The 72089-nt window shown below is 32.5% G+C and overlaps 2 protein-coding genes, 1 long non-coding RNA gene and 1 other non-coding gene across 4 annotated transcripts; 1 reads left to right on the plus strand and 3 right to left on the minus strand.

The window, feature by feature from the left end:
• Nucleotides 1–12195: 12195 nt before the first annotated feature.
• LOC105804305 (probable WRKY transcription factor 13) lies at nucleotides 12196–17613 on the minus strand. The gene is made up of 3 exons (XM_012636865.2): nucleotides 17166–17613; nucleotides 16827–17045; nucleotides 12196–12722 (listed from the first exon to the last, which is right to left on the minus strand). Exons 1-3 carry the CDS (start codon nucleotides 17438–17440, stop codon nucleotides 12548–12550), a joined length of 669 nt encoding a protein of 222 aa, XP_012492319.1. The 5' UTR covers nucleotides 17441–17613; the 3' UTR covers nucleotides 12196–12547.
• Nucleotides 17614–31063: 13450 nt separating this feature from the next.
• LOC128034563 (uncharacterized) lies at nucleotides 31064–31734 on the plus strand. The gene is made up of 3 exons (XR_008190625.1): nucleotides 31064–31158; nucleotides 31233–31334; nucleotides 31481–31734. It is a non-coding gene; the product is annotated as an uncharacterized LOC128034563 (long non-coding RNA).
• Nucleotides 31735–35090: 3356 nt separating this feature from the next.
• LOC128035046 (small nucleolar RNA R71) lies at nucleotides 35091–35197 on the minus strand. Its single transcript, XR_008191450.1, has one exon. It is a non-coding gene; the product is annotated as a small nucleolar RNA R71 (small nucleolar RNA).
• A 9429-nt stretch (nucleotides 35198–44626) lies between these two features.
• Nucleotides 44627–46930, minus strand: LOC105801150 (uncharacterized). Its single transcript, XM_012632486.1, has 6 exons — nucleotides 46895–46930; nucleotides 46614–46844; nucleotides 46419–46506; nucleotides 45732–46068; nucleotides 45479–45626; nucleotides 44627–45097 (listed from the first exon to the last, which is right to left on the minus strand). Exons 1-6 carry the CDS (start codon nucleotides 46928–46930, stop codon nucleotides 44627–44629), a joined length of 1311 nt encoding a protein of 436 aa, XP_012487940.1.
• Between the last annotated feature and the right edge of the window lie 25159 nt (nucleotides 46931–72089).

Genomic DNA, 72089 nt, shown 5'->3' on the forward strand with positions numbered 1-72089 from the left:
CATTCTCATACATCCTCGAGTATCTATATCACTCACTCGGACTAACCATTGGTCTGTGGATGAAATGTTATACTAAAATGTAATCAAGTAAAAGCTTCGTGCAATTTACTCCAAAATCTAGAAGTAAATCGTGGATCTCTATTAGAAATAATAGACACTGGCACACCATGCAGTCTAACAATCTCAGAAATATATAATTCTGCCAGCTTCTCAAGTGAATAATTCATATGTACTGGAATAAAATGTGCAGATTTAGTTAAACGATAAACAATAACCCAAATAGCATTTTTCTTTCATGGAGACAAGGGTAACCCTGATACAAAATCCATTGTAACCCATTCTCATTTTCATTATGGAATCATCACAAGCTATAGCAGTCCAGAAGGTACTTGATGCTCGGCTTTGACTTGCTGACAAATCAAACATTTAGATACAAATTTTGAAATTTCACGTTTCATACCTGGCCACCATTACATTTATTTCAAATCATTGTACATTTTGTTACTACCATGGTGTATCGAATAATTACTGATGTGAGCTTTCTCTAAAATTTTCTGTATAATATCAAAATTTCTCGGAACACAAATTCTGTTTCGAAAATATAAACTACCATTTTCAATTATCTTTTTCAATCTACTATCGTTTAGCAATTAACTCGGAATCACTTTTCTACGCTTCACAAATCTGCTGCAGAAATGTTGGTCTATCTTTTCATTCCACTACAATAGAACCATCATCAATCAACATCAAATGAGTATTCAAAGCTCACAAAGCAAATAAAGATTTTCCACTTAAAGCAGCAACAACAACATTAGCTTTTCCTGGATGATAATCGATGATCAAATTGTAATCTTTTAGTACCTCCAACCATCTACATTGTCTCAAATTTAATTCTTTTTTGTGACATCAAATACTTTAGGCTTTTGTGATATATTAAGATGTGATATTTTTATCCGTACAAATAGTGTCGCTAGATCTTTTAAGCAAACACAATAGCTACAAGCTCTAAATCATGAGTCGCGTAATTTTTCTCATGCAATTTCAATTAACGGGAAGCATAAGCTACCACTTTGTCTTTCTGCATTAAAACGCTACCTAAACCATTTAACGAAGCATCACTTAGATCACAAATTCCTTACCGGACTCTAGTTGAATCAACATAAGGGCTTCAATCAACAATACTTTCAGCTGATCAAAACTTGGCTGACACTTTTTAGACCATTCAAACTTAAAATCTTTCTGAAGTAGCTTTATCAATAGTGAAATTATAATTGAAAACACTTTAACAAATCTCTAATAATATCCGGCTAAACCCAAGAAACTTTTGATCTCTGAGACATTTCTCAGAGGCTTCCAATCTACAATAGCTGATATTTTACTCAAATCCACTCTAATACTATCCGTCAATACAACATGTCCCAAAAATCCAACTTCTCGCAGCCTGAACTCACATTTACTAAATTTAGCGAATAATTGTTTCTCACAAAAAGTTTGCAATATGACCTTCAAATGTTGTGCATGTTCAAATTCATCTCAGGAATAAATCAAATCATCAATGAATACAACCATAAATATATCTAAATACGACCAATATATTCTGTTCATCAAGTCCATAAACACAACAGTTGCATTTCTTAAACCAAATGGTATAACTAGAAATTCATAATGTCCATACATCGTCTTAAAAGCAGTCTTCAGCAAATTAGAATATTTAACCCGTAGCTGATAGTATCCAAAACGGAGATCAATCTTTGAAAACACTATTGCACCTTTCAATTGATCAAACAAATGATCGATACGTGGCAATAGGTATTTGTTTTTTATCGTGACTTTATTAAGCTGTCAATAATCAATACATAGCCGCATTGACCTGTCCTTTTTCTTAACAAACAGTACAGGTGCACTTCAGGGAGAAAAACTAGGCCGAATAATTTCTCTATCTATCAATTCCTGCAACTATGCTTTCAACTCTTTCAATTCTGTAGGTGTCATTCTATACGGAGCTATCGATATTGGAGAAGTTTTCGGTACTAACTCAATAGCAAATTCAACATTTCTGATTAGTAGTAATCCTGGTAACTTTTCTGCAAAACACATTCGAGAACTCAAAAACAGTCAAAACTAATTCTAATTTCAATTCTGAAGCCATGGAATCAAAGATATAAGCTAGATACACCTCACAACTTTTCTTGACATATTTCTGAGCTGACATAGCTGAAATGGTGTTAGCTATACTGTCACCTCTATCTAATTCAACCCATACTATTTCACCATTTTGACATTTTAATAAAATTTACTTTCGTCTACAATTTACAATAGCATTATGAAAAGTCAACCAATCTATGTCAAAAATCACATCAAACTCATCAAATGGTAATAACATCAAATAAGCTAGAAAGTTGCAATCCCAAATCATCAAAGGATAGTTTCTACAAACTTTATCAACTAACACATACTCGCCTAACGGATTAGTTACTTTGACCACAAATTCAGTTGATTCTAAAGTTATCTTCTCATTCGACACTATGGTTGACATATATATGAGTGCGTTGACCCCAGGTCAATCAAAGCATTAACATTAGTATCAAAGATAGAAAATGTACCAGTAATCACATTAGGTGCCAAAGCTTCTTCACGAGCTCAAATTAAATAGGCCCTAGCTAGTGCCTGAGCCTCAAATCTAACTGTAGAATCTTTCATTCCACTTCGACTATTTCTCGCATTACCACTGTTTCTGGATAGCCTCCTTCTCATTGTCGTGTTACTTGACCATGTATTCTGAGCTTTCTTTCTATCAAAACTTTTAGGAAAGTCTCGAAGAAAATGATCATATGAACCACATTTGAAGTATGATCCATCTCTCAATCTGCACTCTCCGAAATGTTGTCTATTGCACTACTGAAATTCAGGTTTAGTATTATGAACACTCTCCCACTCATTACAAAGGTAGCTTAGGGTCTCGAACTCTATTGTTGTTTCCCTTTATCTCTTTCCAAAAATCTGGATGAAGCTAGTATACGACTGTGAAATTCTTTCGTTTTCTTCAATAGAGATGAAAATAAATTTTCCATCAGTCGTTTACATGTGTCACGAGCCTCAAAATCTACCTTTCTTTTAACTTTACTAAGTTCTTTAGAATTATGCGCTGGATCCACCAATACCATAAATTCTTTTAACTAGGGGCAAAGCCAGAATAATTTTTTAGAGGGGCCGAATGAAATTTTAATTTTTTATAGTCTATATCTTTATAATTTTTAAGGTATTAAATTGAATTTTTTTAATTTTAGAGGGGCCAAAGTGCAATTTTACCTTTACTAATTTAAAATTTTAAAAAAATCTAGAGGGCTTAAATGGTAATTTTTCATTTTAGGGGGGGTCGGGGCCTATACCAGCCCTACTAGAATTGCCTCTGGTTTTAACTCCAGAATCCCCACTAACAATTTGATGTCTATGTTTAAATCATCTTCCAACCGAGCGCACATAACAGCATTTGTTGGTATACACTTTCAAGCATACTTGCTAAGTTGCACAAATTCCTTTTCATATTTCTCTACAAATCTACGGCCTTGCTTCAGCTCTAAGAACTCTTTCCTTTTCTTGTCAAGATATCTCTAGCTAATGTATTTCTTTTTAAATTCAGTTTGAGAAACCCAATTCACACGATCTTTTAGTACCATCACTATTAAAGTATTCCACCACTAAAACGCTGAGTCTTTTAGCAACGATATCGCACATTTCAAACTATTAGCAGGAGAGTAGGACAGTTCATCAAAAACTCTAATAATAATCTCTAACCAGAACTCATCTTTTTTAGGGTCGTCTTCAACTGTACGACGGAATTCTTCTTCCCCAAACTTACGTATTTTATTAACCGAATGTCTAAACCTATTTTAGTACCTATTCTAAACCTTAAGGAATAAAGGGGACGGGTCGGGGTACGGAAGAGGGTGGAGGTCGTTGAGCCATTGGGTTCATTCTAACAAATTCAAAAAACCGTTTGGACATCATATGGAAGAAAACTTCTTTTGCCTCACTTCTTTAACCCTCAGATATAGGCCCACTACTAGCTGCTCCTTGAATAAAGGCTTGTGCATTACTTTCAACCTCACCGGAATCAACTCGATTGGATGACATCTTTCATCTATATGAAAACATAATTCAATTTAAGTCAGGAGATATCACACTATCACAAGTTATATAATGACATGTATTCTAAAATCATTACTACCTACGTTCAGTCAAAGAATCGATTAAACCGTAGCTCTGATACCATTAAATGTAACACCCCTAACCCGTCTCTTTCATCAGATTAGGGTTACAGGGCATTACTAAATAAATTAGAATAATAATGCCATTTAATATTAAGTACTTAAAACTCATTACAAACCTAGAAAACATACATATTTAGGCCTTAAATCGAGCCTTCTAGGCCTAAAAAAATTAAGAAATAGTTTGGGAGTCATTAAAAAATATTCCAAAAACTTGGGAAAAAGTTGAATTTTTTTTAGAACAGGGGTCACACAGCTGTGTTAAATAGCCCAGACCCTGTGATTCTCAAACAATGAGACACACGGTCATTTCCCAACCTGTGTCCTAAATCGTGTAACTCACTGACTTGGGTCACACAATCGTGTTGTAGGTCGTGTGCCAGACCGTGTAACTCTCTGACTTGTGTCACACGACCGTATCGCAGGTCGTGTGCTAAACCGTGTCGCAGGCCGTGTGCTAGATCGTGTAACTCACTAACTTAATACACATGGCCGTGTCTTAGGCTGTGTGATACTCACACCTAAAATAGTACATTATACACAAACGTGAGAAAGCCTGTGTCCCAGGTCGTGTGCTCCATAATTTGACCCTATAAACAAGTCATTTTAAGTCTAAAACTTGCTCAACCATCCATTCCATTTGTGCATACATTCAATAGACCTATACACCTTTCAAACACATATAAACATACCAATTCAATCAACCTATTTTGCCTAACCACTATGTCATTCAAAGGCACCTCATTTATACCAAAACAATCTCAATCAAAACAAAGTTATATTACCACATCTCAAGTATAAAACCTAATCAATTAGCTACTTAATAACATCAATTATAAATCATTCACCTTTCATAATAAACATACCAAAAATGAGCATATATTACAAAGTACCTAAAAGTGACCAAAGGACATTAACATGCCAAAGCACTATAAGTCCAACTAACAAAATATATACTCCAAAGGCATATTCATACCAAATTGATCATTAACATATTCAAAAACTATCATTATATAAATTTCTATACATGTCATTTATAACCTTGGCCAAAAAACTCAAAAAACTATCGAAGTGATTGCTGGATAGTGTGCTAGAACTCTGACAGCCTTCCAATCGATCGAGCTTCCGATAATCTATGAAACAAAGGAAAATAACTACATAAGCAACTAGTGTTTTGTAAGTCCGTATTAACTCAAACATAAACTTACCCTTCTTAAACCTAATTATAAATTATGCATAACATCATTATCATGCTCATAAGCTTAATGAAATCCTATATACATCACCAAAATCACAAATTAGTAAGTTCATACATAATGTATATAAGCTCAACCATATCATAGTGAATTTCCATGTACATATCATTCATCACTTACTTAATTAGTCCCATTTCAATTCATTTGTATTCATCAACTTCACCTTTTTATAAGGTTATGATAAACTATCAAGTGGTATACATGTCTATCCATTAACATTAGCTTACCCCCTGAACCGTCTAGAATTACATTGGATACTCGGGAATGCTCACAAATAGTGTGCTTTTTTATACAACCGTAACATTTCCTTTTTAATAGTGCTCACACGAGCTGTGGAGAATCTGCAACAAATGTATGACCTTAGCCACTGGTAGGATAAACTTGAAATCCCTAATGACATGTCATTTGTATCTTAAGAATTTTTAAGGTTCAAACGAGATTATTTAACCGTCAATTATTTAAAACATCGATATAAATATTCAAGTCATTTTATAACCAACATAGTATAATAGACAATCAATTAAACTATCATTAATAAGATTATAATTCATACGAACTTACCTCGATAACTATAGTCGCAAAGGTAGAGTTGGAGACTAATCCAAAGCTTTTGTCTTTCCTTGATTTTAATCCGATTGTGGTTTATCTTGATCTAAATAGATAATTTCATTCAATTAAGTCCTTCAAATAACCTCAAATATTCAATTCAATCTATAATTCATATTATCATAAAATTACAAAATTACCCATCATATTTTAACTTTTTACAACTTAGTCCTTAAGTTCGTAACTTGAAATTTAACGATTTTAACTTAAACCCATGATAAATGATTCTTCCCTAAGCTTAAATAATCTACATTTTCCATTATTTCAGACAATATACATGGAATTTGCCACTTAAACAAATTAGTCATTAAACCTTAAGTTTACTAAAATTTTACTTAAGAAAACATGTCCGTGTAACAACTAACTTTTATTATCTGTCAATTAACTTCACTAAAACATCAATTCATTCATGGCACTTCCCTTAACCTCTAACAGTTTTGCAAATTAACACCTAAGCTAAGTAGTTTAAGCTAAAACGAGTTTAAAAACATAAAAATCACTAAAAACGAGACAAAATACATACCATGCACTTGAAAATAAGGTTGGTCGATTGTTCTCTATTATCCCATGGTGTTTTGGGTCAAAATTTGGTGAAATGAGGAAGATGATAATATTTTTATTACTAATTTTATGCTTAATTATCAACTTACTAAAATACCCTTGGTTAAAACCCTTAATTCTTTTATTCAAAACCGTCCACTAACACCACCAAGGGTATAATTACCCAATAAGGCCATTAATTTACCTTATTAGAGCTATTTATTCCACTTAACTAATAGAACTCAATTTTTACACCTTTTTCAATTTAGTCCTTTTTACCTGATGAACCATTTAAACTTCAAAACTTCTTAATGAAAAATTAATACTACCTTAGATTGATTGTATAGATATTAAATAAATAATAAAATATTTACTCAGTTGTCGGAGTCGTGGTCTCGAAACAACTATTTTCGACACCACTGAAATTGGGTTGTTACAAAATCCTTCATTTGTTTAGGGATTTATTAACTTGTGACGTTCATAGTTGACTTACCTCAATCCTAATTTACAGATTATGTGTGCGTGCCTTGTATCTTGTGTTGTACTAAAAGCTTGGTTTCAATTGGCAATAGAACAGAAAGCTAGTACATTGGGTATATGACTTCTGCATAATATAACTTCACTTACAATAGTGGAATTCATAACTCAATAAAGAGGAAATGATATCCTCTTATCGATATTAAATGATAGATGAAAAAGTAATGTGGTTACGAGTCATTTTTCTAAAGAAAAATGATTTAATTACTATTGTTAATAATTAACTTTGTCATGAAGGGAGATGCAATGGTTACCGCGAGATAAAATAAGATCATATTGGGAGAATGTTTTTTATCTCAAAAAGATTAAGAATGTCCTATGAAGGTAACACACATATGACAAGGTTATTAGACGAGCACTCAATAAAGTAATTTGTGTAATGGTATATAATGGGGAGACTCAGTCATGGTACTTTAATGGAATAATTTCATCACTTAATAATGTTGTAAATAATAGATGAAAAGTCAAAACTTAATTACAAATTATTTGAGTCCTAATTATATATGTTCAATCGGTCCCTCCGTTAGCTCAATATAACCTTGATAGTTTGCATTAGAATCGATGAGATGAATCAAATGAAAACAACAAATTAGAGAAATAGATTGCATTTATCATTATCCATAATGAATATATTTTCTTGTCATAAACAAGAGATAACTTATAGATTAAATTAATCTCTTCAATTTATTATCGAATTAAATTGTAATTAAATAACTAAAGTAATTTGAAGTGAGAATTAAATTAATTAGTCACCAAAGTTTCATAGAATAAAGAAATCAAATTTATTTACTCATGAATTCTAATACGGTAAAGTCATAATGATTTTAACGGGATTGGAGTTGGGTTCAGAAATAATTTAATTACGTTAATTAGTTAACTAATTGAATAGATAATATTTTGAGTATAAGATAATTGTTTACTAGGTTGAATAAATTATTTGTGTTGGTTTGAGGGCTAGATAACACATATAATTGCACTCAATAATAAAAGGTCTAATGAAGCCCATTTATATGTGATGGGTGGCATCCTAAAAGAGGGTGTGCCACCCACCTTAGTGTACTCCTAGTAAGAATGTTTTTATTTCTATTAAAATATTATTATTCGGTCACACCCTATTCAATTGAGACTCTTTTTGTTTTCTTTATAGATAAAGGATATGGGTTAGGTAAAATTACACCTTGTTAAGTGTAATCACTCTATTGGAAAAATTGTGAAATTTATTCTACCTAGATAAATTTTATTTTTGTGAGAACTCATTTTTGGTTTCTAGATCATAGAAAGTTTTTTATATCCCCACTAAATATCAATGAAAGGTTTCATTGTATTCATTGGTTCATGAATAGAGCTCACAATCTAGCAAGCCAAGGTTGAGAAAGGTAAAGAAGATCAAGTGTTTGAAAGTTAAGATTCGAATCAAACCGCCTATTCAATAACACAAGTATGAATTTGGTAAAAACGTTTATTGTTACAAATATCATAAAGGCTCAATTTTAGAAAAAAATTTAAAACTTCCACTTTACAAGAAAACCATTTTCTAAACCAGATTTTTCTAACAATTTATCCCCATGCCCAAAAGTTCTCTTCATCAAACACTGCATCGCAGCTAATATTGACTATCTTTGTGTTAGGATTGTAGATTTGTAAGCATTCAACAACTAACTAACACTTATAAAGACATTTTTTCAACTTTATCATCAAACTTTGTTCTCTTTTGATCAACAATGTGAGCAAAATTGATGCTCCCAAAAATTCTGAAATGATTGACATATGGTTAATGTTTTCTCCAAGCCTCGTATAGTGTCATGTTTTGAATAGCATATGTTGGACTTCTATTCAAAACATGAATACTCCATTGTACTATTTCAAGCCAAAAATCCTTAAGAAAATTGCTTCCTTCTAAAAGTACTTTTGCACCATGTTCAATAAGGTATGATTTTTCCTTTCACTCAAGTTTTTTGCTAGGGAGAGCAGGTTTTCCTAAGTTGCTTTTGAATTACAAGGGGTTCAAAAAAGTCTACAAATTCTTGAGAATTATATTTGCCACCCTAGTAAATACAAAAACTTTTTATTAAACTTTCAACTTCATTCTCAACAATGGGCTTAAAGCTTTTAAAGGCTACAAAAGCTTCGGATTTATCTTGCAAAAAATAAACCCATGATTTTCAAATAAAGTCATAAATGAACATTATAATGTAATTTTTACCTATTGGATTTTGAATTAACGAGACCACATAAATTAGAATGGACCAATTCCAACGGTTGTTTCCTCTTAGAGATTTTTTTTGTTGGAAAGTTGTCACAAGTTTATTTACTAGAAATATAATATTCACAATTTTTTTTAGTTGAGTTGAATTTGAAAAGTCTAGCTACCATCTTCTTTCATTGCAAAGTTTTCAATCCTCCAAAATTTAAATTTTCATACTGATAATGTCACAACTATACTAGGTAGTCAACTTTCCAAATGTCTGGCTTTTTAAATATGCAAAGGAAATGTTATATTCTTAGTCATGTTGACTTTGTCATCCAAACCCAATTTGTCATATTAAATTCTACATTGTTCATTTTTAATGAGAATTTTATAACCCTTCTCTTATAGCTAACCAATGCTTAGTAGATTGATCTTTAGAGTCTAAATAAAAAGGACATTAGAAATTGTTTGAGTAGCATTTTCTTTAGCTTGAATAATTACTTGCCATTTTCCTATAAGTGATACTTTAGAGAAATTACCAAACTTCACCGTATCTTAAGAGGATTCATCAAGAGTAAAGAATGTTGACTTGCCGTTGCTCATATGTTTGCTACAATCAATGTCAAGGTACCATAAATTTTTATTCATTTTTTCTTTCACGCGACAGACCATTAACAAGGATATCTCCTCCTCTTTTTCAATTGCTTTTGCAAAATTAAACTTTTCTCCAAGCATTTTATTTAAATTTTTGCGACACTCAGAATAGTAATGACTATACTTGCGGCACTAGAAATGTTCAACAATAGCTTTATCTATGTATGTAAACTTTTTTTTTATCGTATTTGATTGATGACTTCAATTATTTCTTTTTTAGTTCTCATTATAAAATTTTTCATTGAAACTTCTACCCTTCCACTTACTTCTATCAACTATAACATTTTGTGTGTTTGTGGTTGTTTTTAAAGCTTGTTCTTCAATGTCTTATTAGATTAATTTTTGCTCTTGTACCAACAAGAAAGTAGCTTATCAATGGAAAGAGTATCAAGGTCCTCTAATATTTCAATGGAGCAAATAAAAAAATTGAATTTTGCCAACATGGATTAAAGGATCTTTTCAACAATAGCAACATCCTCAAGATTTTCTTTATAATTGGCATCTTGTTTATGATTGCTATCGTTTTTTAGAAGTAATCTGAAATCATCCCACCAAGCTTCATGCACAAAGTCTCGTTCACCATGAAGATTTTAAAGCTATGCACATTTGCTTTGAACTGTCTTTTTGAAGGTTTTTCTTTCAAGTTTGAGCGATCAATGACTTAGAACAAATAACTTTCAACCTTTAGATCTTTCAACTTCTATGTATTCAACTTTGTTTTTTTATGCATGTATTAAGATAATTCCATCTGTTAGTTCTGTGAAGCCACTACCAACAACCTACTAATACTATTTTGATCTTAAGAAAATTTCAATCATTTTCCTCCAAAGATAATAGTGGCCATCAAAAAGTGGAATAGTTGGCTACACAAAATTTTCTGTAATTATGTGTTGCTTTCTTTGTTGCTACAAACTTTAAGTTTCTCTCTCTTACGTATTTCACTCAATGAAAAAATTTAGCTAGCTCTAATGCCAATGATAAAACTTGAACTAATATAGATGAAAATGAAAACTGTACATTTTATTCCAAAGAAGCATTGCCTTTTATAGGCAATTACACCAACGAAAAACGTAAATACAAGGGTCATGACTTACTTGCCTAATCATGACTAATAACTTCCTATTTTAACGACAACTAAAGAATAGGACAAATCATAACAACATGGTAACAAAATAATTAGTGGTAAAAATTATCTAACAAGCTTTTGGAGTGAGGCTATCCTTCTTCCATAATGCCATTGTTCTCCGATGATTAGACCATCATTTCGACCCAAATATCATCAATACATATTTTTCCCTTCTGAACCCAAATCCGACCTCATTTTATCCAAAATTTATATTAAATGCAACAAAATTAAGATGAAAATTTGAACCTTGTATTATTTTATCTCAATTTTCAATAGTAAGATGGATGAAATGACCTCTCTCTACTCTAATGAGCTTTTCGCCGTTTGGATTTGCCAGCAAGTGACCCAAACTTTTGTTATCGGAGAAGTTTAACCAAAGATGACAGAGAGAGAGAGAGGGGGGGGGGGAGAGAGAGAGAGAGAGAGAGATTATTTGTTAGAAAAGGGACACATTGACAATCGGATCAAGAGAATGATAAAGGAAGACAATAGAATATTGTTATCTGGTTAAATTTATGAAAGAAAAAGTTAATAAATGAAATAGAGAGGAAAAGAAGAGAAAAGGCGTCGGGGTCTCACAAAACAAGTGAGAGTCAAAAATAGGTAGAAGCTTAATGAAAGATGGGAAAGATAATAAATTTAGGGATATTTATTTGTAAATCATCTAATGTCTTTTTCTTTTCTTTTTTTTTTTGCTTATTAATAAGGTCACTAATTGTTATTCATTAATACATAGGATTTATGTATAGAAAATTTAATATTACATTAAGTACATCGCATCTAAAAACAATAAAAAAGTAATTACAACTTTTCATGTTAATAATAATATTTTGAGTAATCCAAAAAAATTTGATAAACAATCCAATTTAAAAAGTTTAAGCACAAGTCACGAAATACCTTAAAAATTAGTCCCAAACTAACGACTTAGCCAGCCAAAAAAATTTGATGCTCCTATTGCCCAAAACGACATTGCTTCGGTAGGTGATCAACAAAATCATCTCATCCAATTAAAAACAAAAATGAATAAATAAATAAAACTCGTTATTTTCATACAAACATAACGAAACCATCCTTAAAAATAAAGCTTAACAAAACCAGTGGAACTTAGGCATCAACATCATGTATTCAACAAAATTTACGGATTAAAAAGAAAAAAAAAAGTTATTGTTCATTTGATGGTAGCAGAAAGCTTACATATATATATATAGGGCAAGAGGGTGGGGCAGAGGCCTGATTTTAGACGAGGAAAAGCTTATTTTCAATGTTCCCCAAAACTATATGAAAAAAGTTGATAGAGATGAAAGCAGATTGAAGAATATTTTGAAGCTGATTAATTATATGGATGGATCGATGTTAAAGGAGTGGTGGGTTGCTACCAGAAGAAGTTGTTAAGCTGAGAGTCAGTAGGTTGGGAGTCGTCAAGATCGTGCGAGGGTGAATGTACGTGTCGCCCTTCGTACGTTGTAATTACCATTCTTGGATCCTCTGCTAATCTCTCCACTCGTTTCTTCACCCGACAATTATCTTGCGTACACCGATAATAGCTCCTGCATTGCCATTTGCATGCATACATATGAGTTCTAGTTCCAAATTTCTAAAATTAAAATTTAATAATTAACGTGTTTTAATGCTACTATTTAATGAGCTTCAAAGATTGCATGTGAAACTAATTTGGTTTGTTGATGCCATATGCACAGAATGTTGGTGAATCTACCATGGAAACTCTTATATAGGAGTCATTCTTATATTAAGAGTCAGATTATATTTTACTCAAAATTTAAATAAATTAATCCATGTATGTTTGATTAAGGAGCAAATCGATAATTTCATTAAAAATTTATTCATTTCTCTGTTAAAAATCAAGTGGTTGATGATGGAATAACTAGACAGTTACACATGGCTTGTCACGTGTACTTCATATTTATGTATAAGGGCTAATTTTTAACAGTAGAAATTAATGTAAGTTTAGCGAATGACTAATCTGTTTATTTTTTAATAAATAAGACAAAATAAAATCTAACTAATGAATGAAGAAAAAATAAGGATAGGGATTTTACCTATGTTAGAGACCTTAAGTAGTTTAAATTTACATGGGTATATGAATCATTAAGATTAATGTTAAAAGACTGACAAAACATAGCATACAAGTGCAACTTTAATCCCAAATCTATTTTACATAGGAGTCTAGTAGTTACCCTCTACATGGTTCATATTTAAAAGTAAAATATGATTTGTTTAAATGCAAGCCATTAGAACCACAATATATATATAATATATATATAGTTAGATTTATTCACGCGAAAGCATCTATTGTTCTTGGTTCTTAGAAAGTATCTATTTTGGAAGTGTCAGGAAATATGACAGATCATTATTTTCATAACAGCTTACTTGGGTGTGGACAAAAAGAAAGAGCGAAATAAAAGGTGGAATCAAGGAAACAATAATCACAATGTGAGTAATTAAGTAGTAGCTGTGAGAACATGAAAGCTGCATGAAGGTGGACAAGTTCACTTTGTGTATAAGAAAATTAATCAAGTGCTTAATTATGATGATGCATCATTACAAATAAAATGGGGCTACCAACTTGGAGGATTAGGCCAAGGTCCTATTACCTCCATCCTCATTATTATTTTGTTTCAGAAATTAAAAATAAATTGTTGAAATTATAATTATTATTGTACTGTAAATATTAACAACGGAACTTTGGTTATAATCCAAAGCAAAATAGTATACTCAAAACCAATCATTAGGAAGGAAAAGTTATTTTAACTAGGATTCCTTTGCAATCCTTGCTTTAATTATTTGGTTTTTTTTCTTTTACTAGTTAATTCTTTTCTATAATAAAAGATGACAGAAAATAGAGCCTAATAAAGTTAATAGGTGCCTACGTTACTAGCAATAATCTAAAAAAATGTAATATGGGTATGAGATAATATAATAATATAAAATTCTCTAAAATTAAAAATTAAAACAAGGTATGATAAGATTATGCAAAAAAATTATATTAGTAGTTATTTAATCATGAGTTTTTTATCATCAAATTATGAAAAGTTACAATATGATTATTTAACTATTCAATTTTGTATTATTCTAGCCACGTAACTATATTAAATTTTAGAGTGCTTCCATTTCTATATAACATGCTATGATAAGATTATGAAAAAACTAGATTATATTAGTAGTCATTCAATCATAATTATTTTATCATTCAATTATGAAAATTTACAATATAATCATTTAATTATTCAAATTTATATTATTCTAGTCACTAAACTATATTAGATTTTAGAGTGTTTTCATTTTCCGTTAGTCAACTGGTGATCGAAAAGAAAGACAAAATTAAATAGTTAATTGACTATTTTGTAACTTTTATAGTTGAGTGATAAAAAATTATAATTAAGTGACTTCTACCCTAGTTTATTTTAAAAATATTCTTTATAATACCACGTAAGAATATAAAACTAATACTTATCAATTAAATATTAGCGTGCAAATAGTTTTAAAATTTAAAACATTAACTTTAAAATACCAAAAAGAAATACAATAGCTTCAAAAAAAATTCATTATAACTAAACTACTTGTTCTTGGCTCAATATTTTGGAAGGAAAAAAGAAAATACATGTCTAGCTTTAACTCAAAATTTGGTATGCCTAAATTCAATTTTTTTATATATTATTGCATGCCCGACACATTTTGCTATAACAAAATCATCTGTATTGGATACATCTCCGGCTTTTGAACACTCCGAGTCTATGCTTCATAGGCTAAAACAGATGAAAGTTAAAAGATTCAAACTTTTGTAACAAGGGTCTAATCACAACATAACTTACTAAAACTCACCAATTACCAATGAAAACCATTCTCTATAAAAAAAATATTTTTTTTAAAAAATGCAGAAATCTTAGTATTACATTTTAACCATAACCAAAGTAATTAAACATATGTTTCCTTGAGGATGTTTTTATCAATTATCAAAGAATTTTTAAAGTTTTTTTCTTTTTTGGTAAAATCAAAATTGATGATAATAAACAGTTGAAAAAAGAAAGAAAGAAAAAACACTGATCCAAGACAATGAGAATAGAGGAAATTAAGCATGCTTTTTTGACTCAGCACATACTTCCCTCTTCAATAAACAAATGATACTCAACACCCCCCAAAAATTATTAATATGATGTCTTAGTCATTCAGAGTTAAATCATTGCCTTAGAAATTTTCTCAACTTTGTCGACAACAAATAAGTAAAATTCACTGTTTAGCTTAGCACCAGCTAAAAATGCTTAGATTTCATGCTACAAGTTAATCTTTTGAGTAAACTAAATTATTAGTACTAAATATTCGTTTTTTTTCACTTAATTAAAAAGTTATAATTTGATCACTAAACTATTTAAAAGTTTTTAATTAAGTTATTGGGTTGTTAATTTAAAAAACAAAGTTTCACTAACGCGCTCCAAGTAACGATTGGATGATTGGTATAGTAAATCAATATCCATCAATGAATAAAACATACCTTAGATCCAAGTCGCTCTGACAGATAGTTCGCAAATTTGTGAGTGGCAAAATTATTTCATAAAAGAAAAACTGAACTGTAGAAGAGAACGGGAAAAAAAACTTTCGATTGGTGCAGATAGTATAAACAAAGAAAACCATATAGCATCAATTTTAACAATCTAATGATTTAAATGAAAACTTTTAAATAGTTCAGTGATCAAATTGTAATTTTTTTAGTTAAGTGACTAAAACAAAAACTAACCCATAATTTAGTTACTTGATGTAGTTTTCCTTTTTATCTTTTTATATTCCGTTTTGTGTCAATAAAAATTTAGTCTAGAAACTAGGAACTTAGCGTAAAACTATATATATATATATATATACCTCAACAAAGTAATATCTTTTCTGCCAAACAGAAAATTATTCTAACGGGAAAAGACATTATAGTTTCATAAAAACTAGATTAATTTAAGTAACAAAACTACTGGCCCTCTACACAATATTTTGATTATCATGCATGTTAAAAGAGTTAAGCATAGTAGTTCTTTGGAGGCAATTAATCTTCTTCATTAAAAAATATTTTTAATTATTATGTTTAACTTTTATCATCCTTATGATGGCTGCTTAATTTTCTCTTGATTCATGACATGAAATAGTGAGGCTTTATTACATGTATGAAGGCATAATATATTGTGGCATTGCCAATTTGCTATATATACCTAACTTTTTGGCATAGTTTAAGATCTTGAAACTTCCTTTTTATGGTGCATTATAATTGATCAATTGTTGTATGCTTTATTTCCCCCTTTGTTTTTTTAATCTCCACATTGTGATTTTGTATCTTTTGAAGGTAATAATTTGTACTTTTAGTGTTTAAAATTTATCTATAGTAATCTCCATGATTAAAATCCCCCATAATTACCCTTTCAGATCTCATGCAATATTCAGGCCTGTAAAGCCTAAAAATCATGATCACAAGTATAATTACAAGACAGGAAAAAAGAGGAAGGAAACATAGCATGTGTATGGAGTACAACTAAGGCTAAAAACTTGATGTGAATATTATTAACTTTTGATGAAGATTTATATTTGTTAAAAAGCATAAAAACAAAAATAGAAAATTATTTTAAATCATTATATTTTTTAAAGTGTGATTAATATACCTGGGATGCTGGGTGTTCTTTACTACTTTCTGCCCGTACTTTCTCCACTTGTATCCATCATCCAACACATCCACCTCGCTCATGGTCTTGAAGCAAAACCTAGGTTCCCTTACCTTTCGTCTTGCTTTTATCCTTTTCATTTTCATTGCTGAAACCCCTAGATGATCATCTACACCATTTTTCTTGCTTCCCAAACACTCGTTTAACTCTCCCCATGCCCTAATACCATATCAAACATAACCCATATGTTACTATTTCATTTTACATGCAAAGGAGAACAAAACACATAGTAATGAATAAAACCAATAATATTGAGTAAAAGACAAGTAATATATTTACCAGAATTTTGCACTAGATCTCTGCAAGGAAAGGAGACGGGGTCCTCCAAAATCAGAAGCAAGGTGTTCTCTATGCTTTGGAGAGGAGAGAGATGAGAGTAGGGTTTCAGTAGGAAGTGCATGATGATGATCAGGTGCTGCTATATTGAAGGCTTTGAGAGGATGGCAACCCAATGGAGGACATGAAGTGATGTTGTTGTTGGGAGGAAAAGTAGAAAAGAAACCCATGGGAGTAGGCATCTCTTGTTGTTCCTCAAGCAAGCCCTGGTTTTGCATGGCTTGGGAGGATTTGTTGAAGATGATGATGAGAAAGGAATTACTTTAGGTTTTGAATCCTTTTATAGGAGAATAAATTTGGGTAGAAGTAGGGATTTTAAATGATCGACTACAAATAGAAGCTGTCTAGATTAAAAGAACCGGAGGAAGGGTCTCTCTCAAACTTCTAGGATAGATACACAAATCAGAATTATATTTATATATACAAAGAGGTTTTTTTTTTTTTTCTAATTCGTAAGAAATGAAACTAGTAACTAGTAAGTAAATACCTTTAATGTGACCAACCACATTTCTGGTTTGGCTTTACTTTCTCTCCTTCTCATTTTTATTTTCTTAATTTTTTTCGTTTTATGTATTATAAAAACTAAAAGGATCTTCTAAATTTACTGCAATGAGAAAGAAACGTGTTCCTTTAAAGAATATTGATTTTCATATAAAAAATCAGGAATAATTAAATAAGTTAATGTAGATGTTGAAAAATTATAAAAGTTAATTAAAAGAATCTCTACTTCTCTGTTAATATTAAAATTTTAACTAAGCATCAATTCAGTTGAATAACGCACAAAATATCTTTACTTTATTGAGAGTTAATTTACTTTTGTGATTGAAAAGTGCATTTTAAAAGTAATATAAAAAGAGTTTTTGAAATTTTGATAAAATTTACCGTTATGTTAAAAGTGTTTTAAAAAATAAATTGATAATTTTAGGTATGATATTGTAAAGTAGAAGATTTAATGGAGGATAAAAGGGTAACTTCATTTAAAAACACTTTTTCAAAAGTCGAAAGCTAAAATTTTAATTTTGGCTTGGATTAAAATCCCAATTTAAAATCAAGGTTTGGTTTGAAAAACTCTTGTTTATCAATTTTTTATTTGAAATCAAGGTCTAGGTTGAAAAGTACTTTCAACCTCAATTGTAAACAAAGTGCAGGTAAATTATATTATTTTGAAAGTATTTTATCTTTTATATAAAAATAAATATACACAACTGAACCAGTGGCTTCTATGGTTTTCAACATTTGTATACCACTATTCAACCAAAATATCATTTGTTATTTTTAAATTTTTATAAATATATATATTGCATAATTTTGTTTTTCACCCAGGGTTATAATATTTTGTTTTTGTTTTTGTTTTATCTCCAATCTTAAGTGGAATGTGTTTTTTTTAAATGAAAAGGAGTGAAATTAAAGGGTTAAATCGTTAAACTTTGTTGTTTATATGAAACAACTTGGAGAATTAGACTTTAAATTGAAATGCTAAGTGGGTTGGATTTAAGAGTTAAGTAGTGCAACACATGTTACTTTTTGACCTCAAAAGCATGCAAATTTTATGTCTCATTTGTTAGTGGAAATTTCCTGTTTTAAGGAGGTCAACAATAGACGACAATTAGGTTAAATTTGCAGCTGCTGTCCTGTGCTTATAAATTGCATGGAAAATCCATTGTCATCAATGTTGGTTAGCTACAACTAGCCTTCAAAGTTAACAAACCAAAAAACACATGAGTACACAATAATAGCTTAGCTAAGATAGATATAATTAAGAATTAAAAAAATTATACTATCCTTCATCGGAATATAAAAATTCATGTCATTTTCTACGGTTTTCTTTTGTGTGTATAATTTATAATTGAATTATTCTAGGGTTTCTTTTAGCAGTACAAACAAACAAAAAAGAAAAAAAAATATCAAAGGCAATGATGATGAATCTTGGGTGCAAATCTATCCTCTCTGCAATGAGCGGTGAAGATATCATTATGATTGATGAAATAGGCCCTCTTTGACTTTTAGCGAAAAAAAATAAATAAATAAAGCTTCTCACCTTTTTCTTCATCTCACCCTTTTTCCTTTTGCTATTTCACTTTTTCTCATAACACAAAATCTAAACCCCACCTTACCCACCATTTCTCAAATTCCAAAACCACCCCTTTTATATTGTTATCATTATCCCTTCAATATAACATAATAATAATTATTATTAAAACTCTTTTTTAACTTCTTTTTTTTTCTCTTCAGCCCCGTTTGTGTTTCTCTTTTGTTTCGTTTAGTGAAGATCTTGGATTTTGGTTTGGTTATCGCTTATCATCTCCTTCCTTCCACCTATTTTTTTCATTTTTTCATTTTAATTTATAAATTTATTCTGTCATTATAGATTGTGATGGACAAATGTTAATGTTTAAAGTTACTAAATGTCTACTAGCAATGAGCAGTTTCTCTAAGTTTATCATAGATATTCAAAAGGTGGCTCTTCATCGGCTCCTTTATATGTTTTTAGTTTGAAAGTATTTTAATATGATAAATAATTTCACAAGTTAATCTAAACCCGTGCTATTTTTTGTTTTATATGTTTTGTTTTGTTCCTCATTGTTTAATAAATCTTCCATTTTTTTTATGAAAAGATTGGAAGTTTTTTGTCTTGTTTTGTACAAGTTTTAATTTTACTTATGTAAGTACTTTTTTTACTTTTGCAAGTGTTTTAAGGATAACTTTGTCACATTCGTAACCAATTTGGTGATGCTTACTTCTTTTGTCGATTCTGCCTACCACTTTGAATCCTCTAAGGTTGGTAGCCATTATTGTGATAGGTACTTACAATCACAGAGATCTGTTGTGTATGAGTTGTGACAAAATAATCTATTTTCTCTGATACTGAAGCTTTTTTCGTATTGATGAAACTTGTTTTTCACCGCCAACGACAAATGTTTATTATTCTTTCTTTTACAAGATTGTATGATTTCATTCATAAAAAAATTGATTTTCCTTAAAAAAAAGCATAATAATAATTATAAAAAATACAACATTAATACATTATCGTTCTTGAATTTAGAAGAATACTAAATTAAAACATATTTTCGTAAATAATATTTTAATTATATCCTGAGTCATTACCGATTAATTGGATTCTAATAACTATCCTTTGTTATTGGTAATTGATGACTTTAATTTTCCGAATCCTTAATTTCCTAAGAAAAAAAATAGACATTCTTTGTGGACCATTGCTGCAAAACAATTAACCACCGAACTATTGGGATTAATTATCTCTCTATAATTCGACAACTTTGTTAACGTGGTACTTTCTATGGGTAATTTTGTGGTAAAAAATCATATCAACTTGCATTTATTGGAAAATAATGAGTGTAGTAGGCATATGATGGTTAAATATCATAGACATGATATAGATTAAGGTTGTAGTCTTTGATTAAAATCTTCATGAGCAAAAGGAGACTATAATGATATATATATCATGCAAAAGAAAACAGTAATTAAAGTGCCGGTTAATTTTTGTGTTCTTTAGGGGATAAAAATTCCCATCGAGTTTTGAATATTGTGAAACAACTTGCTATTTCCTTCTTACATGCATTATATGCTCTCCCATAGAGGCCAATCTAGTGTTGTAACTATAAAATATTACTTCAAACCCTTTTTCTCTTTCTGGAAAAAATATTATTTAAATATGATTAAATTAGTCGAAATAAAGGAGTTAAACTGATTATAAAGATAATCACTTTAAATTATAGTTAAATTGTAAATTGAGAATCGATTAAATCGATTTTTGATTTTTGATTTTAACTCAAAAATCAGGTCCAGAATCGGTTTTATGTTTTGACGAGTATTGAACTTTGGATAATGTTTTAAAACATTCCAAGTTGTAGAGTTAATATAGTCCACTTTGTTACTGTTTTAACTTTTAATTGAATTTTGAAATTTAAGATTGATGGTTATGGAATTATTGTTATCTATTTGTGTTTATAAATTTTAATTTTTCTGATTTTGTTTTTGTTTTACTTATTTTCACAATTTTTGTTTTAAATATCCGATCAATCTAGTCGAAAACTATAAAATAAAAATAAAAATCAGAAAGTAAGATGGAAAGCCAAAATTATCTCTTTTTTATGTTATTTTGTTAACTAGTTTTATTAATTACTCTTTGTTAACTCCTATAGAAGCTGACGTGGGGGTAACGTAGTCGTGATGTCACGGTGATACGTAAAATATGAATAATATGAAGCATAATTTTGCAGTGACCCTTTTGGGGGGTCTTCTGAAAGGATTTAAAAATGAAGTTAAAATAATGTAATATATGGCAGGAGTAATGGTGTTCATTAGATTATGGTATGGTCCCTAAATTCGGGGGAGAAAGGGTGGGTGGCAAACTCCATCATTTCATTTTGTCTATGTATAAAGGTGCCCATTACCTCACTTCCATTTATTTTCAATTCCCTTGCTATTTCTAGCTTTCCATATAATACCTATTTCTGGTGTTTTTTTTAATAAATTAATTGATTGAATCAATTTTAGTTTATATTGTAGATTTTTTTAATGTTATTAAATTATGTTATTATCGTGTTTATAATAATATTTTCGTAATTTTAGATTTTGATTTTAGCTTATGATCCTAGCCATCAATGCCCATTTATGCTCTTTTAGGTATAACTTGAATTTTATATGTAAAAGTAAACTCTACTAACTTGTTTATTCTTTCAATTTTACAAAAAGCTATTTTATCTTTTGATTTTTTTCTCTTCTAACTTTTAAATTAATTTTGTTTATCAAATCATTCTAAAATAGATAAAAAAGTTAATATAACTTTGCTAGCATATCATACAAGTAGATTGTCATGTCGATGCCACATAAGCAATTAATTTATTATTTAAAATTCAAAAATTATAAAATTATTTAAAAATTTAAAACTTATTAAAATTATTTTAAAAATAATTTTTTAATATTTTAATTTTTTTAAATAATTAATTGTTAATGTGACATACTCATTGACAGTCACGTGGATGCCATATCAACAAAGTTAGTAGTCATCAACTTTTCCATTCATTTTGGGTTGATTTGACAAACAATACAAGTTGAGTTAAAAAATAAGAAATAATTAAAATAATTTTTTTTATAAAGTTAAAAGGGTCAAATAAATCATTATACCTAAAAATAAATTTGTTACCTTAAAGTATATATCTATTACTCTTAAATAAATAAATCAAGAAATCTTTAATGAATCGGTGATGAGGGTTAGAATAGTTGTAAAGGCTTATTGATTTGTTAATGGTTAATGGTGGGTTTGGATGGACGTTTGGGTGTGATGCGGTGTAGTGGGTTTACTTTACTTTTTTCTAACGTTACAGCAAAGGCGGATTTAGGTGGGGCTGGCAAGGGCCCCGACCCCTCTTAAAATGTAAAATTTTCATTTAGGCTCTTAAATTTTTTAAAAGATTTTAAATTAATAAAGATAAAATTGCATAAAATTGCACTTCGGCCTCCCCTAAAATTATAAAAATTTGATTTAATCATTTACAAATTATAAAGATATAGGCTATCAAAATTTAAAATTTCATTCGGCCCCCCTAAAACTTTGTTCTGGCTTCGCCTTTGCGTTACAATATCGCTATAATATTTAATTTCACCGCTACCACTTTTATACTAATCACAGATAAATGCACCACTCATCCAAAATCATCCTAAATTTAAGAATAAGACTTAATACCGTTAATTAACAAGGTTTGAATAGATACTAAATTATGCTCAATATTGAACTGAGATATCAAGCGGTGAAAGGATACAGAGAAAATAAATTAAATATGTCAATCAAATCGCAGGGTGATCACTCATTGTTAAATGAAAACATGGTCTATATAAATAAATAAGATTAATTAATTAGAGCACAAATAATTAACTCAAATTAGTTTGATTCAATTTATTCAAAAAATTTTAGAGGCTAGCAAGTATAATTAGAATCTAAAGAATTTCACTAATAATAATAATAATAATAATAGAATCAAATTAAAATATTCTTGAGAGGATTCATGTATGGAAATTCAATAATAATAGTTTTAGATACAACTTGCACATAATAAATAATATGAGAGCAATCAAAATTCCAGATTTTAAGTTCCATTTTGTTTTTAGAATACTTTTTATTTTCACTTTCTATTTCTATTGAACAACTTCCATTTTTATTTTTAAAAATTAAAACACATGCTTGATAAATAAAAATAAAAATTTATTTTTAATAATGAAAATATGGTTGGTAACTATTTTTCTATAATAGTTATATGGATTTCACTACACCAAAATAGGGATATAGCGGCGCTTTTAGCGGTGTTTGGATAAAAAACGCCACTAAAAATCGAGCATTAGCGGCATTTTACGAAAAACGCCGCAAAATATCAAGCATTAGCGGCGTTACATAAAAAAACGCCGCGAAAACCAAGCATTAGCGGCGTTTTACAAAAAGCGCCGCAATAGAGTAACACAGAACGACGCCGTTTTCATATATTTGGGAACATTAGCCGCGGTTTTGCCCAAGCGCCGCTAATACTCTGTTCTTCAGCGGCGTTTGGCGTTAAGCGTCGGTAAAGTACCGGTATTTTAGCCGCGTTTTTGTGTCTGCGCCGCTAATGGTCTTATCTTTAGCGGCGTTTTTTTTATGCGCCGCAAATAATCCGATCTATAGCGGCATTTTTTACAAACCGCCGCTAATGCTCCGCTCTAAAGCGGCGTTTATGGAGAATCGCCGCTAATGTTCCGGTCTATAGCGGCGTTTGTGTAACAGCGTCGGTAATTCTTCGGTCTATAGCAGCGTTTGTGTAAAAACGCCGCTAATTAGAAAATCTAAAATATTATTTCATTCTTTTATATATTCTCAATTAATGTTTGAATTATATTATTATATTATAAGTTATATTATGAAACATATATATATATATATATATTAATATTGTGTTAGTTACGTACGTAAATTTGTTTGTTAGCTTAAAATAGAGCATATATTGGGATCTAAATTAAAATTGTTATACATTATATTAATTTGAATAATTTCATAAGTTATAAATTATAATGTTGGTTATATTTAAATTATACATTACGCATAAAATTGAAATAATTTTATAAATTCATATTAATGTATCAATTTAAAATAATGTCATAACAATTATCAAAATAAAAATCTACTAAAACTCATTAAACTTATAAATAAAGACAAATAAAATAAATTAAAAATTAGCGGCTTATCTGAAAAACGCTATAGAACAAGCTTTGTGCGTTTATTGCAAAATGCATAAAATGTGTAACAAAACGACTTCGTTTTATCTTTATTTATTGGTATTAGCGGCGTTTTTTGTAAAAACGTCGTAAATGAGAGTTATGTATTTTAGGGTTTTGGGATTAATATTTAAGTTTTGTTGTATACGGTTTGGGGTTTTAGGGTTCAATACATAATGTTTATTAATTTAGGATTACAATTTTATGTTTAGGGTTTTGGGTTTAGGTTTACGGCTTGAGGAATGGAGTTTAGGGTTTGAGTTTACATGTTAGTTTTAATGCGAGGTTTATGGCTTATAAGATATATTAATGATCAAATTTATTGTTTTACGGCTTGATGTTTATGGTTTATGGTTTACCCTTATTGATTTGAATGTTACAATGCTTGGTTTTTGTGTTCGGATTTGCATGAAGAATATGAGTTAGCTAGGGTTTAGCCTTTAATTTTAATGTTTACGGGTTATAGGGATTAATAGCTTCGGGTTTTAGGGTACAAAAGTAAAAAAAAAAATTAAAATTCTTTCTGCTTTTTACTTCTTATTATGTCACTAGTATATAGGATTATAAGAGACAGGGTTATATATATATAATATGCCACGATATATATCTATGCATATATGTTATATATTATACATCTTGCATAAAATTGAAATAATTTTATAAATTCATATTAATGTATCAATTTAAAATAATGTCATAACAATTATCAAAATAAAAATCTACTAAAATCATTAGACTTATAAATAAAGACAAATAAAATAAATTGAAAAATTAGCGGCGTTTATCTGAAAAACGCTATAGAACAAGATTTGTAACCAAACGACTTCGTTTTTATCTTTATTATTAGTATTAGCGGCGTTTTTGTAAAAGCATAAAATGAAAGTTATGTATTTTAGGGTATTAGGATTAATATTTAAGTTTTGTTGTATACGGTTTGGGGTTTTAGGGTTCGATACATAATGTTTATTAATTTAGGATTATAATTTTATGTTTAGGGTTTTGGGTTTAGGTTTATGGCTTGAGGAATGGGGTTTAGGGTTTGAGTTTACATGTTAGGTTTAATGCGAGGTTTACGGCTTATAAGATGTAATGATCAAATTTACTGTTTTACGGCTTGATGTTTATGGTTTATGGTTCACCCTTATTGATTTGAATGTTACAATGCTTGGTTTTTGCGTTCGGATTTGCATGAAGAATACGAGTTAGCTAGGTTTGAGCCTTTAATTTTAATGTTTACGGGATTAAAATTCTTTCTGCTTTTTACTTCTTATTATGGCAGTAGTATATAGGATTATAAGTGACAGGGTTATATATATAATATATGCCACGATATATATCTATGCATATATGTTATATATTATATATACTGCATAAAATTGAAATAATTTTATAAATGCATATTAATGTATCAATTTAAAATAATATCATAACAATTATCAAAAAAAAATCTATTAAAAATCATTAAACTTATAAATAAAGACAAATAAAATAAATTGAAAAATTAGCGGCGCTTATACAGAAAACGCCACTATAGAACAAGATTTGTGGCGTTTATTGCAAAAATGCCGCAAAACGTGTAACCTAAACGTCTTCGTTTTTATATTGTTTATTGGTATTAGGGGCTTTTTTTTTTGTAAAAACGCCGCAAATGAAAGTTTTGTATTTTAGGGTATTGGGATTAATATTTATAAATTTTAATGTTGTTAATGTTTAAATTAATCATACTGTATAAAATTAATTTTTTTTTTATAAATTTTATCAATTAAAAAAAGTATTAAGTAAGAAACTTATTAAAAATAATAATTATAAATTAAAAGAAAAAAATATATTATAACAACTGAATTATTAGTGGCGTTTCTATGAAAAACACCGCAAATATATTTAATTGAAACGGTGTCGTTTAGTGAGAGATCAAATTTCGGGGTATATCCCCTCTCCCAGCGCCAATTTCATTTTTCCTTTTCTAAAATCCCTAAGTTCTGAAATCCCTAACTCCATTTACTGTTTTTGCTTTCTCCCATTTCTGAAAATCAATTCTGTATCTCTTTCAAATTTCCTTGTTTGGGTGTTTCAATTTCTTGCAAAACTGATAAAAATCGGGTTCGTACATTCCGTAGACACAGACAGTTGACGGAGAATGTCGAGGAGCATCGTCGGAATTGGTGGTCGGGGGAATAAGTGTTCAAGGTTTGCTTTCCCCATTCTGCCTCCGTATACATTGGGTTTTCCCCAATTTGTTAATTTTATTTTTCCTTCCCATTATTGTCTTTGAAACCGAAATTAAAAAAAACTCTATTTATAGGGTTTTCGGTCTTCCTCTTCAATTTTTGTTCATCGTTTTGAAGGTAATGTAATGCTTCGAATGTTTATTTATTTTCTGAATGGTTTCATTGGTTAGGAACTGATTTTATAGGGTTTGTGTTTAGGGTTTCATTCAATTCCATTTCATTGCTTCCTTTTCTGTTTTCTGCATCGTTTAGCAGGTATGTGAATTAGGAAATATTTTTCTTGATGATTCCTTTTGTGCTAATACAAGATTAAGTTGAAAAGCATTGACGTGTGTTCTGTGCTAATATATTTTTACCATCATATTGCTAAGAAACTTAAGTGATGTTTATTGTGTTGTGTGATTAAATGCTGTATCATGGCATGGCATAATGCTACAATTTCATTTTCCTCACGTCCTTTATCTTTATGAGTGAATAGCGATTAGCTTGTTTATATAAAAAATTATGTTAGTTCGTTGGTTTCTTGTCCCATTTGTAATTTTGCATCAAATTGTTTGTTATTAAGGGCAAGAAAATAATATTAACAGATTTAAATTAACTCCAAACTCGACCTTAAAAATTAGTTCACTTTTCACACCCTCTTTATCTTATGCTTGAGATTAAATCCATTTATTCGAGAAAAAACCTATTTATAGTAAATGTTCTTTTTCTACCCAATTTCATCTGTAAAATTTGAATGATCAAGATATTAAGAAAACCTTGAACTCTTATGCTTTTCATAAAAGGCTTTGATTATAGATAAAAATCAATTGAGTAATACCCAAAGCTGCAAACAAATTTCTTGAAATATTAAGTTGTCAATACTCAATTTTAGTGTGTGTATATATTAAAATTTTAGAGTTTGAAACAATTTTAGTCACGTAGATTAAATATTTTGGTAACATTTTATAATCAATAAAATCCCAACCAAATTAAACATAAAAATATTTAGCAAAAATTTATTATGCATTTTGTCATATTAGTATGTTCTAATTAGTTTATTACTTTTAATCAAAATAAGAAGAAGATTCTTATTTAGTCGCTAACCTCTACCGATGCTAGAAAAAGATTCGGTGAAGAAAGATAAATGCAATGGACATTATTTCTAGCATTTTTGCTATAATGTAAGGTAGGGTTTGAAAGTTAAAATTTCAGAAAAAGATTCCGATGAAGAAAGATAAATGCAATGGACATTATTATTGATACATTAATATGAATTGTTATGACATTATTTTAATTGTTATGACATCATTGTCGTCATTACATTCCTTATTGTCATTTCAGCTTTTGGAACAAAAGAAAAATATCTGGAATATTCTTGGTTATGTTATTTGATGCTTATATATATAACAATCATGGTCAAATTATATTTTATACTAAGAGTCTAATTATATTTTATACTTATTAAAAGAATAAATAAATTAATTTCTATAAAGAGTAAACTAAATTTTTTTATTATATTTCTATTTATTTTTACCGTTAAATGTCATGTGTTCTTGCCTAATTATTTTATTAATTATGCTAGTTTTAACGCAATATGGAAACAATTTATAATAGATATAATTAATTGAATTATAAAATTAATTTAATAAAATGGGAAAGCAAGTTTAAGAAAATAATAAATAAATGATCTCGTCGTAGGGACTAAATTCTTAATTTTAAACACCAAATAAATTTAAAGATTATTTCGAGTAAATTACAATTATATTTTTAATTTAATTCATCAACAATTTCAAAAATTAAATTTAAGCTTAAAATATGTTATTATTTTATCTATTTACTTAGGTAATATGTTTATAAAGGTTAAAAGTATTAACTTATATGTCTCTATCTTTGCATATCGTATCAAATTAATTTCTAATATTTAGTTTATATCTAATATTTTTGTTTTTTATTTAATTGAGGTCTAATTAGATACAAATTTAAAAATAATGATTTTCTTAAATATTGTTAAGAAAAACAAAATAAAACCCATGTTCTCCATAATAACTACAAGGAAAATAAATATCTTGTATTTATTTTTATTGAGTGTTGTTTAGTCTAGTTGTGTAGAGCATGCCTAATATTAACATATACCATTTTAAGGTACTGTTAACGGGTTATATAACTTACATAATACGACATAATACATAAATATATATCATATCTTAACTTACATAGTGAAATAATACTTATAAGTGAAAAACTTACCCTTGTAATATCTGCTGAAAATCAGACTTCCAAGAATTAAGAAATGGACCGGTCTTGGATGAATTTATCAAGGGTAAGCAACGAATATTGAAATGGAGTACAAACTTTCTGAATTTTGCATTTCAATATGCAAGCCAAGAGAACATGATTCTTTTCCCCTGTAACAAGTGTGTCAACATAAACTGGCATTATCGTGAAGTTGTATACGAGCATTTAATTGTTGATAGATTTGTTCGGGGTTATAAAATATGGTTTTTCCATGCAGAATGCCCGCCTAGTACTTCCTCGTCAACAATGGATGTTTCTTATCCTGGTAGATCTTACCATCAGTCCGTTGGAGGGGATGACATGGAAGGTATGTTGCGGGATGCATTTAATATGCACAGTCATGGTTTGCAGTCGTTCCCAGCCGACTTTGTGCCATCTGCTGATTGTAATGTTGGTGCAAATACTTTTACCGAACCGAGAACAACTGTACCTCCTGAAGAGCCGAATGGAGAAGCAGCGAAGTTCTACACGCTACTTAATGACATGAACGAAGAACTATATGAGGGGTCAAAATTCTCCAAAATGGCTTTCTGCGTTCGTCTTTTCCAGTTAAAATGTTTGGGAAGGTGGACCGGAAACTCTTTGACAATGCTGCTAGAGTTTTTGAGAGAAATGTTTCCGTTTGCAAAAATCCCTCCGTCATGCAAAGATATGAAGAATATGATAAAAGACTTAGGTCTTGGGTACAACAAAATCCATAGTTGCCCGAATGACTGCATGTTGTATTGGGGCAATCGAAGAAACCAATAGTACTGTCATGTATGCGGCGAATCCCGTTGGATAAATAGAAACACAATGGTGAACTTACTCGATTGATTCATGCAGGAAAACAATTGATTGATGAGCCGTACGTATTTTCTTCTCAAGTCAAACAAGTTTTTTACTCAAAAGATCCAATTGATGAGGGTTGGTACGTTGTACTCCGTGACATCCCTAGGGACTTGTTTGACATGGGCAGTGAAAGTAGAGATGGCATTGACGACAGAACACAAACTTTGCCATTTCCAGAACAAAACTTAAACGAAAACATCCCTAGTACTAGTACACACAGTCAATGGGTCCGCCAGGATACGGATGAAGATATTTATGGATTATAATATAGTAAGCTTTTGCGATTATTTAATTATATGTAATACCATATCATAATATTGGTCTTATTATATATTTCAACTATTTTAAACATATTATTTTTATTGTAATTGTATATTAAGTTTTCAACTAATTTATTTGTATTGCAGATAAAATGCCTAGAAGACCCGTGCGAGCGCACCGCATTGTTCAAGGTACTCCAAACTCGGTGGAAACAAACAGCACTGAACAACAGGCTGCTGTTGGATCTTCGAATGTTCCGGTTACACCTGAGGAACCTATAGAAGCTCAAAGTAATTTAACATTTAATTTACATGTGTGTTGACTTATTATTTATTTTATTTTTTAAATTTCTTATATTACAATACTTTTATTTTCCAGCTGAAACTGGTGGGACGCGGAGAGTTCGAGGAAGTACGCTACTAAGGGATTTATACGATCTAGATCCAGTCGAGCGTGTCCAAGTATCCAGTAATAGCTTTGGTCAGCCTGTTGGATCAGAAGCTCGCCTTTTAGCAAGATACATGGACATTCTAGCACGGAATGCAAATATGTTGCCAATTAACTTCGAGTCATGGCATAAAGTGCTCGAGAGTAACAAGAACCAAGCTCTCAATAACATTAAGGTAACAAAATGTGCATATCATTTATAATACTTGGGTTTAAGTTTTGTTTACATTTACTTTCTTAAGTTGTGTTTTTTGTAGGCGAGATTTGCTCTAGAGGTCTCCGATGCTTATGTAAAGAAGGCATTGGGAAAAAGATGGAGAGACCATAAGAGCACTTTAAAGAAAGACTATTTTAAGACAAAAACAACACTCGACAAGAAATTACAAAATGTCCCGCTGGGAATGTTGAGGTACCAGTGGGAAGAGGTCGTTAGATTTTGGACTTTGAAGAAAGGAGAGGTATGTGTTACTACAAAAATCTTGTAATTATTTTGGTTTATAGTATTTACTAATTAACGTACTAATAATTTCATAACGTAGGATCGTGAACGAGTTGGAACAAGTAGTAGGCAGAAACAAAAATTCACGCACACAGCTGGGTCGAGAAGTTTTGCGTGTGTAGCTCAGGCCGAGGTATTTTGAACTTTTTAATACTGGCAGATATTTATTACTTTATATCAAATAATATTTTTACTATTGTATTGTAGGAAGTGTTGTCGGGTCAAAAAGTTGGACGCCTTCAACTTTTTGACATTACACATAGGAAGAAAGATGGAAACCCTATGACTCCTGAAGCTGCAGAAATTATGGTACGTTTGCTTAATACAATTTGATATTTATACTGTTTATTTTCTAATGGTTTATTTCATTTCTTGTAATGCAAATATTGTTAAGTTATGTTGCATTTGTTTTTTTAATATATATTGCGTTATTAACTATGTGATTTATTTTTTAGGAAAAACTGAAGGATAAAAAGGCGGAGTACGAAGCGTTTGCTTCTAGTGATAGTTCTGTTCATATTGACGACATTGATAACCGGATTATCACTGAAGTTTTGGGTCCTGAAAGGTATGGTCGGGTTCGATTTCAAGGATCTTTTGTTAACCCATCCCAATATTTTTGATCCAGCTCGCAACAATACATGCATTCGGGGAGTCAGGCTCAAGCTGAAGTTCAGAGGTTAAGAGACCAAATAGCTCAGATGCAAGCGACAACGAGTGAGCAAATTACACAACTTAAAGTGGAGGCAACATCGAGAGAAGCTGAGGTTCAAAAAAGATATGAAGAACTCCAGCTACAACTTAAAGCAGATCTTTGCAATGAGAAGCGAAGCTTTGCGGAGAGAGAAGCAGAGGCAAGCGGCGAGAGAAGGCGAGGTTCAACGAAAGTATGAACAACTCCAAAACAACTTAAAGCAGATCGACAAAGAAGAGAAGCAGAGGTGCAATGAGGGAAGCGAGCTTAAAAGTTTGATGAACTCCAAGACGACTTGAATATGATGAAGATGTTTCAGCAATGAACCGCCGTCACCTTAGACTATCGTGTAAATATACTTCAATTTTGACTTTGGTATTATCATTTTAACTTTTACAATTTTTGTCGAATAATACTTAATTTTATTTTATTTATTGACATTTATTTTAAATATTATATAGATTTATTACTTTGGTTGGTTAGATTTGGTTTCTTGATTTGTTTTTACGGAGGGTGAAAACAAAATAAAAATTTTTCAAATCGCCAAAATTAGTGGCGTTTTCTAAAAGCGCCGCTAAAAACCATGAGCTATAGCGGCGTTTGTTTGTTAAGCGCCGCTAAAGACCAAGGTCTATAGCGGCATTTGATTGGTAAGCGCCGCGAAAGATCATGGTCTATAGCGGCGTTTTATGGGTAAGCGCCGCTAAAGACCATGGGCTATAGCGACGTTTGATGGGTAAGCGCCTCTAAAGACCATGGTCTATAGCGGCGTTTGATGCAAAAGATCCTCTAAAGACCATGGTCTATAGCGGCGTTTGATGCAAAAGCGCCGCTAAAGACCATGGTCTATAGCGGTGTTTGATACAAAAGCGCCGCTAAAGACCATGGTCTATAGCGGCGTTTTATGGATAAGCGCTGCTAAAGACCATGGTCTATAGCGGTGTTTGATACAAAAGCGCCGCTAAAGACCATGGTCTATAGCGGCGTTTTATGGATAAGCGCTGCTAAAGACCATGGTCTATAGTGGCGTTTGATGGATAAGCGCCGCTAAAGACCATGGTCTATAGCGGCGTTTATTATAAAAAGTGCCGCTAAAGTTACCGACGCAGTCATTAGCGGCGTTCTTTGCGGCTTTTTGCTAAGCGCCGCTAAAAATATTTGCGGCGCTAAAAAACGCCGCTATAGCCCTAAAAAAGCGCCGCTAAAAGCCTGTTTTGGTGTAGTGTTTGTATCAGGGTATCATATTTAATATTTGAAAATTTGTTTAAAAAAAAGATATTTTTTTGTTTATATGAGTTTGAACTAGAGTTGATTTATTTAAAGTAAAAACACTCCATTTTCATCGTTTTCATTTTACAAAGCATTTTTAATGAAAATAATAAAAACAACTTTATTTTTCAAATTTTTACATAATTTCATTTTTTTTTTATTTTTCAAGAAACATTTTAAGAATTTCAACCTAACATGCTTTATTCAACATTTTTATTTTTCAAGAAAACAAAAATAAAAAGCAAAATAGAAATTAAAATAAAATGATCTCCGTTTCCTAAAATCAAACGGAGCCTCGTGAATGAAGCCGAAATGTTATTAAAGGGAATATTTATATATAATATACATAATCGAAATAGGCAAAACCCATACTTTCAACAAGGTATTTTAAATTGAGTTAATCTTGATAATCAAAATTAGGAAAAATAAAATAATTTAAATACTCAATTTATATTAAATCTTATAATTATTATAATTTATATTTTAACGAAATTAATATTTAGATATTATTTATACATAGATATTGCAATTATTTAACTTTATTTTTACCAAACTAATATCTAAATACTCGTTTCTATTAGTTTACCAAATTAAATTAAAACTATTACTAAAATTATCATAAAAAATTATAAAACCTATAAAAATTAAAAATTTAAAACCTCTAGGATGCAAAACAAAATGTATTCTTTTTAGATATTATTATAATATCAAAATAAAAGTTTTAAAAGCTCAAAAGAAATTAAAGAAAATTTTACAAAATGTAGGAGGATCTCCTAAATTTGCCCTGAGAAACCTTAAATTTTGTCAATATTATCAAAATCTCATTGATAATTAATCCAAAATTTTAATAAAACCTAATTTAATGAGTATATTTGGATGGAAGGAGCATCACATAAAATAAAACATATATTTAAATAATTTAACTTTTCAAAACTTTTATAACAATAAATTTTAAAGTAAAAATAATAAATGAAAAAATTAATAAAATGAAAAATATAATAAAAAGAAAAGAAAAGAAGGGTAAAGTGTAACTTTACATGCCAATAGGATACATTTGACTTTCAATAAACCTGACCCACTGGAGGAGCAGTAAATAAAATTGCACCCCAACCGCATTTGGTACTCAACGGTTTGCATCCAATTTCACCAACATAAAGGTTGTTTAAAATTCAAATACACCCTTAAAATAGTACTTTATGTGCAATTACCTTGAAGAGCTTACTTACCTTTTATCTCGTGTGTTTTGGAGTAATTTGAATTTTTCAAGTGTTAACTTTAATCAACAATTTTTCCCATCCAACACCTGTTGATTCATTTTTAGTAAAAATAAAGTACTATAAGCTTCAACTTTTTATTATAAAAATAAAAAATAACAGTAAATTCTATGAGAACAATTTACTAAATATGTTATTAGGTAATCATATATTATAACAACCAAACAATAAAATTTACATTCCAGAATCAAATAGAGTAATACAATATGCTCAATAATATGTTAAATAATTTTAAATTATGGTAATCCTATTATTAAAAAAATGTCTTACATTTTGTAAACCAAACGACTTCCTTAAAACAACAAAAATCTTGTTAGCATAAAACTTTGATTAGAACTTTCTCCAACCTCATTTTAATACTGTTTAGGTTAAATTTGAAGGTAATAATCATATTTAACATAATAAGATTAAAGAGTTGCTCATAACGCTCAAAATCCGATCAGTGTTATTGATGACAAAGACCGTGCCATCTGTTAATATGTTGTGCCTCTTTTCAATGAATTAAATCCAAGTATTGTGAGACTTGAAATTGAGGCACCTCAGTTCAAATTGAAGTCAGTTGCATTTCAAATGTTGCAAATTGTGAGCCAATTTAGTGGGATGCCTGCTGAAGATCCACACCTTCATCTCCACTTATTTATGGAAGTAAGCAACTTATTCAAATTGGCCGGAGTAATAGAGGACGTTTTGAGATTCATGTTACTCCCATACTCATGAAGAGATAGAGCATGAGCATGGTTGAATTCCTTGACACTTGATTCTGTATCTACATGGCAAGAATTGGTTGAATGATTCTTGATGAAGTATTTTCCACTGAGCAAGAATGCCAAGCTTAGAAATGAAATCACTACATTTCAGCAACTTGTCGAAGAATCTCTTTATGATGCATGGGAACGATTTAATAAGCTATTGCAAAAATCTCCTCACTATGACATTCCTCATTGTATTTAGTTAGAGACTTTTTACAATGGTATCAATATACATACAAGAATGGTGGTAGACACTTCAGTCAATGGATCTCTTCTTTCGAAATCGTACAATGAAGCAAATGAGATCCTTGAAAGGATTTCTAGAAACAATAATCAGTGGTTGACTAATCGAGTAGCCATAGGAAGAAGAGTGACCAAATTTCATGAAGTCGATGCACTTACTTCATTGGCAGCCCAACTATCTTCTATGACTTCTATGCTTAAGAACATTACTACTAATGGTTTCAAGGCTAACATGACATGTCAGTAGCCAAGCTAAATTGAAAACATCTAATGTGTTTATTGTGGAGATGGCCATCTGTTTGAGAACTGCCCATCATGTAACACCCTATACCCGGTCTGGTTGCCAAGCCGGAATATAAAGATGCCACACCACCATCTCATGTCATACTCATAGTAAATTGTCACATTATTAAGAAATCATCCTCTTTATCAGTGATCTTATAAATTTGTAGTCTAACATTAATCAATCATCATTAAAACATGCTAAACATTATTTAAAAAAAACTTATAGTATTAATTGAACAAGCATTAGGATCACGTAGAAAAATTTCCAAGACAATCACGTAGGTATCAATACTAGAACATGGGTATCAATATTTTCCTCAAGTGGTATTGATACAGCTTGGAAAATCGATACCAAATCAACATTCTATTTCTTGTCTAAAATGAAAGTCTCAGAAAATATCGATACCTTTGTAAAAGTATCGATAAAATTACCTCGAGTATTGATACTCGTGATAGGGTATCGATACCAAATCTCTACTCTAACTTCCCTGCACTTTTCAAAACATAGAGGTATCAATTTTAAAATACGAATATCGATGCCTCTGCTCTATACCAAAAGAATACAACATAATTGAGCATATATATCATTCCAACATATACCAATCCATCATGCTATCATATCATCATCAAATAAACATCAAAACGGCCATAATAGTAGTCTTAAACATGGAAAATAAGTTCAAACGATAATTGACATAATACAATTCAATTCTCAAAATACTAAGAGCAATTAAGCTATGGAACTTCCAAAACATCATGATAAATATCATTAAAAGTCTACCACATTGCCTTATTCCCAAAACGTAAACAAATAACAGTAACACCTACGGTAAAATGGAAACAGAATTGCTTAGATCACCCCTTGGAACCATGCCGCTCATACCGACACACAACTAATCTGCAATGGTTTAAAAGGAGTGGGTGAGCTTAACAAGCGCAGTGAATGCTCAGAATAACCACAATGCAAACAATTCATCAAGCGTCAACGAAACAACCATATAGCATAACCTCAACAGTTCCAACTCTAGTGTCATATTATATTTACTCGTACATTATTACTAGCTCTTTTACATGGTAAACATATTCACTTTTGAGCATATATCACATTACACATATAATCACTTAGCATTTAAGCATATATCATAATACTCATATAATTACATAATGTTCAAGCACATATCACAATACTCATATGATCACATAACATTCAAGCATATATCCCAATACTCATATAATCATTTTATAGACAAATTACATAATGGTCACATGTCATATAAACACATATCACGGTACATATATATTCATAATTTAAGATAATTTGGCATTTGAGCTATGAAACATAAAAGTGAGCTTTATCATCACTGGTCGAATACACGAATCTCTAACATACCACATAAACTCATAGAGTCAAACATGCCCCAAAAGTGAAGCATAAAGCTAACACTCTCCTTATTTCCCCTCACATGTCTCGTTGAATGAAGCTTAGCTCACAGTCCCTTATCCCTCCAATATGTCCCAAGGCCTCAATGCTAAAAATCAGTATACATATAGGTGAGTACTTACAATCCTATGGCATGCCAACTATATCTAATGATTTCAAGATCACAAGGCCAAAATATTTGAAATCAAACACATATCACTTATTGGTTATCCATGAACTATCACTTCATAGTTGCATATTTAGCAAAACACTGTCACTAACATTTAAATATACATAAAATGTACACATTTGCACTTTCACAACGGTTATTATAACCACATATCACATGTTATAGCATCTTATCTCAATTCACATATTCACAAACACATAATCACATAGTTTACAAGATAACATAGGTATGAGAAAGCTTACACTCAGAATTTACAGTAGGGGTTTAGGCTACTACTAAATTCCCAAATAACGTATTGGATCATGTCCACAAGAAATTATTCTAAACACTCACCAATTACGCTTTCGTCGAAAAGCCGAAAGCTCAAACTAGCTTTTCGTTGGCTTTATCTTTACTCATAGAAGGTCTTATCGAATCTTGAACTTCAACACAACAATTTACATAACAATGCGTTCAATAATTAGCTAAGAACTCTCCACAAACAATCCAAAAACATAAGCCTAAACTAAGTTCTCATGTAACCGAAACCTTTAACATAGCCAACTTAAAACTCAAATATATCGGTCTATATTCAATCTTTTTGCCTAAAACCAATTTTGCTCATCTTATAATTCATCTACAACTAATTCTTAACCTTTAAACTATAATTAAATACTCAATTCATTGTATCGACTTTTCTGACATGTTTTATGGCTATTTTCCAAAATTCATTAAAACTTAAGAAATCTTTAATGAAAATTCAAAGTAAGTTTAGAAACCTCTTAATCATGTCAAAACTAATTGAAAAATGCTTTGAAGCTACATTTTTACTCAAAATCTTGAAACTCACCATTAACGACTCAATTTTTAACTTTTATTCAAAACATACGATTTAATGGCTAAAAATTTAGTTTTAAAGACTAAATAACATTAGAAACTCATAAGGAATCAAATTGTTACATTAGTTGATGAAAATCCAAGAGTTTGAGTGAACACTTGAAAAACCCAAAATCTTGACAATAGAGAAAACTATGGTGTTTTTAGGTGTTTTTCTTAACTTCTAGAGTTTTATAACCTAAGAGATGATAGAAAACAAAAGGAATTAGGATTTTTGAATTCAAAATTGATTGGGAGAGTTGGGAGAACTATGGATGACACAAGTATGAGAAGAGGAGAAGACTAAAGTGAAAATAAAACTATAAATAGGGGTTTTTAGATTGGATTTTAAAATCTAGTCTAATTGCCTCTTAAAAACTCTAAGTTTAGACTCTTTTACAAATCAGTCCTTTTTTCAAAATTAAATGTATTTAAAACTCATTTTCAGAAATTAATTTAATTTTCTAAAAGTCATAGTAAAAAACATTACCGATAAAACAATGTTGCAAAATTCCAAACACTCTAAGGCTAAAATTCCTAAATTACCCTTAAAACTCCTAGGCCTTATTTTGGGGTGTTACACATCAAATCCAAAATATATCTACTATTAGGGAAACAGAAATTAGAATAATAATGGTCCAGGTCCACAATCAAATTATTTCAATCGTTCATGGTGAAAATATCCAAATTTATCATGGAGTAACCAAGGGTTAGGACTGAGTAACTCCTACATGCCTTCATGATTGAATCAACCGGCATGGTTTCTTCAACAAGTTTAGAAACCTCCATTAGCTGAATCTTCCAACAGTTTGGAGAATTTATTAAAAGAATATATGGTAAAAAATGATGTAGCTCTAAGGAATTTAGAGAACCAAATGAGACAACTAACTAACGAGTTAAGAAGCAGGTCTTAGGGTGCTTTCCCAAGTGACACTAAAAATTTGAAAAGTTTAGGAAAATAACAGTGTAAATTTATCACCTTGAAGAGTGGAAAGAGTTGGAACCTAAGGTTGTTGAAGTTGAAGATGAGCCTGTTGTTGCTTAAAATTGGGAAGAAGGTAAACCAAATGTTAAAATTCCCACAGTGTAAAAGTGTGCTACTATGACCCCTATCGAAGCACAAGCACAGTAAAGTAGTCTTGAAGGTTCAACACCTACGGCAAATGCAAAAACATCATCACCTTAGAAAATCTATTCGGTTAAGGTTAAAATTCCACCACCTTCTTATCCTCAAATATTCCAGAAGCAAAAGCAAGAAGTATAATTTAAGAAGTTCTTTGATGTACTAAAATAACTACATATCAACATTCTGTTGGTAGAAGCTTTGGAGCAAATGCCAAATTATGTTAAGTTTATGAAACATATCCTTTCTAAGAAGAGAAGATTGAGGGAATTTGAGACAGTGGCCTTGATGAAGGAATGTAGGGCATTTCTACAAAACAACCTGCCCTCGAAGATGAAAAAACCTGGGGGTTTCACCATACTATACAATATTAGTGACTCTTATTATCATATGGCATTATGTGATTTGGGAGTAAGTATAAACTTAATACCCATGTTTGTATTTAAACGATTGGGTATTGGTGAAGTTAGACCAACGACAGCTACACTTCAATTAATAGACAAATCGATAGCACATCCTGAAGGGAAGATTGAAGATGTTTTGGTATGTGTAGATAAGTTTATATTTCTTGATAACTTTCTTATTTTGGATTTTGAAGAAGATAAAGAAGTCTCTATCATCTTAGGGAGGCCTTTATTAGCAATTAGTAGAATATTAATCAATGTCCAAAAAGAAGAACTCACCATGCGAGACCAAGATGATCAAGTAACCTTTAATGTCTTTCAAGCTATGAGATTTCCTAATGCAGGTGAAGAATGTTCTACTATGACTAAGAGAGAATCCCTAGTTTCTACAAATGACCCGTTGGAGCAAATTCTAGCACCTAACCTACTAAGTGATCAAGATGATGAAAATCTAGTTGCATTAGAAGCAAAATTGAATGGATTTACATTGCAATCTCATTTTGAATCATTGGAGTTAGCACTTCGTTAGTATACACAACTGAAGGCTTCGATTGAGGAACCACTCATGCTGGAGTTAAAGGTATTTCCTTCCCATTTGAAATATGTTTATTTGTGAAACTCTTCGACTTTACTTGTGATAATTTCAACTGAATTAATCAAGAGGCAAGACGAAAAGTTGATTAAGGTTTTAAAGAAATTCAAAAGGGTAATCAGAGGTATTAACCCATCTCTGTGCATACATAAAATCATATTAGAAGATGGCAAAAAAGAAACGATTGATGGACAGAGAAGGCTAAACCCGATTATGAAAGAGGTGGTTAAGAAAAAAATATCAAGTGGTTAGATGCAGGATTTTTTACCTCATCTCTGATAACTCATGGGTAAGCCAGTCTAATGTGTGCTAAAGAAAAGAGGCATTACAATTGTGGAGAATGAGAACAATGAGCTAATTTTGACTAAGACAATTATGAGTTGGAGGATCTGTGTGGATTAATGAAAGTTAAAGAAAGCAACTCAGAAATATCATTTTCTATTTCCATTCTTATATCAAATGTTAGACAGACTTGCAGTGTAACACCCCAAACTCGGTCTAGACGTTATGGCTAAATCTGAGAATGTTATGAAGAAGGGTTTTGAAACAAAACTTTCGTGTTAAAACTTCTCGTATTAATTATTCTAAAAGAGTTCACATTTTCAGAAAAACTTATTATTATTCTCGTTAATGAAACTGTCAATTATTGCCTTTTTAAGTAAAACGTAAATTTGCAATTGAAGTTTGTAAGTCGTTATAGTTGAAAATCGAGCTTGTGTTTTCAAAAACATTTGTTTGCGTAAAACTGTTGTTTGCCAAACGTTGCAGTTTAAAAGTCAAAATGCATCCAAAACCCAAAATATAAACAAACAGTCTAGAGAGTCCATAATTTACAAAATTCTTAGAATAATCCAGGATTTAAATAAAACCGTTAATTAAACCAGTTCGCGAACTCATGGTCACAGTTGAGACTCCGCCGCACCGACCCGCCTATGTCTGAGGATTACCTGAACAGAATCGACAAAAAAATGTGAGTTGTCATAAACTCAGTATGTACCTAAACAGAGTCATACATAATCTCAAATTTCTCAGTATATCAGAACAGAAGCGGACATAAGTCCTTAACAGAATCAGATCATATCAGAATCGGATTATCAGAAACATACAGATATGCAAAGTCCTACCCCCATACTCTACACACCATCTTCGACCATCCCAACACACCATGTGGGGTATAAAACATCCACTCATCCCTACACACCACATAGTGTCTTTACAACACTTATCAGAATAGTTTGCAGCTAAGCTAGTAGTATATCGGCGAAATGTCGCCTCATAGAACACTTCATCCATATATACAAATCCCACCACATGTACAGATACATAATACAGATATACTAGAGTTAACATGTCCCGCATTCTTATATACAGATTACATTCATGTTATTACGAACCAGTCAAATCATGCATATAAATTTCTAAATGCTAAAATCAGTCTATCAAAATAATAGATATCATGCATTAGGGTTTGTTTTACCTTTACCGACTGTACGAAAGGCCAACAGTCGATCCGAATGACTTATGTGACCTTAAGGAAAATTTTAGAATTTTGGGCTCACATGTCTGTGTGGCTTGCCCGTGTGGGCCCACACACCCAAATTGGCCTTGCCGGTGTGACCCACATACCAAAATCAACTTAGCCCGTGTGACTCACATGGCCACACCCACTCCCGTCACATGACTTACCACACGATCGGGCACACGCCCGTGTATCGTTGATAGGCCACTTTTTCGCTTTCACCGAACCTCATTTTCTCGTGTTTCCGTTACACGCTTGGTTTGTTTTTTATGCTACAACAATTCTGAGACCTCTAAAACCCTAAAAATAACATACCAACACTGAATTAGCAATTATAATTTACCAATTCATCCACAAATAATTCGACAATGCACCTAACTTACTGCCAACGGAAACTTCCACTAACACCATTTAGGTACCTGGAGCGAAACTCACTGTTTTAAAACCTTCTCCTACACAACAATGGTCACAGAAAATCAAATTCCCAAACTACACCATTACGCTTTTATAAAAAGATTAAATCTAAATGACCCTACAGAAACCGAAACCTACAGACGAGTGAAACCCCACTTACCAAAATCACACATAAAACACCGAAATTTTTGAAATGCAACGATACGAACAACAAATTATGGACAGGATTGCGGGGAAAATGAAAAGGAAAGAAGAAAAAGAAATGCTGCAGATAAGGGAAGGAACTAACGTAAGAAACAAAATTTGAGAAGAGAGAGAGAAATAAAAATAAAATGTTAAGAAAATTCTAACCCCCACTAACAATTAAATCTCCACTAACCCACAACTTGATCCTCATCTAGCAACCTAAAAGTTTTGGTTCCATCGAACCTTTATCACACCACTGAAGCAAAAATTATCATCCAACTCACACAGGGATTCTAACACGAGACTTTAGGGTAAGCTAACACTTTTCCACTTGAACCAGCAGACTCATTCTAATATGATTTGACTAGTAATAAAATATAAGCTGAACCACCAAGGAATAGGCTGGGAGGACCAAAAATAGCAAAAAATTTCAACAATGGGACTTGAACCTAAGACCTCAAACACACAATCAAAAAAACTTAGCCACTAAAACAGATACATATTTATGATAGTTTTCACAAAAACAAAGTTAAATTAACCAGGGCGTTACAACTCTACCCTTAAAAGAAAATTTCGGTCTCGAAATTTACCTGATTTGAACAGATACAGATATTGCTGATGCATTAAGTCCTCAGGTTCCCATGTAGCTTCCTTAGTGCCATGATTCCGCCATAGCACCTTAACCAACGGAATAGAATTTCTCCTTAGAATTTTTACATCTCGATCCAAAATTTGAATCGGCTTTTCCTCAAATGTCAAATCCAATCAAACCTTGATCTCTTCAAGAGAAATAATGTGAGATGGCTCAGATCAATACCGCCTCAACATAGAGACATGAAATACGTCATGGATATGATCTAACTCCGGATGTAGCTCCAATTGATAAGCAACTGGTCCTACACGCTTCAGAACCCTTACGTCTAACCTTCTTTCACAGAGATACCTTAAAAAAATTAAGTCACCCACGGAGTATTCAATTTCCCTCCTTTTTAGATCTGCATATGACTTCTGTCTATTAGAAGCTGCCTTAAGACGATCCTGAAATAATCTGACTTTATCTTCAGTTTTGGAAACCAACTCAGGACCCAAAACCCGTCATTTACCTAACTTAGTCCAACACAATGGAGTACAAAACTTACGACCATACAATGCCTTGTAAGGTGTCATCTGAATGCTAGATTGAAAAACTATTATTGTAGTTAAATTTAGCTAAAGGTAGAAAATCCTTCCAACTCCCTCAAAAATCAATTATACAACTTCGAAGCATATCCTCTAGTATCTAAATCACATTCTTAGGTTGACCATCGATTTGATGATGGAACGCAGTACTGAAGTCTGATCTCAAACCTAGAGTTTTATGAAGTTTGTTCCAAAATTGAGAAGTGAAACGAGGATCCCTATTAGAAATTGACGAAATCGAAACCTCGTGAAGTCTTAGAATCTCAGAAATGTAGAGCTTGACCAACTTCTGCAGTGAGTAATATGTCCTAACCGTAATGAAATGGGCGGACTTGGTCAATCGGTCCATGATGACCTAAACAAAATCCTTCTTAGTAAGTGTCAAAGGCAACCTACAAACGAAGTCCATCGTCACACGTTCCTATTTCTATATGGGAATCTTAACGGATTGAAGAAAACCCGAAGGCAACTGGTGTTCAGCCTTAACTTGCTGGAAGTCAGACAACGAGTAACAAAATCTCTTACCTCTCATTTTAAACTAGGCCACCAGTACAGTTTCTGGAGATCTCGATACATTTTATTTCCACCGGGATGCATAGCATAATGGCTACTATGCGCTTCCTTCAGAATCGAATGTCTCAGGTCGGAATCATTTGGTATAGAAAACCAGAAAACCCCATCATTTTTTAGCCCAAAATCAGATGTACTGCCACCCTCAACTTGACGAAAACGCAGAACCTGAGAATCATCCCCTAAGTATTTATCCTGAATTTGATAAATCGAAGTTGGCTTAATTGGCAACTCGGCTAACAGACTCCTATCATCAAACAAACTGAGACAAGCAAACATCGCATTTAGATTAGACATTGCTCTACAATTGAGAGCATCGACCACCACATTAACCTTACCAGGATGATACTTTATCGTGTAGTCGTAATCCTTAAGTAGCTCAATCCATCTACGTTGCCCAAGGTTCAACTCCTTTTGAGTAATGTGGTACTTAAGAGTCTTGTGATCGGTATAGATGATATACTTCTCACCATATAGATAATGCCTCCAAATCTTTAAGGCAAAAACCACAGCAGCCAACTCGAGATCATGCGTCGGATAATTTCCCTTGTGTGACTTAAGTTGCTGGGATGTATAAGCCATAACCTTACCATCTTACATCAGTACACATCCCAAACCGATGTGCGACTCATCACTTAAACCACAAACTCTTTACTAGATTTAGGTTGTATCAGAGCAGTAGCCTTAGTCAAAACAGACTTGAGCTTCTCAAAGCTCGATTGTTGCGCATCAGTCCAGACAAAAGGAACATTCTTATGTAGAAGCTTAGTCAGAGGAGTTGCAATCAACGAGAACCCCTCAATAAACCTCCAATAATAACCTGCAAGACCCAGAAAAATACGGATCTTAGAAACATTCTTAGGTTGTTTCTTATCAAGTACATCTTCAATCTTTCTAAGATCAACTTGGATCCCTTTAGTAGAAACCACATGCCCTAGAAATGTCACTTTTCGTAACCAGAATTCACAATTTCTCAACTTAGCATAAAGTTGTTTCTCTTGAAGTATCTGAACCACTACTCTAAGATGCTCATCATCCTCATCCTCAGTCTTAGAGTATGCCAGAATATCATCGATAAAAACTATGATAAATTGATCCAAATACGGCTAGAAAACTCGATTCATCAGATACATGAATGCAGCCGGAGCATTCGACAAACGAAAAGGTATGACTAGGAACTCGTAGTGCCCATAATGAGTCCTAAAAGCTGTTTTAAAGATATCAGCTTCCTTAACCCTAGGCTGGTGATACCTAGAATAGAAATCTATCTTCGAGAATACTGAAGCCCTATGAAACTGATCAAATAGATCGTCAATCCTCGGATGTGGGTACGTATTCTTCACAATTAAGTAATTGAACTGTCGGTAATTGATACACATCCTCATGGTACTGTCCTTTTTCTTTATGAAAAAAATAGATGCCCCCCATGGAGACACACTAGGATGAATGAACCCACGATCCAGAAGCTCTTCAAGCTAAGCCTTTACCTTTATAAGCTCTTTCAGTGCCATTTGAAATGGAGCGATGGACGCCAGAGTTGTACCCAGTAGAAGCTCAATGCCAAACTCAACTTTTCGATTCGGAGGTAAACCCGGTAGCTCATAAGAAAATACATCCAGAAATTCCCTCAGTGTTCTAATATTTTCGACAGAAGAGTCCCCAAAAGCTGAGACTTACAAAGGCTAGATATGCTTTACACCCTTTCCGAACAAGTTTTTCGGCCACTAGAGCGGAGATTACGTTAGACAAGTAATCTTGACGTCGCTGATCAGAATAATTTCCACATCATCCTCGATTCTCAGAACTACCCTTTTAGTCATGCAATCCAAACAAACTCGGTGCTCTTCCAGCCAGTCCATTCCCAGAATCAAATCAAATTCCCCAAATGGTAACTCCATTAGAGTTGTTGGAAACACAACCCATTGTACTTCTAGCGGAACATTTCTATAAAGTCTATTTACCCGAACTGATTGACCCAGCAGACTCAATACATAAATCTCACCCAAAGTACTCTCAACAGTAATTCCCAAGTTACCAGAGACAGAACTAGCTATATACGAGTGTGTTGACCCTATATCTATCAAAGCAGTATAAAGAACATCAAATATAAGGAACGTACCCGTAATTACATCAGGGGCGTCTTTGTCCTCTCAGCGTCGAGCAGCATATACCAGCGCAGGCTGTCTCGCCTTAGTTTGATTAGCACCTCTACCTAGTGCTCTCTGTCCTCTACCCAAACCATTACCACCCTTAGCCGAACCACGACTCCTAGGTGGCTACTGTATTGCCTTCTGTGGCTGAACAAAACCCGAAACTAAGTTTGCATCTGATCAAAATTCTGTAGACAGTCTCTAATCCAATGATCCATTGACCCACAGCATAGACATGCTCCTATTCTCTTCCAACACTCGCCTGGATGACACCTACCACAGTCATTGCATGGCTGAATCCCAATAGGAGCAACTAGAACTCCCACTCTAGAAGGCCTATCAGGTCTGGCATGTTTCTTAGGTCTCTAAGCAGAATTAGAGGGCTCCGAATCTCTCTTATTATTGCCTCTCTCACGATCCCTTTTGTGCGCTCCACGCGCTTAACCTATTCGGCAATATTCGTCTTATTCACCAGAACAATAAACTCTTGCTCCCTCTGCGGAGCTATTAAAACCCTCAAACTGTCCTTAAAACCATCCTCAAAGTAGGCACATTTCTCGTACTCAGATGCCACAATCCCTCGAGCATAGCAGCTCAGTCTTAGAAATTTAGCTTCATACTCAGCCACAGTCCTATCACCTTGCATTAGATTCATGAACTCACGTCTGCGAGCATCCACATAACTTACTCTCACATACTTCCTCTGGAAGGCACTTTTAAAATACTCCCAACTAAGATGATCCGGTTGAGTACCCTCCTAAACTGATAACCACCACTAGTATGCCTCATCGCGAAGCAAAAAAATTGTACATTTTAGTTTCTACTCAGAAGTGTAGTCGGTATCATTCATTATTTTCTCAGTGGCTTCCAACCAGTATTTAGCCACGGTAGGGGTGACTCTAATGACACCCCTAAACAGTGCGTCGTCCCCAACTGAATGGCTTTGAGACCCGATCTCGACAATAGGTGTAGTCAGAGTCTCGCTCGTATCTAGATTTGGCATACTGCCCAAAGAGGAAGACTCAGCTCGAATCCTCCTACGACACCTACCGCTCCCACAAGTACCACGACTACGCGTTCAACTAGCACCCATTGTTTTAAAATTGTATCTACATTACGAAATTTTATACATCAGTTTCAGTGTTTATTACCAAATGTTTTATGCTTCAGACATTTATCAGGAGTTTCAAAAATCATTAAAAATTTTTAGTCTCTGACTAGCTCAGTATAGTTTTAGACAGTTCTAACTACAATATTTCTAAGCTTAGAAGTACTTACAGGATTGACACCAGAGACTTGGTGTACAACGTACTTAACTAGAAAAGAAACAAACTTTGTTTGAAAACCACTTTTTTTACAATTATGATTTTGAACCTAAAATTCATAACTCTATTTTTGTAACCTGGCTCTGATACCATTAAATGTAATACCCCAAACCTGGCCTAGACGTTATGGCTGAATCTGAAAATGTTATGAAGAAGGGTTTTGAAATAAAACTTTCGTGTTAAAACTTCTCGTATTAATTGTTCTAAAAGAGTTCACATTTTCGGAAAAAATTATTATTATTCTTGTTAATGAAACATTTTATTATTTCCCTTTTAGATAAAACGTAAATTTGCAATGGAAGTTTGTAAGCCGTTATAGTTGAAAATTGAACTTGTGTTTTCAAAAATATTTGTTTGCGTAAAACCATTGTTTGCCAAACGTTGCAGTTTAAAAGTCAAAACGCATCCAAAACCCAAATTACAAACAAACAGTCCAGATAGTCTAGAAATTAAAAAATTGTCAGAATAATCCAAGATTTATATAAAACTGTTAATTAAACCAGTTCGTGAACTCGTGGTCACTTTTGAGACTTAGCCGCACTAACTAGCCTATGTTTGAGGATCACTTAAACAGAACTGAGAAATAGATGTGAGTTTTCATAAACTTAGTGAGTAACTAAACAGAGTCATACATATACATAAACTCATATTTCTCAGTATATCAGAACAGAAACGGATATAAGTCCTTAACAGAATCAAATCATATCAGAATTGAATTAACAGAAACATACAGATATGCAAAGTCCTACCCCATCCTCTACACACCATCTCTGACCATCCCAACACACCATGTTGGGTATAAAACACCCACCGATCCCTACACACCACATAGTGTCAGTATATCGGTGAAATGTCACATCATAGAACACTTCCTCCACATATACAAATCCCACCCCATATATAGATACAAAATACATATATGAAGATATAACAGAGTTAACATGTCTCACATGCTCATATATAGATTACATTCATGTTGTTACGAACCAGTCAAATCATACATATAAATTTCTAAATGCTCAAATCAGTCTATCAGAATAGCAAATATCAGGGATTAGGGTTTGTTTTACCCTTACCGACCGTACCAAAGGTCCACAGTTGATCCGAACGATGTATGTAACCCTAGGGAAAATTTTAGAATTTTGGGTCCACATGCCCGTGTTGGCCGACACGCCCGTGTGGCCCACACACCAAAATTGGCCTTGCCCGTGTGACCGACACGGCCACACCCACTCTTATCATACTACCGTATGTTGCACAAGGCCTACCACATGGCCGGACACACGCCCCTGTGGCGTCGATAGGCCACTTTTTTGGCTTTCATCAAACCACATTTTCCTGTGTTTCTGTTACACACCTGTTTCATTTTTGATGCTATAGGCATCTTGAGACCTTCGAAACCTTAAAAATAGCATACCAACGCTGAATTAGTAATTTAATTTACGAATTTATCCATAATAATCTGATAGTGCACCTAACTTACCATCGCCAGAAACTTCCACTAACACCGTTTAGGCAGTTGGATCGAAATTCACTGCTTCACAACCTTCTCCTATACAACAATGGTCGCAAAAATTTAGATTCCCAAACTATACCATTACATTTTCATAAAAAGATTAAATCCAAACGACCCTAAAAATTGGAAACCTAGAGACGACTGAAACCCCACTTATCAAAATCGCACCTAGAACAATGAAATTTCTGACATGCAATGATACAAACAACATATTATGGACAGGATAACAGGGAAAATGAAAAGGAAAGAAGAAAAAGAAATGTTGTAGAGAAGGGAATGAACTAATGTCAGAAACAAAATTTGAGAAGAGAGAGAAAAATAAAAATAAAAATAAAAATAAAATGTTAAGATACTTTAGCCAAGGTAATAAGACGATGTGAAGAAATGAACTTTGTCTTTAATTGGGAGAAATGTCATTGCATGGTAAGTGAATGTATCATTTTGGGGAATAAAATAACAAGATAATGAATAAAATTTGAAAAAGAAAAAATAGATGTTATTGAAACGATCCCACCACCGATTTTTGTAAGAGGCATTAGGAGTTTTCTGAGACATGCTTGGTTCTATCAGGGTTTCATCAAGGACATTTCCAAAATCTCCAAGCCACTTTGCAAATTATTGGAGAAAGACACAATATTTAACTTTGATGAGGTGTGCTTCAAATCTTATGATGATTTAAAACATCATTTAATCTCAGCACTGATCATTGTTACACCAAATTGGAGGTCTCTTTTTGAGTTAATGTGCAACGCAAGTGACTTCGCGGTACGAGTTGTAATGGACAACAGAGGAATAAAAGTTTTCATCCTATCAACTATGCAAGTAGAACCTTGACGGGAGCACAACTAAACAGTATGATTATAGGAAAAATAAGTATTTGCTATTGTTTTTGCTTTTGACGAATTTTGTTCGTATCTTATAGGGATTAAGGTGACAGTTTATACTGATCACTCAGCCATTAAGTATGTGCTAATGAAAAAATATGCTAAGCCAAAGTTGATTCGATGGGTACTTTTACTCCAAGAACTTGATGCTTAAATCCATGATAGAAAGGGGGTAGAAAACCAAGTGGCAGATCATCTATCCAGATTAGAGCAACAAAAAGAAACTCACTCCCTTGTTCCTATTAATGAGCATTTTCCAAATGAGCACATCTTTAAGGTAAGTCATGTTCATGAAAGTCCTTGATTTGCTGACTAAGCTAACTTTTATCGAACTGATTGGATCAATTAAACTAGCAAACCAGTGACCTGACCATTTCAACCAACGAACTGATTTAAAAAAAATTGTTTAAAAATAACTAATTGCGCCAATAAATCGTAATTGTCATTTCATTGTTTTAGCCAAACTGATTTCTTCTTAGAATCTCTTTTCATCAAAAAAGAAAAAAAGAAAAAAAAACCATGCTAGGTATTACCTATAAGACATGTATAAGGTCATGAATTTTCTGAAATATTTTCTTAATTAATATGTTACTAATATATTTGTTTCCTTTTATAATTTATTCTATGATTATAACATGTCATTGAATTACATATTTTAGGAATTTAGTCATTCTACATTTTAAATTTCAAAATTTAGATGCAACTATTAATAGTGTTAAAATCATTTTTTAAAATTTATAAATAGTGTAAATAATTAAAACGTATTTTAAACTTGAATTATATATTAAATTGTTGGGGTGTCAATTTGATTTAGTTTTTATTTTTTTATGCAATAATTATTTGTTTATAATTGTATTTTTTGCAATATAATTAAAATTTTTGTTTAATATTTAGTTGAGAGATGGGATAAAATCACATCTAAGGCTTGAACTTTGGATATCATGTTAAGTGGGCTTGAACTCAACACGAATTATCTATTACTAGATCAATATATAGATTCATATCAACACAGATACCTTCATGTGCTTCTTGCATCACATATTCTGCTTTAACAGGTCCTAAGCATCTCAAAAGTGGTTGGAGGAAAGTTTTCTTATATAAAACTCCGCCAATAAGAATATAGTAGGAGGCTAAGTGGGAAATATGGTTGAGTTCTTTGAGATCAGAACGTGTCGAGTCATTGAACAAGAATTTTTTTAATGACATTATCTACGTATTCCCAGAGTCTGTGTGGAAGACCTATCGTGCTTTGTCGTAGTTAGGGATTTCTTTATGCTCTAATAGGATTCTACCTCTCTCTAGAATACCTACTATAGATGCCACACGTGATAGAAAATCAACTTTTGTATTTACAGATTGGGAGACTTTATCCACCTTGAATTCTAGAAAGGTTTGTAATAACTGCATTACAATGGAGTAGTATTTTGATAAGATGGGAACCTTAACCTCATATTCTCCACGATTTTTTTTCCATAAATTAGGAGTTGGTGTAAACATGAAGTTTTTGAGCTTTTAGTTTCTGTGCAAATTCTAAACCAACTATCATGGTTTCATATTCAACAACATTATTGGACATAGTGAACACAAAAAAAAGCCCATATTTCTCATTCATTACCATCAGAATCAACTAACGAGATGCTTGTTTTAGAACCTACCTTACTCAAAAAACCATATATATGTAGAACCCAAGATGACCCATTCTTGGGTTGTTTTCAATGGTAGGTTTTGTAGGAGTCCTTTGAACCTCCGTCAAGTCTGCCACACCTTTTGTCTCTAAATAATTAGCAAAGGAACATTCAACAATGAAATTTGCTAAAGCCTTCGTTTTCATTGCTTTGCGAGATGAGAAGTCTAGCTCGAATTCATTGAGTACCACACTTCATTTGACCATGTCATCGGAGCCATCCATTTTCCCTAAGATGTAGGTCTGATAGGATAATGATTGGATGGGCTTGGTGTTGGATTTGGTGCCTTGAATGTAGTATTTTCACCTATGTATACTTTTAATTTTTTTGAATAGATTGGGTAATAAAATCATTCATGAATGACATTAATACCCTTTCTATATTGTCCTCATATAATTTTTGCATGTAAAGCAAAATAAAAGAAAATGTTAGCTCATTGTTTGTTTAATGTTTAACTAATAAAAGGTGGTATTACATGGTCGAATTGTAATACGAAAAGACAACTTATATTAGTAGATGAACTTAAATTTATCCTTAGTTTAATTAGAAATGAGCATTCCAATTGAAAGATTAATATGTCACCTATCAAGTCCAATTAAGGAGATGCCTTGTCTTGGGCATTGAAACAGATGACTTCTAAAAAATAGAGACATATATGTGACTAACTGAACTGACAGTACATTGAAATAGACCCAAGAAGAATAGATCCCAAATCCATTTATGAATTTATTCACTTGTGACGTTCAAATTATGGGATACATTAATTTTGAGTGGATCATAGACTATGTATGTGTGACTCGTATACTTTGACATAAGTGAAAGCCTTAGTTCAAAAAGATAAAAAAATCGAAAGCTATTGCATTGGGTATACGAATTCTATAGTATGTAGCTTCATTCACAACAATGGAATTCATAACCTAAAATATAGGTAAATGATATCCTCTAATTGGCATTACATGGTTGATGAAAAGTAAATGTGGCCACAAGTCCTTCATCTTTATGATGAAGGACTTGATTACTATTCGATAATAATTGAATTTTCATGAAGGAAGATATAATGGTTACCATGAGATAAAATAGGATCATATTGGAAGAACGAATTAATCGCAAAGAGATTAAGGATATCTTATGAGGGTAACACACATATGATAAGGTCATTGGACAAGCACGGATCGAGTTGCTTTCGTAAAGGTATACCATTGGGGAGAGCTTAGTCACAATACTATAGTGCAATGACTTCGTGACTAAATGATTTTATAATTAATAGGCAAAAAGGTAGAACTTAATTATAAATCATTTGAGCCTTAATTGCATGTCCAATCAGTTCTTTCACTAGCTCATTAAAACCATAAATGAATTGCATGTTGAATAAAATGAACATAAATGTATAGAAATGTTAAGAATAGAGAAATGTGAAACATTTGGAAATGAATGTGATTTTCTCCAAAATGAAAATGACCTGGAAATGAATTTACGGTTTTCAAATTAAATAAAATTTGAAAATGGAAATAAATCATTTAGGTATAATACATTCGTTGAATATAGAAATATTTAATATATTTTCTCATAATTCTTTTATAGTAAAGTCGTTATGATTTTAATGAAGTGAGAATTGGGTTGAGAAAATGATTTAAGTTGAAAATTAATTTAGATGGTTATTTTGGGAAATAGAAAAATAAATATCGGGTTAGATCAAATTATAAAGTACTGGGTTAAAAGTCCAGGAAGTACCTATAATTGGATCCAATATGGGAGAGGCCCAAAAGCCCCTCATGTTTAAGAGGGGGCAAAAACCCTAGTTAGTTTAACTAGGATTGTCGCCCCCTATACTCCTAGTTGGACTAGGACTTCGTTTTTCTATTTGAAGTAGACTTCTACTATTGAACAAAAGTTTTATTTCTTTACCCTGTAAATAGATGACACCGATAGGGCTAAATATAAAACTTAAATATATTGTTACTCTATCTAGAAATAGTGAGAGTTTATTCTCTATGTAGTAAATCTATTTTCCGGAATAACAAATCTACCAGTTTCTATTGAGAAGAGATTTTGTTTTCACACTGAAAGTAAAGAAAATAATTTCTAGTCTTGTGTTTAAGTTGAATCATTTGAGCTCACACCTGAAGCAGTTCATGGTAAGAGAATAGTGGAGGATGTCATTCAGTTGAAAGCTAGGGACGACAAGGACCAGTCTAGTTGAAAACATAGGTGCAATTTCGGGAATGGGTTTATTGTTATAAATATCCAAATCGGCTCAGTTTCAAAATTTTTATTTTTCACTATACAAGAAAACCGTTTTTGAATTGGATTTTTTTCCAACAATTGGTATCTAAGTGTCAGGTTGTGCTATGTTTATAGTATAAATCAAGACCGAAATTCTCTGTCTTCTTAATGTGTGATTAATTTTAAGAAGATTTGACATTCTTGTAATTGTATGCATGTTTAGGGGAATGTATGCAGATGGATGTATAATATTATTTTATTATTATGTATGATAAAGTAATTTTGCAAAGTTGTGATTCCTAGATCATGGACTATCATCTCCACGTAGATTTTAGTTTTATTATTGTAGAATAAATTATGTGAGCTGGTAAGAGACATATGAATTTGTAACCTATGATTTTCTAAAGAACATAAAGATTTGACATGTATCAATGCCGATCGAGATGATGCAAACTAGACCTAGACAAACTGATGAGACACTGATGGTAATGCTTGACAGCAAGGGCTGATAGTGAAGGCTGATGACGGTGGTCGACGATGGTGGTTGATGGCGGTCGATGACAATCTAACAATGACTTTATACATTTCGGTGGTGGCCCATCAATGTCTGGCGGCGGTAACGATCAAAAGATGGCAACAATAAGATGTTGAGAATGGAAACGTGACCAGTACCGCGGTAGAAGTCCGTGGTGGTAAAATAGAAGGCCCAAAGTATGATTTAGGGTAAATTTTGTAATTTTTTATTTTTCTAGGATTGAATCATGTAAACTTTGGCTAGTCAGAGTCATTTAAATTTTTATGCTTTTACTTATGTGATATGTATGATGATATTTTATTTAAAAAATGACACCTACTCTCTTATTAAATATACAAAGATATTAATGAATGAATGTTTTATTTTCTTAATACAAATATATTAATGAATGAATGTTTTATTTTCATTTAAAAAATGACACCTACTCTCTTATTAAATATACTTACCAAGAACAAACAAAATTGAAATAATTAAAGAATGAAAAAGGAACCTGATGATTTTTTAAGCTGTGAGAAACTTAAAAAGAATTTTTGATAATAAGTGTCCTTCGGCAACTCAAGCTGAGTCTAGAAAACGTTGGGAGGAGTCTGATGAGATACTTCATTGCTATATGTTGGCAAGTAAGACCAACACCCTTTATGTGGAACTGAAGAGCTGTAAGACTACCAAAGCGGTTTTAGACAAACTAGAAAGCATGTTTGGAGGTCAACTTGCCTTGGCTCAACAGTCGACTATCACTAGTTTGATGAAGGCCCAGCAAAAGTCTGACACTCCGGTTAAAGACCATATAATTACTCTTATGGGATACTTTGCTGTGGCCATGGGTAATGAGACCAATTTAGACTAGAACAATCATATTGAGATGGTATTCAAGAGCTTATCCAAGGATTTTGCATGTTTTTGGGCCGAATATAACATTGGGGACAAGACCTTGATGCTTACACAACTCATGAAGGAGTTACAATCACATGAGTTGATGATGAATGGTGGTCAGCCAGTCCAAAAAGTAAAAACAAATGTAGTTGTCACTTCTTCCTCAAAATGGAAGGGACGTTAAGAAAGGCAAGACTTAGGTCTGTAGGCCACCACAAGTGTAAAGGAAGATAACCAAGAAGCTTGAAGGCTTATCTAAGTGAAAATGCTTTTTCTGTAGTGAGAAATGCTTTCTCTGCAGTGAGAAATTGCACACTTATCTGTAATAAATGGATGTCAAATAATCTCTATTTTATCAAACCAAAGATGTACACACTGTTTGAGACTAAAAATTTGAATAAAAGACGTAAAACTTCTCACTATAATGAGACGCACCTTTGGCAATTTGAATCTTGCTTTGAACGCAAGATTGTAAATCTTGCTAGATCGTGAAAGACGACACTTTAAGTTCTCCTAAAAAAGTTGATCTTCCACAATTTGAATATTTCTTGGAAGGCAAGATGATTAAGCGATCTTTTAATTCAAAAAGAACGAGGGCCAAGAAACCCTTTGAACTTGTGGACGTTGACGTATGTGGCCCATTGAGTGTTAGTCAAGAGCTGGTTACGAATATTTTGTAACATTTATTGATGATTATTCTTGATATGGGTATGTGTACTTAATGCACCGCAAGAGTGAATCCTTTGATAAACTTAAAGAGTTCCATTCAGAAGTGGAGAAACAACTAGGTTTACCCATAAAGATAGTTCAGTTTGATTTAGCTGGGGAATATTTGTCAGCTGAGTTCATAAGATACCTAATAGAGAATGATATTCTATCTCAATAACCATGTCGAGCACTCTACAATAGAATGGCATGATAAAGAGAAGGAATCGAACATTGTTAGACATGGTTCATTCAATGTTAAGTTATTTGAAGCTACCAATCTCTTTTTGGAGATATGTGGTACAAACGGCTTGCTATATTCTAAATGATGTGCCAATATCAGAATAAAAAATTCTGTACAAATTATGGCATGGTAGGAAGCCGAATCTAAACCATTTAAGGATTTGATGATACCTAGCCCATGTATTGGAAAAAGATGCATGGAAGTTGGACTCATAGACAAAATTGTTCATGTTTGCTGGACATCCAAAGGGAGCAAAGGGTGGTTTATTTTATAACCCGAAAGAGTAAACTATGATAGTGTAAACTCATGCTACTTTCTTGAGGAAAGTTAAATGAATGACTTCAAACCTCGAAATAAAAAAGTATTCGAGGAACTTTCAGGAAATACACAAAACCCTACAGAAACAATTCTAGAACCAACTCCCAATAGTAGACCTGCAAACTATCAACAACATAGGATGCTTTGTCACAGTGGGAGGGTCTCTCATAGGCCTGAGTTCTTTCAATCTGGAAGAAGCGTTTTAAACACTAAAGGCCCATTTGTTTACATGTAAAAAGTTTTACAGAAAATGTTTTCTACATTTTCCTATGTTTGTTTCATAGAAAACAGCTTGGTCTACGGAAAATGAATTACAGGTCAACGTAAAATAAGCCTATTTCCCTATAAGTTGACATACCCTTTTGAAAAATGTAAGCCATTTTACGAAAAAAAGTTCCTCTATAAGTAATTTTATTTTTATATAATAATTAACTAAAATCAAGCTCAATATTATTATATTGATAGTAAACTTCTTTTTATTTTTAAAAATATTTACAATTATTAATATATTAATATAAAATATTATATTTTTAATATTATTAAATATACATATTTAATTATTTATTTTAGTTATATAATAATTTTATTAATACAATTAATATCATTTATTATTGTAATAAATTATTTAATATTTCAAATTTATTTAATAATAAATTTTAAAAACAATAATTTTAAATAATATTATTTACATATGATTGAAAATATACAATATTAATATTTTAATAACAAATATTTATTACAATTATAAATATATTAATAATAAATGCTTTGTAGTATAAAGGTTAAAATATGTCATAAGTCTATGTACTTTTCACAAATTTGCAATTTAGTCTCAAGACTTTTATTTTCAAGAATTTAGTGCTTCTACTTTTCGATTTGAAAATTAAGTTCAATTGTTGATATTGTTTTTTTTGTCAATTTTCTTGATGTCGTATTTTTAAAGAAAATACTCACTTGATTGTCATGTAATTAAAAACTAACAATATAATGAACTGAATTTAACAAAATATTTTCAATATATTTAAAGCCAATGAAAAGATAAGAAAATCTCAAATGTATGTTTATTTCATTGAAAACAACTTTTATGAAATATTTTTAAGAAATAAGTCAAACAACGAAAATATTTCACTCAGATTCATTCCAAACAAAAAAAATATTAACTTTTGTAGGAAAGTAAGTCATTTTCCAGAAATCATTTTTCAGAAGTCATTTTCTATAAAACAAACAAACCCTAAGTTTGTTGAACATGAATATGATGACCCACTCCATATGAAAAAGAAATGCAAGTGTTAATTCCAAGCTCTAGGAAATAGATATGAAAGTTGAGATGGATTCCAAATCAGTGTGGGAACTTCTAGACTTATTGGAAGGGATAAAACCTATAAGGTGTAAGTGGATATACAAGAAAAAAGGAAATGCGGATGGAAAAGTGGAAACTTATAATACCAAACTTGCGCAAAAGGTTTTACTAAAAAAAAAGGTATTGATTATGAAGAAACCTTCTCTCTGGTTGCCATCCTCATGTCAACCCCTAGATTGTTATCCATTACGACAACTCTAGATTACGAGATTTGAAAAATCGATGTCAAGACAGTGTTTTTCAATGACTATTTTGAAGAGAGCATCTATATGATGCAATCCACCGGATATATTGTAAAACCTTATACCCGACTCGTTCACCAGGTCTGGGTACTAAGCGTTATAATTAACCTTAATTAATTAATAAAATTCCTAATCAGTTATTTACAGACTTAATCAATATTAAATTAAACATCCATTGCAGTAAACAACTCTTACCCAAATTCCATATATAATAACAAATTTTAAATTTTAAACTTTAAACTTTAAATTTCAATTATATTCTATGCCATACAACTCCTGAGTTAATACAACCACTTCGCCTTATTAGCCGTGAATAATCATTACAATAAATATCGAGACTTAAGGCTTTACTACGGATACACTAAATTAAACCCCGAAGCTTAGCCTTTAGAAGTGCCCTTTATATGAATGATACAACTATCACGCCCTCCGCACAATTCTGGCGGTGTTTGGCTTGGTCCCTTCCCTTAACGACTCTAACAATCTTGATCTTGCATCAAAGGAGGTACCAACGTAAGTTAAAATGAACTTAGTGAGATTTTGTAGAACAACAAATAAAAAGGCTATATATTTCTGGGAATAAAAATAAAGACAAAAAATTTAAAAATCTTTGACCATCGTATGAAGTTTTGTTGATTTTTTGGCATAAACAATGCTGTAACACCCTGTACCCGACCCGAATTATCGGATTTGAATATTAGGTGATACAAGACTTAAACCCTGAATAAAAAATTTATAACTGGCGTAATTTAAATACAATAACCTTATTGTTTATTTCTTCACAACTATTAAAAAGAAGTACTCATTAATTACATCAAAACTTAAATATGATATACAAGTCATTACAACTTAAAACCTTGTTAAAGACAAACTCTAACATGGTGTGGAATACAATTTTCAATATCCCTATAATGTCTTCTATATGCATAATTATGCCACTCGAGCAGCCTTATGGTGCATTCCTGGCTTAGTCTCTTCAGAATAACTGACCTATTTCTTAATACCTGCATCATAAATAGATGCTTGTAAGTCTGTATGAACTTAGTGAGTTTTTAACCAAGATTACCTTGAACGTTTGTCATTGAATCTTCTCAACTTGAAGAGTTTTGAATTCCTTATATGATATTGGTGAATACTTTTCCTATTTCTTGATGGATTCATATAAGATCATTTCTACACTTGTCTATCATATATTCATTTCAACCATATGGTGGACTAAAATATCCATTTCTCATTGTAGATTCATTTTACAATCTCTTTGGAAGATAGAAACTAATGTATTCCACATAATATATTCATATCAACATTGCTCTTGGATGATTCTTTCACTAAAAAATGTTGAATACTTCTCTCAAATGATGCACACAGATGTTACTCTTGGCAGATTCTTATAATAACTGATCTCATAGATTGATCTACGTACGGATCTTACCTTTGTTGGATTCTTGTATTGGTTGATCTCAGATCAATTCCCTGATGGGTCCTACCGTTGGCAAATTCTGATACTGAATCTAGTGGCTGACAGAATGCCAGTAAGACCATAACCTTCTCAGCTCAAATAATGAATTTATTATGAATGCAACATTTAAGTCATTCATTAAAACTCTAGATAATTGTGTTACAAATCATGAGAGTGCCTAGTTTTGGCGAATACCATAGAATCAAATAACCTCTTTATAGAATGTGGATTTGCTCAGACATGGCGGGCACTTACACTGCCCACACTTTCGAGTACACTGTATTCTCTTTCTAACATAGTACTAAATGAAGTCATAGATCAATACACCGTAAAGTAAACACCTTTAGGAACTACTTCAATGAATAACCAGAATTTGCCACGAAGGCGACTAACCATTAGTAGCCATTTAGGCGTTATAGAATACGCCACAAAGGCTTAATAGATTATGCCACAAAGGCTCTACTAGATACACCACAAAGGCTTCACAAATATCTTGCATAAAAAGACTATGTGTGGTTGCTACCATGGCACCACATGAACTGTCAGGTTTATGATATGGATTTGCCTAAACTCATCATCATGAGAGGTTTGTCCATCATCACCTTGGCACAAGCAGACATCCTAGTAGATAAATGCAACCCATCTACCCTTTACAAAATATGGCATGACCATGGTCTTTCCTCAGATTTTCCATATTGAAATTCGTGTTTACTGTCTCGATAGGCTTTGTCGACTACCATTACGGGGTCAACCCTCATGTCACATAATTTCCTGACACTTTGTCAAACCCCCATTTCTCCAACATTTTGAATCATGCATAATACATATAACATAAGTACTCATTCATGTAGACTTTACTCATACCAATAACTGAATCATACTTCTTTACATGACTAACACACATCGACACAATCATGCAGCACATTATACGCTCTATATAAAAAACTACAATTTCTTCATAGAACCACATGCATTCATGCAAATACTGTACGAGGATTGCACATATACATTTAGTAGTCACTCAAGGGCTCATGCATTGTTACTGGGACATCAACCATAAGAACAAACTTTCTAGAATGACTTGTAGTAGTCGAGACTAGGGACTCACCTGAGAACTCACCTTCACTTCAACTCAGAGTTTCTGTCCTGATGATCCTACCCGAACTAGTAGCAAAAACTATTTAAAAGATTATGGAACTTCTATTAAAATTCCATTTACAGACAGTTTACTAACATCTCAATTACAGACGACCCCCATGCAGGGCCACCTATTCACACCCTACTATTTTTATGTCTCTTAACATCCTTACTCTTTCAAACATAACATACAAAGCTATTAGATTTACCAGGAGAGTGAAACATCCACCGATTAACCACAAAAACCATAGCTTCTAGTTCAATGAAGAAGAAGAGAATATTTAGGTTTAACAAGAACCAAAACATAGAGTAGAAGGAAAGAAATACCATCTGAAATGTTCTCTTCCTACTCTATATACTCAATTCCTTTTAGTGGGTCTTGACAAGTGTCAAATGCATATATAAATTGTCCCTTAGATGCCCTTCAAAACTTGGGAAAAATATAAAAGAGAATCCATTGCAGATGTTGTTTGACTAGTCAATCTATTCCATTGATCCCTAACCAATCACATTACTGAACCCACATTGCACAACGTTCGAGCAAATCGGGTGTACCATACCTTTGGCGGTAACTCTCATAAGACGTGCTCTTGAAGACGATCTAGTTTAGGAAAATTTTCTCATACACTTAGTAGGCACTTCATACTCAACCAAAACTCTGAGACGTACTCTTCGTTTGTCGTACTCTTTCTTCAATTGGAGAATACCATGAGAGAAAACCTTAGATACTTTTACAGGTAGATACTTTATGCACCAAACTTTAGTTTTCCAGAAGTCTGTAAACTGATAGACTATGTTGCCATAGTGCGCCAAAATAGGTAACATTCACATCTATTTGCCTTTCTTTTAGATCCACTAATTTTCGGGTGTAATAGATGCCTTGAAAACTTTAAGCAAACTATTTAACAAATATATCCCCTGGTTTAGACATAGTTGTGCACTTCCAAATAACAATTCCATCTGAGATTTGACCTTATACAACTTCCTCTTATACATCTATATTACCTTCCCCGACTTGACTCTTTGAAGATAACCATATACCTTAATATTTAAGGTGTCGACTTCTACTAGTGGACTTGGAATTCTAGTCGCTTCAATGGTGGATCCTCGCCTTGATCCATTCATTCCATACTAAACTCAACATAAGATTACCAAATTATCCTAGCAACTATCTTCTTTTGCTTAGCCCTTGTATAGACTCTTCCTTAAGGAAGACCCAATCTAACATCTTCACTTATGGTTTCGAATGAAATTTGGTTGATTAATAAACACCTCATTCCTAGCGGACTTGTACTCCTCAAGATAGTCTCGTAAGACCTTCCCTCTTTAGAACATTCTACTAATACACTCTCAATAGCAGATAGTCGTCGGTTGACTATCTCTTTCTTAGGTTTCCCTTGGTTAATTTTCCACAACAGATAGTCCCACGGGGAATCCATGCACTAAAATAGCCCTAACAAACATATTCTTCTTTAGTTAAATTCTGGCAGATTCTCCACCAAAAATAATCCTTGGCAAACTTCCCTATTAAGAGAATCCTTAGCATACTTACCCATTTTTGGCTTCCTCCTTACCTATAGAAACTTATGATTAAACCTTGAAGAATAATTTGTTACCTTATCGCCAATGATAATTTATACACCAACTCTGGCGGACTCTTAATGGCGAATATTTATTTGCAAATACCTCAGAGGAATTACCTATTCCTTTCATATCTTCTGTATTAAAATGTTGATACAAATTCACCTTGTAACACCTCTTAGCCATTAGTAAGACATGGAGCATACCCAACAACCAAATAGTCCGCCAACGAACGAGGGTGTTACTGACAGATCCAAAACATTTTACTTGTTTTGAAGTTTAAGAAAATCAATTATAAGGATTTGCCCTTTTGTTTAAAACAATTAATCATTTCTCTATTATTAGGACATGTTTTAGGGGGGAATAAAAATTACTAAACTATTTTATAATTAGGCTTTGCCATCTACGGTGATAATACTAAAGAAAAGATAAATTTGAGAACTACAAATATGAAGGATTAGGCGATCACAAATAGATATAAACAAGGTCGATTACACTTCAAAACAAAGAAGTACATTGATGGAGTGAAAACATAATTTAAACACAAATTGGGTGGGTACGCCCTTCGCCCATTTAAACACAAAATGGGTGGCTCACTTATAGACACAACTCTAGTGTAATCCCCTTTCTACGAATCTTCTTCTACTACTCAAATTCTTGAGAAAGAAAGGTAACAAAGTAAGTTCATTTGGACTTGGTGGGTTCATTATTTACACAACATGATTATCAGGTTATACTTTATTGAATCAAAGATAAAGACATTTTTCAAAGTCCACCCTACGATAGCTTTACGCTAGTTTATGTGTACAGTCTACTGGCACACACATCACAACTATAACACAAAATTTTTAATGGGCACCTGCCAGGAAATCATCCATGCTTCTCTCAATCATATATGTATACCTATGACTCAACCTTGTGCTAGGCTCAGACCAATAAATAAGAAATAATAATCACATATCTTTATTCCTTATCATATTGAACACGTGTTCTCCCGCAAGGTCGGGCTGTGATCTGCCAGTACAGTTTGCAATAAAGCTGCCCTACCAGAGGTATCACAAGTAAGGTTTCTTTCCACATTTTCACATATCGCGGATAGTTTGGTACTTAGCTTGCACACAAGGTGGGTATTAACTGTGACCATGACCATGACCATGAACACACAATACCGACTCATTAATACACAACATAGTGATATATTTTTACCAGAGACAACTTACCTTGCAGGACTCCATATCATAGAGTTTTTAAATCCCAAAAAAGTAAAAAAAAAAACTCATCAAAACTTGCAAGATACAATCTACTTTATTGGTCCTTTGCCTCGACCACTAGGACCTTCTCTAGCTTCCTGAGCTAAATGAAAAATAATTATAATCATCAGACCCTTTATCTACTATAAATTGATCATGCATGTATTAAAGCAAAGACGTAAATTTCCTCGATAATATCCTAAGAGTTTCACAGGATTTACTAGTTTGTTACCAATGGTGCTTGGCAAGCTTCTGGATCCTCTTCTCCTCTAGAGAAGATTAATTAAAAGAAATTTCTTAATAACGTAGGAGAGAACATAGAGAGAAAAGTAAAAAGTAAAACAATTATTGACATCCTTTTATAGCATAGACCACGTAAATAAGCTTAGTGGGAAGGTCTGAGACCCCACTACTAACCTTGAATTAAATGGCTAAGCTTACCTAATAAGATTTGAAATCTAACCCTTTTCCAAAAGTAACTACTACCACTAATTAAAGTGCTAAAGCATTGCTTGCACACTTAGGCAACCAACTAAATCGATCATACGGTTACCTAAACGTATCAAGTAGTCATCTATAGTACTCTAGTTCAATTACAACTAGATCTAAACTGAACTCCAACAATACCCACTGGCCATCATTTCCATCTAAAGAAATTTTATCGATCGACGAACTAAGTAGTTTACCTAGAACACTTGAGGTTGATGGATTGTCTGATAAAAGAGCCCGTTAAACCCTAGAGTTCGCGAAATGACGAATTCCACTGAGGCAGACCTGACAAGGTGTACTGAAGAACATGTTGACTCAACAATTAAGATTATAATTCACCTTAATACTATAGCTTGCTCAATTATATGCCAAATGAATATTGGCATGATCTATGCTAGGTAGGCTATTACACCTTTTGCTTCGCGTTTTGGCATTTCAGATGCACTAAGAGCATTATGTCAGACTACTCACCGCGCGAGTTATACAATGAATTCCTATTTTATGCCTTGATAGGCTTTCCTGTTTACTGTCTTGATGGAGTCCATCTTTTCCATACTGTGTATCTGTTCACCATTGGATCTTGCCATGGTTAACCATGGACTTTGGATTTTGAAGAATTAATAACATCCTTCAAGGTGTCACCCTGAGTGACCGATATACCGTTTACACTATGTCACCTCGAATGACCTATATACCATTTACATGGTATTTCCTCGAAGGATTAGTGGATAACCATCATCTCGGTGTCGCTCCATAAAGTCGATAAACTATCGTCAGGCGTCGCTCTAGTGAGCCAGAATATAACCATTCCAAGATGCTACCAAAATCCCTTGTATCCCTTAACAATTTGCCCATTCCTCCATACATCAATTTCTTTTGCTACCTTCTACTAACCCGTCAAGATACTCCCTCTGTACTCTGCATATAAAAAATGTGCATTTCACACAATATATTGTACTTAATACTATAACATACAGTATGCCATTTATTAATACGTCAATTCACAATTATTTGACATTCCGTAAAAAAACTTGCAAACTAACCCATACACATTATTATGTAAGAAGCACAACGTCATCCACCACCTAAGAGTAGAGGACAAAAATTCACCCGAGCTATTTCATCTTCGTCAGCTTAGCTTTTCCAATCACTAAAGTCTTTAACGTCTTGGAGGCTAAGCACGACAACCATATATCGATTAAATTGAAGATGTTTAAACCTTAAAACCCATTCTCATTATATAGAAACTTATTAGAGTTGCTTACTCTCTCTCTCTTCCTCCAACCCACGAGTACAAAAAGGTAAAAAGGCTTACCAATTCCTTAGATTTTCTACTTCTAGACTACAAACGTCACGATTACTGCCCTATACAGTACTCTCCTTGACTTCCTGTTATTCAGAGCAACCAAAAAAGCTGATGCAGATGAGAAGCAAAATTATAATCAAAATTGAAAAGAATTTCCCTAACTGGTTAAGGCTTACCCCATATATATAACCTTTCACGTATGACCACCAAATTCTCAAATAAACCATCCATCAACAATCATTTTGTCTTCCATTAAGGAACCAGATGGTTCAATCTTAATTGAAACTAGAATTGAAACCTAACTAATTACCAATCTGTCACAATTTTTTTTCAATTTTCTAGTAGAGTTTGCCAACTCACTATTTTATTCAATTAACCCCGACTCCGGACCTTAAAGAAATCTGGGTGTGTTAACTCCCCTACCTTTAAAGAAATTTTCGTCCTTGAAATTTCCTATTATGTCAAAACCCAAAAGTGGACTCCAAGAAAATTTTCTTTCCTGTGATGGTCCCCCTTTCCTAACTTAGAGGTAGACATCTCTACTATTCCTTAATGCTTTAATATTGATTACTTATTTACAAATTCACCTTGAGCCCATCTCGCTTAATTGGCAGATTTGGCTAGACCCCATGTGAAGCGAATAGCAGCATAAGGATAACCTCACTATTATCCTAACGGAATCCCTAACTTTCACTCTAAACGATGTAGTAGTTCAACCTTATGCTACTTGGCGGATCTTGCATCAGTGATTGCTCATTGGGGAGTACTTGATAGACAACTAGCTCTAGTGGATATCCCTTTTTTTGGTTATCAAAGGGTTTAAGAAAACCCTTCTCGTGACTAACATGTGTCAAGTATTGGTTGGGAGACTTGAATCGCTTATGGCCATTTGAAACCAACTTGTCGTGGACTATTTCCTGTTTAAATTGAGACATAGAGAAAATGAATTCCTTTTACCAGTTGTCATATTTTCCTCAATTTTCTTGCCAATTAAAATTTCTTCAAAATTCTTAGTTGTCTTTCTTTCATTCCTTTCATCTTCTTCCTTAGCTTACATTGCTATAGTTTATCACACCTTAGACATTACTTAACTTCCTAGTCAATCTTCCTCTATTTTTTTTCATTTTCTATAGCTTACTTTAGTTTTGGCATGCCTCAGATGAAGCCAATGTCAAGAGAGAGGAAAAGGAATTTTGGTGGTCAAAATTAGAGAGGTCAAAGTACTAGGTCTACTAGGGCAAGTGGCTATAGGCCACAAAATCGTAAGGCTAAAACGTTGGTAAATTCACCGATTTACATATCTACAACTAGTCAAGAGTAAATTTTTAAAATTTTATCAGCTCAGGGAATCAGGCTACCCAACTTTGCCTATGATTTTGAAATCATAGAAGGAGAATATCGATTGAGTGACTCCCACGATGGGTTTATCCTCTTGTTATACTTATTAGAGGTAGGTTTCCATATTTCTTTACACCCCTTCATTTGTACTGTATTAAACAATTACAAAATCGCACTTGGACAACTTGCTGGTTCTTCTTGGTGGTCATTGGTGGCATACGTCCTCAATTTGCCACAAACACTGCGAGCCACCTACCATTGGCGTATTCCAACATATCTACCAATTAGAGGTTATCAATCAAGGTGCCTCATCTTGAATGGTCCATTTTTGCACATGTAAAGGCCATGAGTCCATTACTCAGAGCTCATCTCACATTTTTAACTCCGACCGCTAAAAATTTATAAGGGTAAAGAGGAAAATTGGTGGCAGATTCGGCTTTCCCACGAGATAGCCCATCCCTTCGAATTCCATTTGTCTCCAACGTCAAGAATTCATCTCTAACATCTTTAGGGCACAATATGATCTATTTAAGTCTGAGCGTCCCCTGAATCTGAAAAAGGTACTAATAGCCAGTAATATTTTCCTATACTGGTTGGAGGAGGAAAGCCCTAATGGCTTTAGAAAAGAGGATTTGGCGCTGGGTGTGGATTCTCGGAGAGTAAAATTTTCTAGTGAAGCGTGGCCTTACGGAGCTACTGATGAATTGGCTTGATCACTAGTGAGGAGAAGAAGAGAGCCCACTAACTCCTCTCCTATAGGCAACAAATTCACCTCCTCGATACAGGTCTCCAATAACACAAGGTTTGAAGATTGAGTTATCAGGTAGAGCCATTGCCAACTTTGTTGTTGAACCTTCCATTACCACTGCAGGTTCTCCCGTAGCCCTTAATTCTTCTTGCAGTCCATCAAACATGGACGTGGAGGCATTCATGGAGACCACACAAGAGGTTGTAAAGGCAGATGATGCTATGGCACTGGTGGGTAAAAATAGCCGAAAGAGGCAGAGGCTAGAAAATGGATCCTTTAGTTCTTGAGAAAAGAGAGAGAATATATTGGTCTGCTACACCTCGAAGAGGGAGCCTTCTTTCCCTTCTCAATCCATCACTTTCCCTTTTTTCCCTGCCAATACTGCGATCTCTTCTCCACACATTTCAACATCTTTCCCTGTGGTTCCAATCTTGGATGCTACTTGTCCCATCACGCAAACATCCCTAGTCGGTGCTTTATTCAATACTTTTCCCCTGATGAGGTTCAAAACTTATTATCATAGAGAAAACACATCGATGCGAGATAATATCCCTTTTTCCCCTTTATTATCTAGCAGAAGCAAGACATGGATTTGTCCCCAAAACTAAAAGGATTCAACTACCCTTCTTCTTCTTCTTCTTTCGAGGGTATCCATAAACCTACCCTTTCCAAGTTGGCGGGTTTTTTTCTCTATGATGGCTGCAAAGTGGGGCTTATGAGTTGGGCTCTCCAATGTGCTTGTAATGAGATTTAGATTAGTTTGTAAGATTCTTAGAGGATCATTCTCTCTAGAGAAAAATCACATGCTTAGCACACCTCTTCAAACAGGCCTTATTGCTATTGATTCGATGATCCCTATAGGACGTGGTCAGCAAGAATTAATTATTGGGGATAGACAGACCGGTAAAACAATAGTAACCATGGATACAATTCTCAATCACCAAGGGCAAAATGTAATATGTGTTTATGTAGCTATCGGTCAAAAAGCATCTTTTGTGGTTCAAGTAGTGACCACTTTCTAAGAAAGGGGAGCAATGGAGTACACCATTGTGGTAGCCGAAATGGCGAATTCCCCAGCTAATCTAACAATTAAAGGAAGCCATTGTCCTCAAAATTTACGGGCTCACATAGTCTATTTCCACATGAGAGACTAAATACCGAGCTTCGACAGCCCAAGAAAAAGAGTTAGAAGAGAGTGTCCGTCAACTGGAAGCCCTTGACAAATAATACCTTGCCGAAAAAGACCAAATATAGAGGGAGAATAATGAGGCTTTGAAGAAGTTGAAGGCACTACCAACGAGGGAATTAAGGCATATTTGCCTAACGTAAGGTTCAACTTGATAGTGCATACTCAAGTTGCTGTGGGTCCTTTTGATCTGCGTCGCTTGGACTTCAAGTGCCTGTAAAATGAGAGGAATTTTAAAGGAAATTGAGGGAATCAGACAATATTTTCTATGATCAAGATTTAGATTTGTCCAAATTCAAATCTTTGGGAGGCGTTGACCTAGAGGATGAAAGCTCAAGAGATGTCGCCACCTTTCCCACCCAAGGGGAATAGTAAAATTTCTCCATTGTACATATATATTGTCTTTCATCTCTCTTTTAATGAGATTTTTCTTCCTTTCTTTGCATTTTCCTTATTCATCTTTCCTTCTACTATTTTCGATATGCCTAATACCAGTTTATAATGTTCCGCATAGCTGCATCCAATTTCCATAACAAACATTAACCTTATGCTAACTTAAAGCGCCAAGTCAGATCTAATATAACATGCATATATGAGCTATTCCTTAACTTCCTATGTTTATAAGATCAACAAAATTGAAGCTCTGATGTCATTAAATTGTAACACCCTAGACCCAACCCAATCACCAGGTTCGAGTACCAAACGTCACGATTAACTCGAATTACTTAAAAAAATTTCTATCTGATTACTTATGGACTAAGTCAATAATAAATTAAGCATCCATTGCTACTAAACAACTCTTACCCAATTCCGTAAATAATAACAAATTTTAGTATTTAAATTTCACTTATATTCTAAGCCATACAACTCCTAAGTTAAGGCTTATTAAGCGCGAATAATCATTACAATAAATACTGAGACTTAAGGCCTTACTACGGGTACACTAAATTAACCTTTGAGGTGTGGCATCTAGAGGTGCCCCTCTATATGCATGATACAACCATGCCCTTTGTACAACTTTGGCAGTGTCGAGCTTGGTCCCTTCTCTAACAGCCCAAATTTTAGCAGTATTGGAAACATTAGTTTTAGAACCCCATTTTCTGATGATTGAATTTTTAAATGCTATTTATTATATTCATGAGGTTATTATAATATTATACTGAATTCTAGTCTAACAATTTCGCTTATGTAGAAAGGCAGTTTAACCCTAAAGTGGTTTAACCCTAAAGTCAGTAGTTTTGGAAAATGAGATTTTGAGTCCTCATTTTTGCAAAATCAAACTTGTAAATATTTTTATTAAATACTTAGAGAGTCTTTATATAGGTGAATTAAATTATGGTCTGAAAATTTTAGTGATTTGATATTTAATTTAGATACAAGGACTAAATCGTAAAAATAATAAAAACTATTCACTATTGATTTTTAATTATTAAAAGGGCTTGAATGATAATTAACCAAGGTTTATATTGGCAATAAACCCATTTTATCATGTGAGTCCACAGTTTGGAGGGATTTAATTAATATTGTTTTCATTTTTCAAATATTAATATATGTATAAGTTATAATTAATAAAAAATAAGTACAAGGTGGAAGGTGAGAGAAAAAAATATCTCAATTTTATCCTTTCCATCAAAACCTCCATTGAAGAGAACTCTCTTAGGGCTCAAATATTTGGCCATGCATGGAAAAGATTTCAAAGTTCGATTTTCGTAATTTTTGTGTGTTTTTGAAATCGTTGTAACTTGATTTAGCTATATCGTACCTTCATTTTCAAAATTGTTAAAGATTTAAAATGTTTCCATTGATTAATGTGAAGCTTTTGATGTTAATGAGTTAGTTTAAAAGCTTAAAGATGGAAAAAGGACTAATTTGTAAAGTTAAATCGATCATTTTTTAACATAAGGACTAAAATGTGAAAATTTTGAGATTAATGCTAAATTTCTATAATTGTAGATATTAAAGGGTTGTTGAGGGAGGTAATAGACATTTTTTAAAAATCGAAAGTCAAATTGATAGATATAACTATTTCGGTTTTAGGGACTAAATCCAATAAAATTAAAATATTTAGGGTACATTTGAAAAATGAAATTTAATTAATATATGATTACAATAGGCTATTTTGAGGTGTTTGAAATTGATAAATTTAATTAAATTATATTATAGATCGGGATTTGAACCAATCAGTAGATTAATGGGAAAACAAGTTGTGTAATGGTCCTTGGAGTCGTGTTTGTGGCTATTTTGGTTAGGTAAGTTCGTATGGACTTTATTAATTTTTCATTTGATTGTGTTATGTTATTTTACTGCTTGTTAGAAATTATATATATAAAATTTTGAGATCAAATGGATTAAATTGTAAAATAATGACATATATGATAAAATGATTAGATGGGTGGTATTGGATGATGGTGAAATTGTTATATGATTCGATGATAATGTTGATTTTAATTAATTTATTTTTTATGTTGGGTTGTATGTATATTATTTGTGATTTAGTTGTTGTAAAATAATGTCTCCAGTATTGAATGGATTAATTTGTGAAATGAGATATAATTGATAAATGTGAATTAATATGAGAATGTATATGGTTGAATTACATGTATATAAAATTTTTCAAAGGATTAGACTAAAATGATTATGAATGTGGAGGCTCGTGGGAACTTAGTGAATAACTAGGATACAAATGACATGTCATTAGAGTTATAACAATTTCGAGTGCTGGTCTTGGATGTTTTACCGATGGCTAAGGTCATGCATTTGTTTTGGATTCTTCATAGATCCTGTGAGTAGCATCATGTAAAATTACCATGTAAAACCGGATCTTGGCGGGTTTTGAAATTAATAGGTAAATCGAGTGGTACTCTAAGTAGGGTAGTCCTATGTGCCCAACAATGCTCTCGGCGTGTAAAAGTGGGCACGTAGCAAGCATTGGATAATTGCAAGAGATTGTCTTAGAAAGGATGAATTGTTAAGAGAAGGAGCTGAGTAATGTATTTTGGGTAATTGGGTTATCACCGGAAGGTATTATGCATCGAGTTGGTTATTTGCGGTCTTGGTTACATCTTAATGGGATGATTAGGAACAAACAATGGTGGACCCCAATATATATAATGCCAGATTTTTGTACATATTACTTTATAGCTATAAACCACGAACACTATAGATTGAAGAGGATTTTGACGCGTGTCAACTTGCCATAGGGACCAAGGTTGCATATCTACATAATTAGGTTAAGAAAAATGGGATTTTTTCCTCTTCCTTCTTTAAGAAGTATTTTTAGTCTAGATTTAAATGAACCTAAGTGTTTCCTCCTTTCACTGAAGCTAAGTTGTATATCCATATCTCTACCTGTGAATACTCCATGGCAAGGTAAGATTTATGTTTCCACAGATTATGTTATGAAAGAGGAAATATGTTTAATCGGGTAAGATGTATGGTATAAGGCCTTTTGGGGATTTCTATTGTTGGGGGTGATGGGAAAATGAATATATGAATAGATCTTGAAAAGTTTCCTTGTCTTGTAAAAGTATTTACTGCCGATTGA

Source organism: Gossypium raimondii, chromosome 11 (assembly GCF_025698545.1).
Source record: "Gossypium raimondii isolate GPD5lz chromosome 11, ASM2569854v1, whole genome shotgun sequence".
NCBI classification, from domain to species: Eukaryota; Viridiplantae; Streptophyta; class Magnoliopsida; order Malvales; family Malvaceae; genus Gossypium; species Gossypium raimondii.

Excerpts from the sequence above, each read along its gene's own strand:
- LOC105804305 (XM_012636865.2), bottom strand. The coding sequence starts at position 17,440 with ATGCAAAACCAGGGCTTGCTTGAGGAACAACAAGAGATGCCTACTCCC. Across the intron at positions 17,046-17,165 it reads AGATCTAGTGCAAAATTCTG|GGCATGGGGAGAGTTAAACG; the intron begins GTAAATATATTA and ends ATATGGTATTAG. Across the intron at positions 12,723-16,826 it reads AAGAACACCCAGCATCCCAG|GAGCTATTATCGGTGTACGC; the intron begins GTATATTAATCA and ends ATGGCAATGCAG.
- LOC105801150 (XM_012632486.1), bottom strand. The coding sequence starts at position 46,930 with ATGAGGCATACTAGTGGTGGTTATCAGTTTAGGAGG. Across the intron at positions 46,069-46,418 it reads TCAGCCATGCAATGACTGTG|ATATAGGGTCAACACACTCG; the intron begins GTAGGTGTCATC and ends CTGCTTTGATAG. Across the intron at positions 45,098-45,478 it reads CACTGAAAGAGCTTATAAAG|CCGTATTTGGATCAATTTAT; the intron begins GTAAAGGCTTAG and ends CGAGTTTTCTAG.